This window comes from Salmo salar, chromosome 06, assembly GCF_965601325.2.
Source record: "Salmo salar chromosome 06, fSalSal1, whole genome shotgun sequence".
Classification (NCBI taxonomy): domain Eukaryota; kingdom Metazoa; phylum Chordata; class Actinopteri; order Salmoniformes; family Salmonidae; genus Salmo; species Salmo salar.
The window spans coordinates 73,013,019-73,085,107 of NC_138296.1; the positions used below are offsets into that span (position 1 = coordinate 73,013,019).

Genomic DNA, 72,089 nt, shown 5'->3' on the forward strand with positions numbered 1-72,089 from the left:
ACACACACACACACACACACACACACACACACACACACACACTAACCTGAAAGGTCAGCTATTGATCTCTGGACAGAAGATAGCTGCCCACTTTTACACAATAACAAATAGGTTTTATGCAAAGACACATCCGTCCTATTTTAGGGCTCTGTTAGCATGCAGGTTATGGTGGTACAGAGTTCACGACATGTCTTGAATGGATCTTGTTCTGAATGGTAATGGACCGGCCTCATTGGAAGAGTTAATCAGATACTGACAGAACGTCATACTGTAGGTAGAGAGGATGATTCTAACACAGATGAGTTTGGTTGCTACAGTGGATTGCAAGAAGCCCAAACCCCATTCACAAACACCTTCCCTGGGGCAAGAAGTGGAGCTGGAAATAAAAACTTGAGCTGCTTCATTCAAAGCACCAAGTCTTCATTTTTGAGGAAGGGCACGTATTTTCCGCTGGTTTTAGTGTTAAAGTGTAACTGATGATGCAGTTGCTGCAAAAACAGGCAGGTTGCCCTACTAGACTCAAATACCTGTTCAGCATCATTAGACCCTCTGACTATTTAAAAAAAAAAAAGAGTTATTTGAACATGTTTTGAACATCCCCCTTTCCCCCTTCAATCTCTAACCTTTGACCCCTTCTGTTAGTCTCACATTCCATTCCCCACTGTCCCTTTTTATTTGGTACTCTTTAACGAGCCTGCCACTAACAATCTGCTTTGACAAACACCCCTCACAAACACAGCCATTGTTGGGAGCCAGAGACTCTGAGAGGGAGAGAGAGAGCAGGAGGAAAACCCTTGAGAGAATCAACAACAGCAGTATCTCTCTGTGACCTTCTCCTGCGGTTATTATGACGAATGGATGGTTTTGACTTGAGGAGGAGGGGAAAACGTTTTAAAATAAAAGGAAAAGGGTTTTGAACTTGATCCTACTCAGTTGTGAGAGTGCATCATAGTGACTGTCCTTCCAGGTCTTGGCTAAAGACCCTAAAGACCCTAACCCTAGCTCCTAACCCTAAACCTAATTTTAACCCTAACAATAATTCTCACTTTAACACTTAACCCACTAGAAATAGCATTTGAACTTGGGGGGACTAACAAAATGTCCCCAGTTGGTTAAAAAGAAATTCAGTTTACTGTTCTTGTGGGGACTTCTGGTCGATACAAGTATAGTTAAACACGTCCACACACACACACGCGCACACACACACGCGCACATGCACACGCGCACACGCCCCCACACACACCACACACACACACACACACACACACACACACACACACACACACACACACACACACACACACACACACACACACACACACACACACACACACACACACACACACACACACAATACAGGGATCTTCCCAGTGGATGGAGTGAGAGTAGGCCATTGAGTGTGGGTGGGGTGTGAGAACTCTGACCTTTGACAAAGTCGTCATTGTCAATGGACAGAGACGATTAAACAATTAGCCTACTGTCTGATGACGATTATGGACACTTGTTCTACAAGTGGCCAGTTGGGTCATGTCCAAGGGAAACACTAAACCCTCATTTACATATGTATACAACTCCTGGAAATGTTAATTTATGGCAACTTGCTCTTATTGTGACCCACAGTGATAGGTCAATAAAAATGATCTACCTCATTTAATAGGTCACTCTTGTTATGGACACACCACCTTGTAGGCGAGGCACTGACCTTAATGATTGGACATTAACCCTCACTTACAGTACAACACATCACCAGCTTGCCATACAGAACTCACAAAAGTGGGGATGTCGTCAGAGCTAAGGCATTGAGCAAGCGCATGAGCTATTTGTTCCTAATCTAGGGCTAAGGTTAGGGCGAGGGGGGTTAAAGTTAGTGTCAGAGGTTAAGATTGCATGTATGGTTTGAAAGCACTTCCATTAATCCACGCACGCACGCATGACCAGATAACGACAACTCTCAATACACCACTTTCAGGGAATTCCTCAACCTACACAGTACCTCTTCCTGTAAAGACCAAACAACATCCAGAAAGTTGCTTCCATAATGTACACAAGTGATCAAACATTTTAGTTGCTTTAGATGTGAATTCCACATGCTATACCATCACAGATCCCTAGTAGAGTGTGTCAAAGGAACAACATACATTGTTTAGAGGTACATCTAAAAGAGGATGCAGAAACTCTGAAACCCTAATTGTTATAGTTATTCAACAATCTTACAATCCTAATTGATTTAGCGGTGAAGTTGCAGCCATAGAAATGTATCCAGATCCTGAGGATCAGGTGAACAGTGTTAGCAAGGCTATTTTAGGGACCAGTCAGCAACATAATGTGCAATTTGTTCCCGAGGCCTCAGGCTTTCTTTATTCAGAGAGGAGGGAGGGATGGAAGAGGGGGGGGGTGAAAAGTAGCAGGAGCCCTGCTTTTTGACCGCTCTGTTAAACCACAAGGCTAACTTTAATCAGAGCTGCCCGGTTTCATGCATACTCACACCACTGAACAGAACTCCAATTGTTTTTCTGAGTTACATATAGGCTATTATGATGAGTCATGAAATCACATTGTTTTTGTTGGTTTATTTGCATTTCCTTACATCTATTGATCTTCCAATAGGGATGATTGTGATGCAACCTGCCCCCCACCACTACCCCTGATAACACAGAACATAATCTCTGAGATGATGAGAAGTATTTGCATATTACATTTACATTCAAATTAGTTCAAGAGATGGTAGGGCATAGTCCACTGAGTTGGAAAACATTGTGTGCTGTCTTGACACCTCATTTGTTCAACTAGGCCTATGGGCTACTAAGCCAAGGCACAATGCCCAATTCATTACCAAATCAGTCCTAAAGCTCCCAAATCATTGCATGAATGCATATAATGGTTGGTTGGTTTGAATCTAAATGTAAGGTTTCAGAAGCACTGCCATAAAAGATTTCTACAAATCCTAGTTTTAACTTTAGAAAAAGTTCCAACACTTCTGCCTAATCTCAGCCCAGTGACTTCAAAGGTGGAAAATACAACACTCCTCAAAGTACCATGGCAACCATAAAACGGGACTCATGTGGGGGGATATGGGAGGAGCGACGTGGGAGGAGATCCAGGTGGTGGTCGAGATTCCGCAAACAGACAGGCTACATCAAATAGGCCTACACCAAAACGTCTTTGAACTGGAGTTTGGCGCTGCATAAAGTCGCTTGCCTAAAAATCTGTTTTCATGGAAAGGCTCCAAGATCTGTTGTAGTAACCACAGCGGTGGTGCTTACTTGCGATCTCTCGAGAAACGGGAAAAATTGACTCGGCCTGGAAGCGGCAGACGCAGCCAAGTTTGACAGAACGAACTCTTCGCTGCGTTTTGATGTGCGCGCGTCCAATTTGATTAAAGAGAAATTTGGAAAGATGTTCAAGAAAAGCAAAAGCAAAGTGTTGGTGGACTATGCGTCGGAGGAGGACGAAATATCCTGGCATCATCAACACACTTACAAGGTAAGGAGAGCAGCCAAGCAGCTGGCACAAATAAAGTAGAGGGATTATAGCGCACATAGGATGCAGTGGTTCACTTAGCTGTTTTAGCCGGTGTTTTCGTCTCGTGTGCTTATGATCAACAGTTAGATCTGAGGCCTAGTCCAAATAATTTGTCCCTGAAACACACACAGAGCACAGCCCTAAATATTTGATTTGTTATCGGAATAATAACTAGGTTGGCTATATACTCCAGAATTTTGGATTTGAGATCAAATGTTTTATATGAGGCAATAGTAAAGAATGTCACCTTTAGAGGGTATATTCTCGTACATATCTGTTTTACCGTTTAGAAATGAATGCACTTTATGTATGTAGTCCTCCCATTTGAAGATGTCTAAAGAGTATTACATTTAGTCGAAAGTGTATTATTTGGTCCCATATTCCTAGCACGCAATGACTACATCAAGCTTGTGACTGACTCTAGATAGTTTGTTTTGGTTGTGTTCAGTATTATTTTGTGCCCAGTAGAAATGAATGGCAAATAATGTTGGCCTATTGTGTCATTTTGGAGTCACTTTTATTGTAAATAAGAATATAATATGTTTCTGAACACTTCTATGTTAATGTGGATCAGTGGAGGCTCCTCAGAGGAGGAAGGGAAGGATCATCCTACTCAGTGAATTCCAGAAAAAGTAAAATGAGGACAGCTATTTTCTGTCCTCCTCTGGGTACAGTGTCTTCAATTCAAAACCTAGGAGGTTGATGGTTCTCAATCCCTTCAATAGACTTACATAGTAATTATTATGACTTCTGGAGGACGTCCTCCAACCTATCAGAGCTCTTGCAGCATGAACTGTCATGTTGTCCATCCAATCAAAGGATCAGAGAATGAATATAGTACTGAAAGCATACGCTACAGCTAGCTAGCACTGCAGTGCATAAGTGTGGTTGAGTAGTTGACTGAAAGAGAGAGAAAGACAATAGTTGAACAGTTTTGAGAAAATTAATTTCTGTCTCGGGCAAATCATTTAATAATTTCAAATAATTTCATGATCATTGTAGAAAGCTAGAATAATGGCTAGATGCAACAAAAATGTTAGACTTAACCTACACGGCTACCAAGCAAAGAAATACATTTCTTCAAAAATGCAGAGAGGGAGAGCTAGCTATATTTTGTTGTATTTTTTTTTCTTCTCCTTCTTAGTTTACCTTTCACTTACTTAGCTAGTGAATGCAGATCATTTAGCCTACTCAACAACCTGACTCAAACAGAGAGGAATGCAAGCAAAGTGAAATGGTGAGAGAAGGAGAAGAAATTATACAAAGTGATGATGGCTGCGATGAAAGTGAATTGTGTGTGCTGGTGATTCCGCCGATTCTGTTGCAAAACGATTCTTAAAGGTGGTTACAGATAATGATTATGGATTATCATGAATTAATTGTGAATAATGATAAGTGAGAAAGTTACAGAAGCATAAATAGCATACCCCCCCCCCCCAAAAAAGTATATATGAAAATATGTTGCCTCATAAAAAACATTTTATCGCAAATGCAAAATGCTGGAGTAAAGAGCCAAATGAAAGGTTTGAGCTTCACTGTCCAAATAAATACGTAAGGGGAGTGTGGATTTCAATACACTTTAGTCATATATGCAACCCTTAAGTGCATCACTGAAGCTGTCCAATTGTACAAAAAGTTTTATTGAAGCATACTGTAAATGATGGTGCATTGTGTGGAAATTACTGTATTTCGAATGGTGCTGTAATTCCACCCCACAGAATACAGTACCGTACCATATCTTTGGAGCACCAAAAACTTTTTGACCACTACTGGGTGCGTGGTATTGTTGTTTCTAGCTTATTAACATATTTTGAGGCGTGCCTTGTTAGAGTCTATATTTGTTGCTCCCTTATGAGAGAATGATCTACCAATTTAGCTCCTATGTGGTTATAGTGCCCCATGAAATGTAAAATGTATAGGGGATAGATTGGAGTGGCAGCAAGTCTAAAATGGTTGAGCATTTTAACATTTTGTCCTTTTTGTCTGTTTGGTCCTGTAGTCGCTGCCAGTTTAGAAGCCTTTGTTAAGGCCTATAATAGTGCAAGTAATATAAAACAACAAAGATTCACCTCCCGAGTGACACAGTGGTCTAAGTCATTGCAGGCGGGTTCGATCCCAGGCTGTGTCACAGCCAGCCGTGACCGGGAGACCCATGAGGCGGCGCCCAATTGGCCGAGCGTCGTCCGGGTTAGGGGAGGATTTCCTCGTCCCTTCGCGCTCTAGCAACTCCTTGTGGCGGGTCGGGCATCTGCAAGCTGACTTCGGTTGCCAGTTGGACAGTGTTTCCTCTGACACATTAGTGTGGCTGGCTTCAGGATTAAGCGAGCAGTGTGTCAAGAAGCAGTGCGGCGTGGCAGGGTCCTGTTTCGGAGGGTGCATGGCTCTCGACCTTCGCCTCTCTCTCTCTCTCTCTCTCTCTCTCTGCAGCGATGGGACAAGACTGTAACTACCAATTGGATGTCACGAAATTGTGGAGAAAAAGGGGTAAAAGTGCAAAATAATATATATAATAAAACACCAAATATTCATTAATATGCTTATTAATGTTTGGAGGAGAGTGATGCAGTCCTGCAACAGATGACTTGGCCTCCACAATCATCCAACCTCAACCCAATTGAGATGATCTCGGTTGAGTTGGACCGCAGAGTGAAGGAAAAGCAGCCAACAAGTGCTCAGCATATGTGGGAACTCCTTCAAGACTGTTGGAAAAACATTCCAGGTGAAGATGGTTGAGAGAATGCCAAGAGTGCAAAGCTGTCATCAAGGCAAAGGTGGCTACTTTGAAGAATCTAAAATATAAATTATATTTAGATTTCTTTAACACTTTTTTAGTTACTACATGATTCCATATGTGTTATTTCATAGTTTTGATGTCATCACAATTATTCTACAATGTAGAAAATAGTAAAAAGAAAGAAAAACCCTTGAATGAATAAGAGGGTCCAAACTTTTGACTGGTACTGTACTTCAAAGTAAAATATCAACTGTCTTGATGTTCACCTGTTAAATGTGTCTGTAGGCAATAAACCGCGCTGCCTATTGGATCACATACAACAAAAATTGAAATACATAGCCAATCTATTACATAGGCCCAATTAAAAGAGAGATGCACATGGTAATTTGTTGTATGGCTACTTCAGGAATATGAACACATCATGAACAGAAAAGGTGAGGAACATATTCTGCAATGGTTATACAAATAAATAGGAAATATATTCTTATGTCTAATTGTTTAGATTCCAAAAGTAAAGCACTTGATTTTCACTCGTCTCATTAATGGCAAACCCTTGAATGAGTAGGTGTGTCCACACTTTTGACTGGTACTGTATGTATGCTACTATGTAGCCTACTGTAATTTTGATTTGTTATTAGCCTAGACAATGTTTCCGAATTCGTGGGCAGTCCAGCATATTTAGGTTGGGGGGAAAGTCAATGCAAAACATTGTTGAATTAACAGGTCCACAACTATTTGCAGTTGTTTTCTCTTTCTGTCACAGTCCTTTGCCAGATATAGCATAAATTACTGCAAAACATGTAAACATTCTGCCAATAAAGTAAATAGACTGGTAGCTTATGTCAAATATTTGACCGTATGGGTAGGCGACAGTATTGCTGTGCGATAGGCAATGATGTCACACTCCTATTTAATCTGAGCCAATACCAAGGCAGAACATAGAAACCCAATAATCTATTGAAAAACTAAATATTGAGCAACAATTCGTCCTTTGCATTGAAGTGTGGGCTGTAGCCTACTTTAAATTGTTTCCAATATACTACATTTCCAAAAGTTAGTACATTCATCTATTTCAGCCACACCCATTACTGACAGGTGTATCAAATCAAGCCCTTTTATGTATACTACATGATTCCATATGTGTTATTTCATAGTTTTGATGTCTTCACTATTAGTCTACAATGTAGAAAATAGTAAAAATAAAGAAAAACCCTTGAATGAGTAGGTGTATCCAAACTTTCGCCAGCGAGAGCTGCCAGTAAGATACTGTCAAATTCATGGCAACCCCTTTACAGTGTAGCCAATTGATTGAACGTGAAAATGTGTTCAATTGACGTCATGCAATATCTGTCAAGCATGTCCTTCTTCCAGCATGAAGAAATGTATCTCAGTGCAGTCCTTTTCATAATCCTTTTTAACTATTGATATGGTTCCTTGACATGAATTACATATGTAACGGCCGTCTGAAGGAGTAGACCAAGCCGCAGCGTGGTTAGTGCTCATCATGTATTTATTTTGATCTGAACACTGAAACAAAGAAACCAATAACAACAGCCAAACAGTTCTGCCAGGTAAGTAATACAAAACAAAAATTAACCACCCACAAAACCCAAAGGAAAACAGGCTACCTAAGTATGGCTCCCAATCAGCGACAACGATGTACAGCTGTCCCTGATTGAGAGCCATATCAGGCCAAAACAAAGAAATACAAAACATATAAAAAAGGACATAGAATGCCCACCGTAGTCACACCCTGGCCTAACCAAAATAGAGAATAAAACCCTCTCTATGGCCAGGGCGTGACAACATGGAGTTTAATTGTAGCCTACACTAGCTTCAATATCATCATACAGGTGTCGATCTTAATTTGAGCCAGTTTGCTATATCAGGAAAATAATCCTGCAGCAACAGGAAATGTGGATTATAATTAATAGACATTTTTGTAGGGGCTGCTAAATTTTTTTGTAATGGCAATCATGTCTGAAATGTCGAAGTGGAAATTACAAACTTCAGAAGCCTTTTTAAACCTCAAATACACTACACGTTTTTAATTTCCTGCTTTGTAGGAAAGTTCTCCTGCAACAGGGGTATCAAAATAAGATCCTACATCTGTACACTGGCATGGAAAGTGTTCTAGGGGTCAAATCTGAAGCTATGGAGTCAGCCCTCTGTTATGGAAAACAACGGATAAGAACAGATAAGCAGATCCTCACACACAAAAATAAATTAGCACATCAGCTGCTCAGTTAAGATTCCCTTAAACAAAACTGCCTCACACACACACACACACACACACACACACACACACACACACACACACACACACACACACACACATGCAGACACACTCTGCTCCTATCTAGCCTATTTACCAGGTGAGTACCAGCAGCATTTGTGGGGCCTAAGAGGTCCTCCTACCCCCCATATTTGCCCAAGCAGCTGGCCTCTGTCAGGCTGCTGGGGACAGGGAGAGAGCCCCAGATAGGAGAGAACATCCCCTTTCTCACATACACACACTCAGGGCCTATTACGGTGAGGATGAGGCCAATACTGCACTGTTCCGTTTAAGAAACGTTTTTCAACAGAATCGGCAGAATGAGTACACCCCTGATCACGCTTAAACAGAGTTAACTTTCATAGTTGTATTCCTTCTCTTCACTTTGCTTGTGGAATTCAATGCACAACATATCAGTTGTATGTGACCAGGCGAAAAAAAAACGTTACAAGCCAAACCGCTACACACAGCCTACATCATTGTCACCATTAAAGTAACGTCATAGTCAGCATAGATAATATAACTAAAGCATTAGTAAGCCCGCTACAATCATGCAGCAATGTTTGTGTACAGTCAGTAAACAGTTACACCCACGGGCCCCGGTGGCAATAAATTAGTAATACTTAAAGCTCACCTTGACTTGGAAGAGTTCCAGTGTTGTGTTGGAAAGTCATAGCCAGCTAGCTAACATAGCACCCCTCTGTTTGAGCAGGGTGTTTCAGTAGGCTAAGTAAGTGAAACTGAAAGTGAAAAAATGATAATCTCTCTCTCTCTATTTCTCTCTTGATTGTTCTTCATTTTAGAATAAATTAATTTGTTCAAAACTGTTCAACTATTGTCTTTCTCTCTCTTTGAGTCAACTACTCACCCCATTGTATACACTGAAGTGCTAGCTAGCTGTAGTTTATGCTTCCAGTACTAGATTAATTCTCTGATCCTTTGATTGGGTGGACAACATGTCAGTTCATGCTGAAAGAGCTCTGATAGGCTGGAGGACGTCCTCCGGAAATGGTCATAATTACTGTGTATGTCTATGGAAGGGGGTGAGAACCAAGAGCCTCTTAGGTTTTGTATTGAAGTTAATGTACCAAGAGGAGGACGGAAGCTAGCGGTCCTCTGGCTACACCATGGTGCTACCCTACAGAGTGCTGCTGAGACTACTGTATTCCTTTGCAAAATAGTGTTTTCATCAGTTATTTGGTGATGTGATTATATGTAGTATAGTTTTATCTAAAAAGGCTAACTTTTTTAATGTTTTAAAATTGAAATTTTTATGAAATTCACTGAGGAGGATGGTCCTCCCATTCTTCCTCTGAGGAGGCTCCACTGATGTACACTATCTGAAGGCTTATCTTTAGAGGGCATTTCTGCTTTCCCAAAACAGTGTCCAAGCTTTCTAACCATCAGGGGCATATTTACACTACTTGTTCTAACATCAACCTTAGTGTTCTCTAATGTGGGATTGATCGTGTGGAGAGAAACGGTTAGCCAACACTCTCACATGAGTCTGTTAAATATTGTAAATCACCAAAGGAAAATCATGGCCCCTGCCTTATTGGGTGGTCCCTGATGCTGCCCTGGGAAAGTCTATATGTGGAGGTTACCCATAAGAACTGATTCAGGGTTAGTTTTATGTTATCATTCCAGATGGTGAATGTTATGAGTAAAACTGATCCCAGTCCAGGTTTAGTTATAACCTATCCCTGGGGCCTGGGAAAGTAATCAGGGAGGTCTCCTCATGAAGCCATGCATGGCATTAAAGTGCATCCGGGGTCAGAGGTCTAATCATAAAATGTTCTTACAGAAGCTTTCTCCCCTCGTATCAGGGAAAAATGGTTATCAGAACAAGGTCTGACGAGAGTCTCTGAATGTTCTGTTCTTTATTTTCTCTGAGAAGAGGTTTTTTCCTTCCTTCAGTTTAGGTCCCTGGGCAAAACAGGTTCTATTGGGAGAGGGCCAGGTGGCAGATCTGCCTCACCCAGAGAGAGGAAGGGAGGGAAGGGCAGATGCAAGGAGAGAGAGAGGGAGAGAGTGAGAGATGCACTCAGTAAGAGACAGAAAGAAGGTAGAGAGAACGGAGGTAGAGAGAAAGGAGGTAGAGAAAAAGTGAGAGAGGCATTAAAGAAGGAGAGACAACTATTTGTAGACAGGGAGAGAGTGTTTAGGGGGTAAGAAGGAGAAAGAATAGAATGGAAGTTAATATCTTCTTTCTACACCGCGCTCTAGGGCTCCGGGGCCATGCTACAGCTTGCTTTCTCTCCACTCTCCTCGCAACAAGATCCTCCTAGTCCTGACTGTCTCTGTGATGTTACTGTGGGAGGAAGGTTCACCGGAGTGAGAGAGGAGGGGGGGGGGGGGGGGGGGGGGGTAGTGTTTGCAGGGCACTGAGTGTATGAACTATCATACTGCTTTAATACTACTGTAATACCACTGTAATACTGCTCCCTGTGAAGCAGGATTACCAGATTTTGAATCTAAATGCTGACTTCAGAGGACTTCACCTCTACTCATTTAATCATGAACGGTGGAGGAAAATAAAGGAGAGGAGAGCTAATCCTGCTGTGGAGGATCAAACACTGCCTCTGCCCCGCAGGCCCCAATTATACAAATATAATAATCATGCCATGATACAAACAGAAAAAAATCTTTGTCATATTGCAGTAATGTGTTCCCTATTGCAATATGATGTTGATTATTTTAGTGATGTGAAGGATTGTAAGAGCATTTATCTTGACTGATGCCTCTAAATCATCACAGGTGACTTTCTGAACTTGCAGTGCTAAAATCAGTTGTATGTGTATTCGCCTGGATATCTGGCTTTCATCAAACACCTCAGTGCCAAAAATGGAAGCTTCAAACACCTAAAGAGATAGAGACACAGAGCGAGCGAGATGCAGATAGATAGAGATTAAAGCCCTGAGGAGGGCAACCAACCTCTCTCTGCCTCTCTCCTGTTGTTGGGACATTTTTACTTAATCACAGCATTCTCCCTCTATTTCTCCTTCTGCTCTTTTCCTCTCTCACTCGATCTCTCCCTCTTTCTCTCCCTCTTTCTCTCTCTCGCCCTCTGTCATCTTTCTACGTCTCACTCTCTTTCTTCTGTCCCCTCCCCTCTCTCTCCCTCTCTGTCTCTGTCATCTTTCAACGTCTCACTCTCTCTTTCTTCCTCTGTCTCCCTCCCCTCCCCCCTCTCTCTGTCCATCTACCTCTCATCTTTCTCTCCCCTCCTTTCCCTCTCTTCTCTGTCTGTGTGTCGTTAATGCTTTCTGCATCCATAAATAGTAGTAATTAGACTGGGCCTGTTGTGACTGTGGTGTCTTTGATCTGTTTAGGTGGCTGTGTCCCAGAAGGCTCTGCCCTGACACGTCAAACCACCACCTCACTCCCACCCCACTGCCAAAACCCAATCATTTACCTCACACACAACACAGTCAGCTGTCCTCAGGGGCAGCCATGTAAAACCAAAAAATATATTATCTACAAGATTTACAGTGCAACTTTGATAATGCAACATTCACACTCTATCAATGTAAATGACTATTATCAATCACCATATCTATTTTTAAGTCCAGACTGATACATGTTATAGAGCAGAACAGAGGACCCCTATTTGTCGTCTATATCCTCTCCTGTGTCACTTCCCCTAGGTGGTCTCTCTGTTCTCTGAGTAAAGGGAGAGATCTGAGGCCTTCCTCTCCCCCCTGAGGCAGTGTTGATGTTACTGTTCCATAAATACCTCTGCCTTACAGGAAGGCCTGCACACACTCCTCTAGACTCAGCTCCTGTGTGTGTCTATGTGTGAACATGTCTACAACAGTGTGTTTATGTGTGTGTGTGTGTGTGGGGGGGGGGGGAGTAGTGTAGGAGATGTACTCTGAGATGTAGTTTGTGGCTGTTAGCCTCAGGGACCAGAGTAATAGGGCTGAGCATGCTGTATAGGGCTGAGTATGCTGTATAGGGCTGAGTATGCTGTATAGGGCTGGGTATGCTGTATGATGTTCCACTCAGTGTACTATGTGTATGTTATATCTCTTTAGTTAACTCTGTGTGTGTGTGTGTGTGTGTGTGTGTGTGTGTGTGTGTGGTGTGTGTGTGTGTGTGTGTGTGTGTGTGTGTGTGTGTGTGTGTGTGTGTGTGTGTGTGTGTGTGTGTGTGTGTGTGTGTGTGTGTGTGTGTGTGTGTGTGTGTGTGTTGCCTCTGGTTACTGACCCTGCTGTTTGTTGCTTTTCAGGATAAGGACCCAGAGGGGGAGGATGAGGAAGAAGCAGTGAGCCCTGTATCCAAGGTAAACAGCCCAATCCCTCCAAACACCACAACTATTTAGTTACTCCATCTCAACCCCACACACCTCCCGTATCTAGCCCTAGACCCTCTATGTGTCAACCTCAACCCCTTTTCATTCCTACTTTCCTATATCCCTCCCCCTTATCTTCATATCATTCCCACAACCCCACACACCTCCAGTATCTAGCCCTAAACCCTCTGTGTCAACCTCAACCCCTTTTCATTCCTACTTTCCTATATCCCTCCCCCTTATCTGGACAATGAATCAAAAACTATATTTCATCATTTTGGATTTGAGATCAAATGTTTTATATGAGGCAACAGTACAGAATGTCAGCTTTTATTTGAGGGTATTTTCATATGTTTTACCATTTTCAAATTAAATGTATCTAGTCCCCCCATTTGAAGGACAAATTAATTTATAGTGTATTAAATTTAGTCAAAAGTTTAGTATTTGGTCCCATATTCCTAGCATTCAATGACTACATCAAGCTTGTGACTCTACAAACTTGTTGGACGCATTTGCAATTTGTTTTGGTTGTGTTTCAGGTTATGTTGTGCCCACTTGAAATTAATGGTCACCAATGCATTGTGCCATTTTTGAGTCGCTTTTATTGTAAATAAGAATATAATACAGTATGTTTCTGAACACATCTACGTTAATGTGGATGCTACCACGATTTCGGATAATCATGAATGAATCATGAATAATGATGAGTGAGAAAGTTAGTGTCATAAATACCATACCTTCAAGACATGCTAACCCAATCGCGATTCATTCATGATTATCCGTAATCATGGTAGAATCCACATGAATGTAGAAGTGTTCAGAAACATACTAGAACAGAATAGCATACTCTGAGTTGTACTGTTAGGCCCTTTCTGGCTATGCCATATGGCTGTGGGCTACACTAGTTCATTTAGCAGACAAGATTTGGTTAGAATTCCGAGACATTATTTTATATTATTTTATAGTATGAAGAATACAATTGAACATAGCTGAATAAAATATAAATTATATTTTCTCCAAATGATTTGAGGGAGTGCACGCACATGCAACTATTCTGTGTTGAGCGGTTAACAAAGAAACAGGTCCTCCTATATGCTTAATTTAGAGTTATTTATATAACTTATTTGTGATACAAACGTTGGGCTATATGTTTTGATTTTTAATACATTCTAAGGCTGCATTATGCGACTCTAATTTGAAAAAAATTGCATGAAAGGCAATGAGCTGTGCTTTGTTCTTTGCACAGGCTGCACACACTTCATCAGTCTCTCATTCACAATTTGATAAGCACTTGATAAAGCCTATGTCAATGTACTATCCCCCATAGTACAAAAGTGAACCTATTCTGTGCGATAAATAAATATTCCAAACATAGTCTGGGACAGTTGTGGGATGCGATAGATCCCAAATTAATACAACCACTAGCATCAAAAAAACATTTTTAAGCAATGAGGCTGATGCAACAGATCAGAACTTTTAGCTTAACATGTTGATAAACTGTTAGGCTATTTCTTCACATTATAAGCACAGCAATACACACACGGCAGTAGGCTATAAGGCTGAATGTTCCAAAATGCAATCAATTAGCGGGAAAACACCATTCTCAAAAGTGACTGCAAATGTGATTATGTATGTAATGCTTTTATTATGAAGGTGCATTTTTATGGTGAAAATGATCTTCCCCAAACTTGAAACTCACGCACTGCATATGGATGCCAGATAGGCTCTTCACCTGTTGTAAAGCGGATTAATGTGCTTAATTTTGCAAAGTTATTTGGCCACTTTAGTTGATATACACACCTTATGGGCTAGGCTACATGAACAGAATAGATGATGATTTGAAAAAGTTGCAAAAAAAGGCATGCACTGTTTCTTACTGCACACAAGCTGGGCATCATTCACAAATGATAATATATCATTCACAAGTGATAGGCTAATATTGTCACCCATTAGACTGTTCTTGATTTAATCTTGTCTTTACATATAGTAAATAATATACTGTATGTGTTAAATTTGTTTTGATATAGAATGAACCATTATCATGCCACTGTCTCGAAACAGGAGCGGGGAAAAAATACATGTTATTTATGCACATAAATAGCGAACAGAGGACGCTTTTCCCGTGGTTAATTTTTATGCCAGCCAGGTAGGCTGAAATCCTGTTTTAAAGAGAAGCAATGTGCTTAATATTAGGAAAGTTGAGAAATAAATATTGAAAGCCTATAGAAAGCTGATGGGATCCTCCTCTTTTTAATAGAGGCCATCGCTGTGTTTTCTCACGCAATTGCATAGCCTATAGAAATGTTGTGCAACATGAGCTCGTGGGCTCTCATGAAGTGTTTGATTATATTTTTGATTACATTTGCATTGATGTCAGAGTAATTAGAGGGAGAATAGAGTGCTGAGTACCAGACAGTTATCAAGTTTGGTAGGCTACTAATGACCATCAGCAGCATCAGAGCTTGGAGAAGCCTAATTACCGTGACTAAACGGTCACATGGAATTTGACTGCCGTCATGACTCATGACCGCCGGTGTGGCGGTAAAATGGTCACCGTAACAGCCCTAGTTGTAGCTTCACTGTCCAAATAAATACGTAGGGGAATGTACGTACACATCATACCCTTGTATCACACCCCCTCAACCCCCATCCACTGTGGCCAGATTTTATGACACAGTGGATATCCGTCCACCTCCACCTTCAACCCTCATCATCCCTCAGCCCAGCCCTCAGTGTCTCTGCTCTGTTTCTCAGCCCAGGTCACCTTCATATCTGTTTGGGGTGATGTTATTAGGTCTGTGTATGTGTGTTTGGTGTGTTTTTGTGTCTTAGCTTTTGTTATCGGTTTGTTGTGGTACGATAAACAGGTGTCCGTTGTTGTTTCTGTCAACAAAGGTTTGTTTCTCTCCCCTAGTGTGTGTGTGTGTGTGTGTGTGTGTGTATGTGTGTGTGTATGTGTGTGTGTGTGTGTGTGTGTGTGTGTGTGTGTGTGTGTGTGTGTGTGTGTGTGTGTGTGTGTGTGTGTGTGTGTGTGTGTGTATATGATCTCATGGGGTATTTCATAACCTGTTTTGACGAGATGCTGCTGGAATGTGTACAATTTGCTAAACCACAATACTTCCTAACCATGACGTGTTTGTGTGTAGATACCCCAGGGAGCTGTGCTAACTGTTACTGTAGCTGTTTAAATCAGTGGACAAGAAGTGGTGGTATTTCATAACCTGCTTGTAAGTGAGGATGGGGGACGGCTGGGTTGGTACGAGGGGGAAGGAAGCCGAACATTCTTTCGAGGAGTCAGGATTTGTTGGAGAATAATCGGTGTGAAACAAAGCAAAGCTGAAAATAGCAAGAATTGTCCGCATTGAAAGCCATGATTAGAATCGCCAAAAGCATGGGTCAGTTTTATGCTTAGACAGAGTTATAGACTTCAGTATAATGCCTTCATTACTTTGTATGGTAAAAAAACAACATATTAAATTGTAGAACTTGATGTATACCCATTTGATCATGCAGACTGCAGTAATACTAAGTTATGGATGAAAGAAATTCTTTCCAATAAGACGTCCATTGTTCTGTGTGGCATGGAGGGAAAAGTTGCCATCTCACACACAGAGAGCTTAGTGAGGTGAATAGCCTGCTTGCTGGGCTGCATGGAGATTACACTGGGCTGTTGCGGCTACGCTGGCTTTGGTGTCCTGGAGGTGAAGGTTAAGGAGATCGCTGAGTAGCTTACTGTATACTATGGTACACGCGCACACACACACACACACACAGCTGCATACCTGGGTCAGGGTCAAAGCTTTGGCGTCGCTGCTGGTCTCAGTGTTGCTGCATGGATTTGGACTGTAGTAAACCTGATCCACAGTTTACACCAGACAACACAGGGAGAGACTACACCAATAAATAACAGAACAGCCTTGGGGGGAGAGGGAGAGAGAGAGATGGTATGGAATTACATTTGAATTGATTAGGATTCCCATTAGCTGACGCCAATGACGACAGCTAGTCTTACTGGGGTCCGACACATAACGAAAAAGACATTACAGACAAAATACTTTACAATTTACATACATTTAAAAGCATGAACATCTAGTGTGTGTGTGTGCATTTATCAGTTACAGTACTGTACTGTACTGTACACATACAGTGCATTCAGAAATACTTTTCCCACATTTTGTTACTTTACAGCCTTATTCTAAAATAGATTGAATACATTTTTTCCCCTCATCAATCTACACACAATACCCCATAATGACAAAGCGAAAACAGGTTTTTAGAAATGTTTGCCAATGTATTCAAAATAAAAAAACATAAATACTTTATTTATAGTACCAGTCAAAAGTTTGGACATACCTACTCATTCAAGGGTTTTTCTTTATTTTTACTATTTTCTACATTGTAGACTAATAGTGAAGACATCAAAACTATGAAATAACACATATGGAATCATGTAGTATACATAAAAGGGCTTGATTTGATACACATGAATCCACTAGCTTTTGGAAATGTAGTATATTGGAAACAATTTAAAAGTAGGGTACAGCCCACACTTCAAAAAAGTAAAGTAGTGAAGACATCAAAACTATGAAATAACACATATGGAATCATGCAGTAACCAAAAAAGTGTTAAACAAATTAGATTCTTCAAAGTACTTGAGTACTTTAAATGAAATTATGGGCAGAAAGACAAATTCAACGCCATCTTTCATCGAATCAGATGGCTTAAATATCACATTTACCTAAGTATTCAGACCCTTTACTCAGTACTTTGTTGAAGCACCTTTGGCAGCGATTACAGCCTTGAGTCTTCTTGGGTATAACACTACAAGCTTGGCACACCTGTATTTGGGGAGTTTCTCCCATTCTTCTCTGCAGATCCTCTCAAGCTCTGTCAGGTTTGATGGGGAGCATTGCTACACAGCTATTTTCGGGTCTCTCCAGAGATGTTAGATTGGGTTCAAGTCCGGGCTCTGGCTGGGCCACTCAAAGACATTCAGAGACTTTTCCCGATGCTACTCCTGCGTTGTCTTGGCTGTGTGCTTAGGGTTGTTGTCCTGTTGGAAGGTGAATCTTCTCCCCAGTCTGAGGTCCTGAGCGCTCTGGAGCAGATTTTCATCAAGGATCTCTCTGTACTTTGCTCCGGTCATCTTTCCCTCGAACCTGACTAGTCTCCCAGTCCCTGCCACTGATAAACATCCCCACAGCATGATGCTGCCAACACCACGCGTGACGCTTGGCATTCAGGCCAAAGAGTTCAATCTTGGTTTCATGGTCTGAGAGTCCTTTAAGGTGCTTTTTTGCAAACTCCAAGCGGACTGTCACGTACCTCTGTCACGGCTTCCGTCTGGCCACTCTACCATAAAGGCCTGATTGGTGGAGTGCTGCAGAGATGGTTGTTCTTCTGAAAGGTTCTTCCATCTCCACAGAGGAATTCTGGAGCTCTGTCAGAGTGACCATCAGGTTCTTGGTCACCACCCTGACTAAGGCCCTTCTCCCCCGATTGCTCATTTTGGGATGGGCGGCCAACTCTAGGAAGAGTCTTGGTGGTTCTACACATTTTCCATTTAAGAACGATGGAGGCCACTGTGTTCTTGGGGACCTTCAATGCTGCATACATTTTTTGGTACCCTTCCCCACATCTGTTTCTCGACACAATCCTATCTCGGAGCTCTACAGACAATTCCTTCGACCTCATGGCTTGGTTTTTGCTCTGACATGCACAGTCAACTGTGGGACCTTATATAGACAGGTGTGTGCCTTTCCAATTCATGTCCAATCAATTGAATTTATCACAGGTGGACTCCAATCAAGTTGTAGAAACATCTCAAGGATGATCAATGGAAACAGGATGCACCTGAGCTAATTTTTGAGTCTCCTAGAAAAGGGTCTGAATATTTATGTAAATAATTTTTTACAGTTTGTAATTTTGTATAAATCTGCAAAAAAATTGAAACCTGTTTTCACTTTGATATTATGGGGTATTGTGTGTAGATTGATGCTTTTTTTTATTTAATCCATTTTAGAATAAGGCTGTAACGTAACAAAATGTGGAAAAGTCAAGGGGTCTGAATACATTCCGAATGCCCTGTAGCCTACAGTTTTCTTGTAATCTATGTTTAATTAGTGTAACCAGTGTACCCCCACAATAATTTTTTCGGCTAACTTGCAGCCCTGCTATTAGGCCTATATATAAATTAGGTGTATGTTTTTAAAATACTATTTCTCTCTCTCGCTCTTGGAGACTGTGGTGGACTGTCAGCTCTCAGACCTTTGTGAAAAAAATACCACCATTCACTAAAGCTGCTCTAATTCATTCACAGTAAAAGGTATTACTATTCTGATTTCCGATTACCAATCCTTACAAAATAAGGAAGACCTGATACTCTCTGTTTTCTCCATCTTGTTTGGAAAAAAGCGTATAAGATGCACATTTTCACAGGTGTTTTTTCTTAACCCCATAAGGTCGATGAGATGCACCCAATTCAGAAAACGGATATCTCTAGCTTAAACTGACAGATTTTAATGGGGATTTTTGTTTTATGCTAATTTGATTTCCCCCGTGGAGATATCAGATATATCTGTTTTTTGCATTGGATGAGTCTCAATCCACCACATCCACCTATGTTGCACTTCCGCATCTGCGGTGAAAAGCAACAGAGCTAGAGCGGTGTTTGTCAGACCATGAGACATGTTATTCAATGCATTTCTATGGGCTAATAGCAGTAAGGTCAAAAATATACACTACTGTTCAAAAGTTTGTGGTCACTTAGAAATGTCCTTGTTTTTGAAAATAAAGCACATTTTTTTTGTCCATTAAAATAACATGAAATTGATCAAAAATACAGTGTAGACATCTACGTAGGCGTACAGATGCCCATTATCAGCAACCATCACTCCTGTGTTCCAATGGCACGTTGTTTTAGCTAATCCAAGTTTCATTAGAAAACCCTTTTGCAATTATGTTAGCACAGCTGAAAACTGTTGTTCTGATTAAAGAAGCAATACAACTGGCTTTCTTTAGACTAGTTGAGTATCTGGAGCATTAGCATTTGAGGGTTCGATTACAGGCTCAAAATGGCCAGAAACAAATAACTTTCTTCTGAAACTCATCAGTCTATTCTTGTTCTGAGAAATGAAGGCTATTCCATGCGAGAAATTGACAAGAAACTGAAGATCTCGTACAACACTGTGTACTACTCCCTTCACAAAACAACGCAAACTGGCTCTAACCAGAATAGAAAGAGGAGTGGGAGGCCCCGGTGCACAACTGAGCAAGAGGACAAGTACATTAGAGTGTCTAGTTTGAGAAACAGACACCTCACAAGTCCTCAACTGGCAGCTTCATTAAATAGTACCCACAAAACACGTCTCAACGTCAACAGTGAAGAGGTGACTCCGGGATGCTGGCCTTCTAGGCAGAGTTCCTCTGTCCAGTGTCTGTGTTCTTTTGCCCATCTTAATCTTTTCTTTTTATTGGACAGCCTGAGATATAGCTTTTTCTTTGCAAATATACCTAGAAGGCCAGAACCCCAGAGTCACCTCTTCACTGTTGACGTTAATACTGCTGTTTTGCAGATACTATTTAATGAAGCTGCCAAAAATCAGCCGTTTCCAACTACAATAGTAATTTACAACATTAACAATCTCTACACTGTATTTCTGATCAATTTGATGTTATTTTAATGGACAAAAAATGTGCTTTTCTTTAAAAAACAAGGACATTTCTAAGTGACCCCAAACTTTTGAACGGTAGTGTATATATATTTTTTTGATACTTCAAGGGGTCTTAAAATTCTAAATCAAATAGGTAAATGATCCTTGGTATGACCATCTTAAAATGATTACACATAGCTTAGTAGAACCCCTTCCGTGCTTAGACAGGGCTTAGACTCTGATGGGTTAACTGATTACCACTATTTATTGCATGTCATATCATTTTAAAGGGCTGTTTCTCATCTTTCAAAAAATGTATCATGTTTGAAACGCTCAGAATGTTATGTGGTTCTCAGAATGTTATGTGGTTCTCAGAATAACATTGTGTGTGCGTGTGTGCGTGCGTGTGTGTGAATTGAGCAGAGGATATAGTGTGGAGGGGTGCAGCCAACTATGCAGTGGTAGAGGGCTCATGTCTGTGTGTGTGTGGCATTGTGGAGAGTGTGCCTGTCTGTTGCCTACTTCACTGCAAAGAGGGCAAATAGGACCCTGCCTTTAGTAAATTGAGGTCTCTGGGTTCAACGATCTGGGATTATAAGAGCTTTCATGGCCCTTTGTGTTTCTGTTTATATTTTGGTTGGCTTCTTTAGTCTGCAGACTTCTGTTTGTTTGTGTTGTCCTGTGTTCTCTGTCCTGTGTTCCAGAACAACAAGGAAAAGGGTGGGTGTGTGTGTGTTTTAGTTCCATAGAAACAGCCTCTTACACAGTGGCTTGTTGACAGGTAACCTCAAACGTTATGAGGGTACAGATAATTTGGAGTCCAAATAATACGTCTATTACGAGTATCCTGAATATTTATCAGAAATGGCAGGAATGTACTAATGTTAAAAGAACAGGTCAGATGTGAGTTGGTGTAAATGATATGACCTTGATATTTGACATTGGAATAAAGTGGGACAAGAACAAAAAGAGGGACATGAGCCAACTACTGCTAAAGGGCCGGGATCAGGATGGGCGTTCCCTGTGCGGATAGCAAACCTGCGTTCAAATACTATTTTAAGTATTTCAGTTACTTTCACATTTCAATGTAAGTATTTGGACACAATTTCTTTGAAAATACAAGTAGTTGAATAATGGAATGTATTTGGAAATACATTTGGAAAGTATTGTCATGTATTTGAAAATACTCATACACAAATACAGTTTTCAAATATTTAAATGCTCCATGCACTTGAACCCATGTCCGTTTGGTCCTAGGCGTATTTATAATGTATTTGGAAACATTTGAAAATAGTTTCAAATAGCCTAGATTTATAGGACATTATTTGAAAATAATAAGGCTGGAATTCCGATGTGACAGATGAGTGGGAGGGTATTCTACTGGAATGTACTGACCAGCCAAGCGAGTAGTGACTGCTCTCTCTTTCTTTCACCCTCTCTCTCCCCCCACTCTCTCTCTCCTCAGTGCCAGGGCTGGAGCCGAGATGACCAAGCTGTAACTGTTACCCCATTTTACACATAAATGACCAATACCTGTATTCAATCTCCATTCAATCCATTCATTTGAGTTAATCTCTTCACTTAAAAACAGACTGTTCTGGTGGTGGAAGTCAATAGTCATAAAACACCATAGAACTGTTCTGATGATCATTCTAGAGCTTATGAAAACCTATTTAGGATTTACAGTCGTGTTTACAGTAGAGCCCGACCGATATATCGGTTCACAGATATTGACCTTTTAGTGCTATATCGGCATCGTCCGATAACTCCACCTATAAATGAAAAAGGGAATCTCATGCTAATCTGAACGTTTGCGGCCATTTTCATGATGTGTCATTGTCACAATGTATGAAATCAACAGTTGAAGCATAGTTATTGGAAAATTGCTATTTTGGATGGCAATTTATGAGAATTCAGTGAGGAAGAATGACACGTTTTAATTTTGCTGATGTAAACAGTATATTGGCAGATATATCGGTATCGGTAAGTTTTGCCCCCCCCCCCACTCCAAAAAAGTTTCATCTGTATCGGACCCCAAAAACATATAGGTCGGGCTCTAGTTTACAGTGGTGCTCTGTTTGTTTGGGTCTCCCAGGAGGTGAAAGTGAAGAAAGTCAAGTCCAAGAAGGAGAGGAGGGATAAGAAGATGTTTTCTTCTCAGGATGACGAGCACTTCCTACTGACAGGGGTCACACTGGCCGACCGCAGAGGGTGAGATTGATCATATACTGTACTACCATCATGACATATAACATAAAGTGCATGCAAGTATTCGTATGTCATACTTTTACAACCTCTAGCCCCACTATAACTCTTATTTCCCCAATTAGCTACAAGGTGCAATAGGACTGGCCCCATAGAACATTTATTTGGGCTCAGAGGGAGAGGGCGAGGTGAGCAGTCTGTCTTCCCTCCTTCAGTGAGATGAATGTCCTGTCTCCTTTGACCTCTCTGAGAAGGTGAGGCCTACAGTAAGCTCTGCTGGCGCTGCTGCTCTCCCAAAACCACCTAATCCTGGATAGAGCCTCCTGAACAGACAGACAGACAGACAGACAGACAGACAGACAGACAGACAGACAGACAGACAGACAGACAGACAGACAGACAGACAGACAGACAGACAAAGAGAGAGAGTCCGATAGCGAGACAGACAGTCTGCCAGAACACAGAGAGACATCCAAGGTAGTATGGCAGACTGACACTAGGCACTAGGCAGTGTTCATGTGAGGATGACACAGGGTTGAGTTTGAGCAATGCTATACAACATGGGTCATTTCATGTTAAATGGGGCTATGTTCAATGGCTCATGTCATGTTAGATACTAGACAGGGCTGCATTCACTGGCTCACGTCAACATCCTGTCTCCACAGGGTAGTGGAATGTATGGAGGGTAAATCATCATTCAGTGGCAGAAGTACAATACCTCTGGTATCCCTATACAATGCCCTTCTCAATGGGGAACGCACCACACTCCTACTTTAATGTCCTACCGACGCAGTAGGGGAAGTGAGGGGGAGGGGAAGACATGTTTCTAAAGGAGTAGGTGTGGGGGCTTAGGATGCCCCGTTGTCATGCATACTTCTACTGGATAAGCAGAGCTGTAAATATAAAGTAGGGGTAAAAAATGTCTACTTTACCATCCCACACCCTCATGTCCTAGTATCCTGCATGTTCTACACGCTTAGAAAAAAGGGTTCTTCGGTTGTCCCAATAGGAGAACCTTTTTTGGTTCCAGGTAGAACACTCTTGTCTTCCATGTAGAACCCTCTGTGTAAAGGGTTCTACCTGGAACCAAAAATAGTTCTTCAAAGGGTTCTCCTATGGGGACAGCCAAAGAACCCTTTTAGGTTCAAGATAGCACCTTTTTTCTAACAGTGTATTTAGGATGTGGGCAGGGGAGTACCATGCCCACACAACTACATTGGACTTCAAGGAACAATGATACATGTATTTTAGTATGTTCTTACTGCTTTTTGTACTCATAGTCCTCTTCATCCTCCCCTCTCTCTGTCTTTGATCAAGGTCCCACAAGAAGGACAAGGAGGAAGGGAAGGAGAAGAACAAGCCAATCACAGAGAAGGGCCACTGCTTCTGGGACAGCGTCACCATGACGATGAGGCAGATCACGCCCACCAGGAAACTGGACAAGCTGGAGGGCTGGGAGCCGCCGCAGTTGCCCGACCAAACCGAGACACCCACCGAGGAGGCAATGGAGGCTCAGAGTGGGACCAGGGACTCGCCTGTGTCCTTCCCCCAGGCCCTGGGGCTCCCGCTGGGGCTGCCCTCCTGGACAGGTCTGGGTCTAGAGGAAGACTCGTCGCACTACGCCAACCTGTCAGAATCACGGGATTCCACGGCCGTCAGGTGGACGGCCCGCGCCAAAGGCAAGCTGGCCGGAATCAGGAGGCGGAGCCGAGGGAGTGTTTCGGAGACATGGGAGGGGTTTAAATAAAAGCTCTACCCCTTACCTGCCAGCAATCCCTGCCCCTCACCTCTTTCCTCAAATTAAGAGGAGGGAAAAAGACATGCCTGTCTGTCTCTGTGCTGCATAAAGAACTGATTTTGTATTCCTCCATTGACATTCTGAGTGCAGTCCTGACTTTTCCGTACAGCATAGATGAACACAGCCCATATATCCCTATGACTGTTCACTCCACAACATAAGCAGATGAACTTACAAAGCAGACAAGGTCATTAAAATCTATTATTGTTGACTGTGTTGAAATTGTGGTGTTTTAATGTTGCAGAGACATTGAGCCTGGGAACACTTTATGCTAGGTTGATCTGAGTGGACTCATTTGGCAGTGTAGAGAAAAGGGTCACCATCTTGAAAAGGATGTCATAGATAAGAGGTTGGAAAGTAAAAAAGCAATCACATGAAGGCCTTACACTATCTTAAACTGTGCTATCCACTGGCCTTTGACCATTTTATATTATCAAGCCAAGAGAATGATTTCCAAAATAGATTTTGTATTGTAACATAGGCATTCATGTTTTATGCTAGAGTGTAGTTTGAGAACAAGACCAACTATGCTACTGTAGGCCTTATTTAATGATACGTTTCCCATGCTGTTTGCCCTCCCTGGCCCTGCAGTAAATGTCTATTGGGAGAGGAATGTGTCAGAAGTCTTAGCTCCTAATAAGCATAGCTAAAAGGCTTAAAATGCTTTGTCCAATAACGTGTAATAAGCCTTCCAGGCTCTGAACCATAAGTGCGAATGTGTGTTTGTGAATATAGGCTGCTGAATCTGGAGTATTGTTAATGAATGATATTATCCAAATGTTGTTACAAGCCCAGCAAATGGCGGTCCACTGGAGTGTCATGAATACTGTACAGTCAAATCTAATGATGATAAGAAACATTTTCCATGCAATAAGAGGACTGAGCGCCATTTTCTGCATGCAGTCTGTGTGCTGTTTCCCCAATTAGACAAAATGCCATGATGTGCCTTTCTCTACAGTATGTGTTGTGGCATGCTTCTCTGCTCACCATATTGGAATAGACTACTACTAGTCCAAGCTCACTATGAGGATCAAATGATGTGATGGGCAATCCCAGCATGCATCACTGCGGCACCCCTCCCTGGTTTTGACTAAATGGTTTTCAGCTACAGACAGAATGTACTTTTTGTAGCAGGCTACGAGAACTTACACAGCAGGAGCAGGTTAGGATAATTTAGGTTAAGGTTAGGAAAAGGGTTAGGGTTAGCTAAAATGCAAAAACTCCCGGCACGACTAGAAAATACAACTTTTTTACCATAGCTGTATACCATCTAGCCACACCCCTCCCTTCTCATTCATGACCATGAGAAACTTCCTGTATTCCAGTTTTCATGGTTTCCAACAATTTTGCCAGTAGCCGAGGTGCTTTTGGGACTGTGACAGAAACTAATTCAACAGACATTGTTAACATGAGATCTGCTGTTGTATGTGCCTGTGTAAATGTGTGTGTTGGTGCTTTAATAGGATAGCAGTGAGTTATTGAAGAATCATTTTATTTCATTTTCATAGCAAAAACACTGATTGTTTTGTGTGTGATTGCAAATGTATATTTTAATTCCAAACAGAATCAGGCTTTCCACTTGTAGGTGGTTAGACTTGGACAATCCTTTCATTTAAATATGTGCCTTTATTTTCAAATTCTACTTAGTCCCTTTTTCCACAGCCACGTTTGTGCACAGATACAGGTTCCTTGCCGACGATGGCTGTTAGAGCTTCTGTATTTACTAAAAAGTAGGGTCACATTTGTTCAGAAGAATAAAGACCTGCCCTGCCTGGATTGTCTGGATCTGCTTATTTCAACAAGGTGTCATTGTGTTCACTCCTAGGTAAATGCACGGTCAGATTTACTGTGCCGGACTTCAACAACAGAATAGTTTACAATGTGGAGAAACATGCAGGAACACTCTCCTTCATACAGCCTAGCCGCTTGCTAGCCAACTAGCTTACATTGGCTGTCATGACTGTTTAGGACTCCATTTATGAATGCTCTATGCATGGCCTTAACCTCAGACGGAGGGTTCATGTGAATGTTGTCGAACATACTCTGCTCAGTCTCCTGTGCTGCTGTGATCTGCCTGGATGTTAAGGGTCTATGTCATATTATAGTGGATTTTAAAAGGAAAAAGGTCAGATGATTCCCATAGCAACCACAGCCATGAACGCCTTTAATATTTTTTATAATTAGATCGCTTCTATCCCAGGAAATGAATGATAATACCAACAAGAGTAGCCAACTATAAGTTACATATCAGTTGGAATGTTAAAGCAATATTACAAACCCCCCCCATAAAGTCATGTTTACATTTCATTTTTTTACTGTCTACTTGAAAGTTCTTCTGACAAAAGGTGTATCGTAAAAAGTAATTGTTACAGCAAACATGTACATTTATTTTTAGTGTTGACACCTCAAATATGCAGGGCGAAAATACACAGGAGATATACTGTACATAAACAGAGACCTACAACTACATTGGACATACATTATGTTACCAAGGAAACAAAAAAACAAAAAAAATGGCAAACTGGCCTAAAATGGCCACCAAGCCATCACATGGAATAATCAGTTGTTATTTCCCAACAAGGTGTCAATAATGAGCACTGCAGTTCTCTTTAATGCCATCCATGCCTCACACTCAAAAACGTAATATCATCTCTTCTTTTTCTCTCTGTTGAGTCAAAAATATGCAGAAAAATATGAAACAACAAAACACGTCTTCTTCCTCTGAGCCCTTTGTTTTATACACACACACTATACACGGTGAGGACAGGCAAGGCGAGGAGGGGTTAAAAGTCGCCCCTCTCCTGGTCTGGAGTATCAAAAGGAGGTCTAGAATTTGAAGAGGTCTATGAAGTGCTGAGGTGAAACAGGCACGAGGCAGTTGTCAGGATCATTGGCTGTACAAGGATGTCCAGAGTCCTAGGAGACAGGAGGGAGAGCCGTTGTTACTATACTGTAGCATCACACATTCATACGAGTTCCATGTCAGACAGGACAACAGTGCCTAAAACACAGTCAACATTTTCTCAAATTAAATAAATTCACAACCTTAGTCATTTTCAAAAGCAAAAATGCATAACAAACCAGAAGACGAGTGACAACAAGCCGAGTCTAAAACATAATTCATCACCAGGACAACAGAAAACAAAATGGTGGCCAGAGAGTCAGACATGATGGGAAGGAAAGTACCTTGAATAATAAGGCCAGGTGGCAGTCCTTTAGGGGTCAGGGACAAGTACAGGGGGAGTCAGGAAGAGAGGCAGGAAGTAAGGAACAAGAGAGGGATGGAGAGGGATGCAGAAAGGTTAAAAGATTAGAAACAGAAGGATGGGAGGCTGTCTGGTTCTAACAAAGCCTTGGTTGGCACTGAGAGGAAAGAGGGGTCAATCTACGATGCCAGAGGAGAGAGGGGAAATAGAAGGCACTTTGCTCTAAATTTAGGAGAGTTACAGTACTTGCAGGAGGAGCCCAGAACAATACTCAGGTTGTTTAGTTTAGCACTGCATCATACCACTAGTTAGTGGTGACAGGAGCTGGCAAGGTGATGTACTCATATGTGCTCAGTCTGCTCACACATTTGAGTCTTAATAGCAATGGTGTGACCAGTCCTTCTATTTATGAGAATCATAAGTGGGGCTATAAAGGTGAAACAAATATTCATAATAGTCATTAACAACCTTGCTATATAACCCATGCTTTTGAATGCAATGGGTGGTCGGTTTCTTATAAAGAAAATAGGTAAAATCTGTCAATGAGGGTTAGTCAGTTCATTCATTGATCTTTGAGCCGCATGTGAATAATTTGTCTGGTTTCACAGATTAGTTTCCTCCTTAGGTTCAGGATTAGCACAGTCATAAGCATTAACGTTAGCAAACTAAAGCCAACTAAAGCCCAACCAACATTCTAAACCTGTAGATCCCCAGGGAATAGTCCATTTATAGTGTAGAAAACTTAAATTATTCATGTTCTGGGTTCAACTGAGAAGGTTTTTAAAAGGGTAACTCAACCCCAATGTCAGCATTTTCCCACCCCTTCAAATAAAAAAAATGCATTCAGGTGAGAAGTTCTGGGTGGGTAGGTAAACATAGTTGTACCTGATCCCCACATTTTCTCACTAATGCATACTTACCAATCCACTGGCACACTCTGATAAGAAAATGATGTGCACCGTGAACAAATATCTCTGGATATTTATCTCAGTGGTAAGGCACAGAGTTCCTGACATCTATTGCCACTTGCGGTGTAAATTAAAATCCCTCATGGGTCGCAAAAACAATATTTGAAATGTGGACTTACATTTAGTGCGGTATTGTTTTGGGAAGAAAAGTGCAATCACCTTGAAAATGAAAATTAGGGATTCAATTCAATCCAACCCGCATTGCAGTATTTACACAGTAGCTCTTTTTCCAATTGTCAAATTAACTCAGATTGGTCTTGGGTACTGTATAAAAACCTACAACTACTACAAGGGCAACCCCTCTCACAGGGATGCTTTCACTTTTCAGAATGAAAAAATGCATGGGTATGGGACGAATATTGTAAATAAAGGATATCTGCCCTGTGTGATTAGAACACCCAACCATTAAACTATGAGCCAAGTGTCTTCGCAGACCGTGCCACCAATCAGTCATAGCAGTTGGGAAAAAAATGCAAGTTGACATCACCATCATTGGCATCTATTTTTTGTTGCGATGGATGGAGCTATGAATATAAACGTATAATCCTCATAGAAAAACCTGTAGGCTTTCTTTGTAAAATCACACATGTGCAAGATGACCAGTCTAAAAACATTGAATTTGGTCATCTGCGGAAATGTGCATTACTGCCTTTTGAATTTTGTGTACCATCAGTAGTCATGGAAGCATCATGCAAAATATATTGTCACACTCCACTTACCAAGACCATTGCAAAATATGGCACGTGTTCACCTACTTTTATAGTGAGCCTTGAGTTGGTACCACCCAGCACATCTAGAAGGGGGTGTGTTTCATACATTACATTACATTTAAGTCATTTAGCGGACGCTCTTATCCAGAGCGACTTACAAATTGGTGCATTCACCTTATGATATCCAGTGGAACAACCACTTTACAATAGTGCATCTAAATCTTTTAAGGGGGGGGGGGGGGTTAGAAGGATTACTTTATCCTATCCTAGGTATTCCTTAAAGAGGTGGGGTTTCAGGTGTCTCCGGAAGGTGGTGATTGACTCCGCTGTCCTGGCGTCGTGAGGGAGCTTGTTCCACCATTGGGGTGCCAGAGCAGCGAACAGTTTTGACTGGGCTGAGCGGGAACTGTGCTTCCTCAGAGGTAGGGGGGCCAGCAGGCCAGTGGTGGATGAACGCAGTGCCCTTGTTTGGGTGTAGGGCCTGATCAGAGCCTGAAGGTATGGAGGTGCCGTTCCCTTCACAGCTCCGTAGGCAATCACCATGGTCTTGTAGCGGATGCGAGCTTCAACTGGAAGCCAGTGGAGAGAGTGGAGGAGCGGGGTGACGTGAGAGAACTTGGGAAGGTTGAACACCAGACGGGCTGCGGCGTTCTGGATGAGTTGTAGGGGTTTAATGGCACAGGCAGGGAGCCCAGCCAACAGCGAGTTGCAGTAATCCAGACGGGAGATGACAAGTGCCTGGATTAGGACCTCATACCAAACCCCTCCCCTCCCTTGAGGTGACTAGAGCAACTTTCTCAAGGTGGCTCTACATCACAATTTAAATGGTCGAGTTGAATCACGAAGGGCAAAAAGAGCTAGATTTACTAATAAAATATACAGAACAAAAATAAACGCAACATGAAACAATGATTTTACTGAGTTACAGTTCATATAAGGAAATACATTTAAATAAATTAATGTGAAATCTATGGATTTCACATGAATGGGCAGGGGCACAGCCATGGATGGGCCTGGGAGAGCATAGGCCCACCCATTTGGGAGCCAGGCCTCGCCAATCAGAATTGAGTTTTTCCCCAAACAAGTGCTTTATCACAGACAGAAACACTCCTCAGCACCCCCACATCTCAGATGATCCCGCAGGTGAAGAAGCCGGATGTGGAGGTCCTGGGCTGGCATGGTTACATGTGGTCTTCGGTTGTGGGGCCAGTTGGACATACTGCCAAAATCTCTAAAACGACATTGGAGGCAGCTTATGGTAGATACATTAACATACAATTCCCTGGCAATAGCTCTGGTGGACATTCCTGCAGTCAGCATCCCAATTGCACACTCCCTGTGCACATTTTAGAGTGGCATTTTATTTCCCCCCAGCACAAGGTGCACCTGTGTAATGACCATGCTGTTTAAATCAGCTTCTTGATATGCCACACCTGTCAGGTGGATGGATTATCTTGGCAATGGAAAAATGCTCACTAACAGGGATAAACAAATTTGTGCACATAATTTGAGAGAAATAATATTTTGTGCATATGGAACATTACTGGGACCTTTTATTTCAGCTCATGAATCATGGGACAAACACTTTACATGTTGCGTTTATATTTTTGTTCAGTATATATGAAGACCAGAATTGACTTGCTTCACTATAATTTAGCCTAAAACATCTGGCTTTTGAATGACTTTAAAAAAATGAATAAAAAAAACAAATCATGAAAATTACTAAGGGCTGAGGTGAGAGGAATGTGCTAGAGTTATATGCTGCTAGCAAAAAGGAGAGGGGCAGTTAAGCAGTTTGTTGGTTCTGGAAAAGAGGCTGGTTTTCTCCACCCAAATGATGAATCACTTCTAATAGCATAAGTTGAGAATGTATTTATTTAAAAAGTGCATAAACAAAAGTCTCAATACACAGAGAGACTATTCTATTTGGGGGTGGTTGTGACTACACATTACTGATAAAGATTGTTTTGGCTGTACATTTTCCTCACAGTACATCCCTGTCCAGCTCTTGAGAACCCAATGGGGGCATACAGCCATCCCTAGGGTTCTAAGGTGAATGTATATGGACCACAGTTGGCTCCATGTGGACTACAATCCCGACGCTCCGTTTTAACGCTTAGAAGGGTCTTTCTATAAACTAGGGTACCAGTGAGGATATGTTTTTTCTCTCATGTCATTACATTAAGATATGGGGGGGTCATAGCTATATAGCCAACCTATGTTTAACCCTTAATCATGGTTGGCGTCTTGACGGATTTGTCCAAAATCGTGTGACAACTTACTTCTCTCCTTGCATTTATGGCAGTGTAAGCTGTCGTTATATCATATGTTAATCATTAAATCAGTTAAATTAGACATTGTACTTGAACCCTGTAAGGATCCTGGACCTAGCTGTCAGACAGTTTTTTGTAGAGATCTCAGAAATGTGAAAGTACGTAACATTTAGTGTCTCATGTTAAGGGGTGAAAACAGTTTATGGGCACACAAATCGAAAATGATGTATGCATTTCAAAATCAAATGCTTCTAACAAAAAGAGCCACCTTACCTTTATACTTAAAATCGATACGATCATTAATGTGCTTCTGCAATAATTATGCATACTACTTGTTAGATGCTCATTTGGTGTCCATCCAGCTGATTAGTTACGCTGTGATATTTTCACACATCTACTGATCCAGGAAGGAATTTTCCGAATAACAGTCAAGTGACAAACAGCTGTGATGGCGCATGCGATGCAACAATAGCCCAAGTGCTGTAAAAAAAGGTGTTTGCAAGGAATGAAGAATATTTTGGCATCTCATTGGTTACACCGGTGAAGACAGTTGGATCTAATATCCCTAGCGAATTGATGTTTACCATCTATCATTGTCTGCTTGATTTTCAGCAGGGTCTCGTTAGATTTAACAGAGAAAGCAAAAAGGCAATGAGTTCGTGTTTTCATATATTTTTGTTCCTGGGCTTAGAGACAGAGTCTACTGTGTGCAATTGTGTAGAATAGACTATTGCGCAACACCAACGGTATTCCTATTAATTATTCTGGATATAATGACAACAAATTACATAACCTACTGGACTTATCCACAATATTGTATTTGACATGTTATTTCATTACCAGATCATATTAAGATCTGGTAATGAAATAACATGTCAAATACATTTTGTTTTCCATGTTAGAACTGCAATTTTAAAAACAATACAAGGGGCTTGAAGTAGCCTACTTGAACTTGAATTTGTTGCTCATAAATTCAAGTACTGGAATAGGCCTACCTTGGATTTATTTTTTTATATATCCTCAATTTTGTGCTTGAAAAGGTATTGGAATTATTGTAGCCAATTTATAAGTTCTCCTGCTCCCTTGTAACTACCCATGATTATTACTTACATTTTAGTCATTTAGCAGACACTTTTATCCTGAGTGACTTACAGTAGTGAGTGCCTAAATGTTTTTACTTTTATTAGGACGACAACATCTAATGTTGGATTCAACTAGTCTTTCTATATAAATTCTTCCAGAAAAAGAAAGAAGAAAAGAAAAAGGGCAGCAGGTAGCCTAGCAGTTAAGAGCATTGGACCAGTTACCGAAAGGTTGCAGGTTTCAATCCCAGAGCTGACTAGGTGAAAATTCTGCAATTAAAATCAAATCAAATTGCTCCTGTAAGTCGTTCTGGATAAGAGTCTACTAAATTACTACACTGTAAAAGAGACCTGGTTTTCGGTCACTTACTCATGACAAAAACAGCGATGGTGAGATTAATGCTACCGCTATTCATGACTTTATTACATGTGCCTACATCTGGCACATACAAATCTCCATGCATGCATCCAATCTATTTAGTCAGGAAATGTCCACATTCTCACATTCTGTTAGGTAAAAATACTTTCAATATCAATGCATTGGCAAGGCCCAAAAACTCAAAGAAATAATTATTATTAAAGTAGTAATGGCCTACTTTTTTGGGACACTTTTTATTGTGTGCGTGGGGGGGTTATATTAGGACCTATATGTACAGTTATATACACATTAAACAATTGTATAACATTGAGGTTCTTTAAAAAAGTACCATTAAGTTCTTGAAAATGTCTCTGAAAGTCCTTGAATTTGACTAGCTAATAGGTGTAAGAACCCTGCTTAAAGGATGTAGAGCTCCATTTTTATGGAATGGTCTGCCTATCCATGTGAGAGACGCAGACTCGGTCTCAACCTTCAAGTCATTACTGAAGACTCATCTCTTCAGTAGGTCCTATGATTGAGTGTAGTCTGGCCCAGGGGTGCGAAGGTGAACGGAAAGGCACTTGCCGTCTCTGCCTGGCCGGCTCCCCTCTCTCCACTGGGATTCTCTGCCTCGGACCCTATTACAGGGGCTGAGTCACTGGCTTACTGGTGCTCTTCCATGCCGTCCCTAGGAGGGGTGCGTCACTTGAGTGGGTTGAGTCACTGACGTGATCTTTCTGTCCGGGTTTCTGCCCCCTCAGGCTCGTGCGGTGGAGGAGATCTTCGTGGACTATTCTCAGCCTTGTCTCAGGGTAGTAAGTTGGTGGTCTGTTGATATCCCTCTAGTGGTGTGGAGGAGATCTTTGTGGACTATACTCAGCCTTGTCTCAGGGTAGTAAGTTGGTGGTCTGTTGATATTTTTTTTATTTTTTATTTTTTATTTTAGTCATTTAGCAGACGCTCTTATCCAGAGCGACTTACAGTAGTGAATGCATACATTTCATACATTTTTTTTTCTGTGCTGGCCCCCCGTGGGAATCGAACCCACAACCCTGGCGTTGCAAACACCATGCTCTACCAACTGAGCACTTTGACATCAAGTGAGAAAGAAAAATCGCTACTTGTCAGACACCCCAAAACCACCGAATGTGCTCTAGTGGCTGATAGGCTAGCCATAGCTGTGTGCCATCACCTGTGCTCTGACCTGCCATCCAGCACCTTTCAGGCATCAGGCAGGGCACATCCATTGAGAACTAATGTGATTCATGTGGGCTGTGGAGTGGGAAGGTGAGGGGGAGACGCCAACCCCCTGTTAAAAACAGAGCCGGAAGAGATTTGTTATTGCCTGCCCAGAATGCCCCCTCAGACAGATCTGTTGTGAAAGGGGGAATAAAGGAGGCATACAGCAGAGATGAAGAGCAGAGACGGGAGGTAGGAGGGGTCTAGACAACACAAGTGATGAAGTTGATCTGGAAGACAGATCTGCTGTGAAAGATGGGAGGATAGAGCAAAAGGCAAAGAGATGGTGAGACAGGAGGTAGGGGGCCCTCTAGTGGTGTGGAGGAGATCTTCGTGGACTATACTCAGCCTTGTCTCAGGGTAGTAAGTTGGCGGTCTGTTGATATCCCCCTAGTGGTGTGGGGGCTGTGCTTCTGGAAAGTGGGTGGGGTTATATCCTGCCTGGTTGGTCCTGTCCGGGGGTATCGTCGGACAGGGCCACAGTGTCCCACGACCCACCAGTCTCTGTCTCCAGTATCTATACTGCAATAGTCCACGTTCTGGGGGGGCCAGGGTCAGTCTGTTATATCTGGTGTAATTCTCCGGGCACATCTGGTGTCCTGTGTGAATTTAAGTATGCGCCCTCTAATTCTCTCTTGCTCTCCCTCTCCTCCAGGAGAGACCGGAGCACCAGGATCATGCCTCAGGACTACCTGGCCTGATGACTCCTGGCTGTCCCCAGTCCACCTGGTCATACTGCTGCTCCAGTTTCAACTGTTCTGCCTGCGGCTAAGGAACACTGAGCTGTTCACCGGACGTGCTGCCTTGTCCTGGACCGGCTGTCTTGACCTCTGAATGCTCGGCTATGAAAAGCCAACTGACATTTACTCTTGGAGGTGCTGACCTGTTGCACCCTCTACAACCACTGATTATTATTTGACCCTGCTGGTCATCTATGAACGTTTGAACATCTTGAAGAACAATCTGGCCTTAAATGGCCATGTACTCTTATAATCTCCACCTGGCACAGCCAGAAGAGGACTGGCCACCCCTCAGAGCCTGGTTCCTCTCTAGGTTTCTTCCAAAGTTCCTGTCTTTCTAGGGAGTTTTTCCTAGCCACCGTGCTTCTACATCTGCACTGCTTGCAGTTTGTGGTTTTAGGCTGGGTTTCTGTATAGCACTTTGTGACATCTGCTGATGTAAAAAGGGCTTTATAAATACATTTGATTGATTGATATGTTGTTGTATAGGTGGAGTTATGGGCCAATTTGCATATATTCACTTTTATTCCTCGAAGAACACATGAAACTACATGAAAATCCTTTTGATTTTTGTTTCATACGATTTTGAAATGTTGATCCCAATGTCACACATTGTTCATAGAAAGACCCAGACACATGAATAATCCTTGCTGGCGATACAGTTTTGGAAACTTTTGGAACTTTACATTCATATCAGCGAGAAAGAATCTTTCAAATACTAAAGATACTTACTGTACGCAGTTTTAGCACAATAACATCCTCCAGCTGACGTACGACATCCTCCCACCTTGCGCTCACATTTCCATTGTGAGCATGCATGCATTATTCACAACACAGTCATGTGCAACTGTGCTAAAACAGCATAGAGTAAGTGAATCTTTTGGATTTGAAAAATAATTTCTCGCTGATATGAAAGTCAAGTTCCAAATGTTTCCAAAACCGTATCACAAGTGAGGCATATTAACACAGATAGTCAGGGCATTTCCTTCTTACGGCAGAAACATTTGTGAACCGACGCAAATGCGCTACCGTCTATTAATGGGCAAATCACAGTCCTGAGCTGACCCCAAACTCCATAAACACAGCCAAAGGTCACCATGACATCACATACAAAGATTTCTCCTGGCTAGGACTCAAAAACTCACTCTCCACTTTATTTAACATTTTAGGTTTACTTTTCTTTCTTGCTAATAAGCACATTACGAACTTGGAAAAATGCTTAATAAATCTATTATTAATATCAACCTAAAAATAGGCATATGTATTATGGGAGTCCCCCCTGACATGCAGCTATGGAACCCATATAACGCGTCCGAAATGGCACTGTAGGGAATAGGGTGCCATTTGAGATGCTGTCATGTTGTCTAGTGTGTCTTCTTGTTCTTACCTTCCAGAAGAGGATGCTACAGTGTCTGCAGAAGTGCAGTGTGTCTCCGTACTGCTCTCTCTTGGGGTAGTATTTCTGTAGGGTGAAGTACATGACCTTCCAGTCCACATGGCCCCTCTCTGACAAGATCAGATGCCTGCAGAACTACACACACACACACGACGAGAAAACACGATTGACACCAGGGGGAAAGAAAGAGATGCTAAGGTAACTCTGAAGGGTAATTCCAGAGTTATTTTCTAAATGACCACCATTTCATGTTCAACTCCATAGACCTTATGTAGAATGCCTCCCTTATAGTAAATGTGACAACACTGCACTCTGGTGGTCACTGTGTACTACTCACTGAACATGACCCTGTATTCAAGCAGTTTGTGACACTGATTACATTGAATGCCATGTTTAGATACCCAGTGACTTCTACCTGTTTCTCTGCAAAGTGAAACTGGCACAGCTTCTTCCACAGGCGCCGGTCCTCACTGAGCATGTGAAGAGTGGGCGTGGCCTGTCCCAGGTTGATGATGTCACAGGCGTCGGAGAACTTGTACAGGATGTTGTTCTGCATGTCTAGCGGCAGGTCACGCAGCGTCATCCCATTGGACAGTTGCTGGGGGGGGGGGGGGGCGATATGTATATGTTGAAACTATGGCAAGACTGTCACATAACTACCAGGTCAATTTCTCTTGTCTCTTGAAACTAAACAGACGGCACACATGTCTAAGTACAGAAGTTACAACTTTTTACAAAGCAAACACATTAACCACCTTGATAATGAGACAGAAAATGAACCAGTCTATCTCTGAAGCCTAGCCAGTCTGATTCGGATTCAGCCAAACATCAACACAAGAGTTGGCTAAAGCAGAACCAGATTGACACCTAGTTAAGGTTATCCCAGGCTGGCTGGGGCTGCAGCATTCCACTACACAATACAACACTGAGAGGACCCGATGACTGAACACTGTCACCGTGCCAAATCATATCAAATCTTATTGGTCACATACACGTAATTAGCAGATGTTATTGGTCACATACACGTAATTAGCAGATGTTATTGGTCACATACACGTAATTAGCAGATGTTATTGGTCACATACACGTAATTAGCAGATGTTATTGCAGGTGTAGCGTAATGCTTCTGCTTCTAGCTCCGACAGTGCAGTAATATATAACAAGTAATATCTAACAAATTACACAACATATACCCAATACACACAAATCTAAGTAGGAATGAATTAAGACTATATACATATGGACGAGCAATTTCAATGCGGAACGGACTAAGATACAGTAGAATAGTATAGAAAACAGTATATACACATGAGATGGGTAATGCAAGATATGTAAACATTATTAAGTGAATGAGATACCATAGAATAGTATAGAATACAATATATACATATGAGATGGGTAATGCAAGATATGTAAACATTATTAAGTGAATGAGATACCATAGAATAGTATAGAATACAATATATACATATGAGATGGGTAATGCAAGATATGTAAACATTATTAAGTGAATGAGATACCATAGAATAGTATAGAATACAATATATACATATGAGATGAGTAATGCAAGATATGTAAACATTATCAAAGTGACTAGTGTTCCATTCCTTAAAGTGGCCAGTGATTCCTAGTCTATGTCTATAGGCAGCAGTCTCTAATGTGCTAGTGATGGCTGTTTAACAGTCTGATGGCCTTGAGATAGGAGCTGTTTCAGTCTCCCGGTCCCAGCTTTGATACACCTGTACTGACCTCGCCTTCTGGATGATAACGGTGTGAACAGGCAGTGGCTCGGGTGGTTGATGTCCTTGATGATCTTTTTGGCCTTCCTGTGACATTGGGTGCTGTAGGAGTCCTGGAGGGCGCGTAGTTTGGCCCCGGTGATGCGTTGGCCAGACCGCACCACCCGATCATCTCCTTTGTTTTGTTGACGTTGAGTGAGAGGTTGTTTTCCAGGCACCACACTCCCAGGGCCTTCACCTCCTCCCTGTAGCCTGTCTCATCATCGTTGGTAATCAAGCCCACTACTGTTGTGTCGTCTGCAAACTTGATGATCGAGTTGGATGCGTGCTTGGCACCGCAGTCATGGGTGAACAGGGAGTACAGGAGGGGGCTGAGCACGCACCCTTGTGGGGCCCCAGTATTGAGGATCAGCGGAGTGGAGGTGATGTTTCCTACCTTCACCACCTGGGGGCGGCCCGTCAGGAAGTCCAGGACCCAGTTGCACAGGGCGGGGTTCAGACCCAAGGCACCAAGCTTAATGATGAGCTTGGAGGGTACTATGGTGTTGAATGCTGAGCTATAGTCAATAAACAGCATTCCTACATAGGTATTCCTCTTGTCTAGATGGGATAGGGCAGTGTGCAGAGTGATGGCGATTGCATCGTCTGTGGATCTATTGGGGCGGTAAGCAAATTGAAGTGGGTCTAGGGTGGAAGGTAAGGTAGAGGTGATATGATCCTTGACTAGTCTCTCAAAGCACTTTATAATGACAGAGGTGAGTGCTACGGGGCGAGTCATTTAGTTCAGTTACATTTGCCTTCTTGGGTACAGGAACAATGGTGGCCATCTTGAAGCGTGTGGGGACTGTACCCAGGTCAGTAGAAGCCTTCCCTTATAGAGCCATGGCTGAACTATTAGGTGTGAGGGCTTTTAGGTCCATAATCATCTGTTTAAAAAGGACCCACCCCCCCATACTCTACCTTGGGTATCTGCAGGTTGTTGAGCTGCTGCTGCCAGTTGAGGATGGTCTCCAGCCTGCAGACCCAGATGTTGATGTTGCCCACCAGGACAGACTTGCCCATGCCCCGGGTCAGGATGCACAGGGTGGAGCTCAGGTCCTGCAGCAGCTCCTTGATAAGGCGAGGGTTATGATGGTCCTCCAGAACTGGACACAAAGAAAGAACAAAGACGTTAAAACAGTGTAAAAAAACCCACCATATAACTACGTCAACATTCACTGTCGTTCATACCAGGTCTCTCGAGAGATAAATGTTATGTTTTTTGTAATGGAAGAAACATAGTCAAAAATTCAATAATAAAATAAAAAAAAATAAAAAGAAACCTTTAAAATCTTTATCAAAAGTTGAGGCATTTTGCCATTAGTCCCAAAGCAAAACCACCATTTGAAGAACATACTGTACTCTCAAGGCATGCATGAAGCCAAAGCAAAATAGGTCTTTATATACTGCAGCTAATTCATGTTTTCCTTCCTGAGGCGTGTGGTTGTGTGACATAAAGCTTAGATCTGATGGCTCCTTTGATCCGCCCGGCAACAGCAGCTCAGTAATGATGGGGCACTACAGCTGTGTGGTTTAGTGGCGGGACAATCACTGACACAGCAGCAGTGGGACCGGTTCTACTACCACACTGATGAGACCAAACAATACCAAGAAACCCAGTATTAGACTGTCAGTTTGAGGGCATAGAATTGAGGACAGAGAGACGTGTGTTCTCAGAGAAAGCATGAGGCTGCATTTCACTTCTCCAACCAGGGAGCAGTGCCAACACTAATGTAAGTATGGCTCAGAGCTAAAACCAGGGGCTGTGCCATTAGGCAATGTGCTGTGGTTACACGGTGTTATTCTGACAGGCCATTGAGTACAGACCAGGGAGGTACAGCATGATGAGGACATATCCCTCTCTGTCTCTCTCACCCTTCCGTACAATCTTCTCCAGCACGTTGAAGTAGTTCTTCTGAGCTGCTCCACTTAGGGACGGCAGCTGAGACCTGGCTATGAGCTGGAGGAGCTGCACAGAGGGAGAGAGAGAGAGAGAGAGAGGGGGTGAGAGAGAGAGAAGTAAAAGAGTGAGAGGACAGGACACAAACCAAGGACTAGTATCAACACATATCCAGTAGAATTGATACACGCAGTTTTAGTGATCAAGTTAAATCATGCTTATAATTCAGATAGTTAGCCAGCAGCTTACTTTTGCCACATAGGTAAATCTCTGGATGTCCTGAGTGGCACTGGAAAAATCTAGACGGTTGAAGGCTTCCCCTAGTGTGCAGTATCCATGTCTCTAAGGTAATAACACACAAACTTAATTACCAAAACACATACCATGTATGGTAAAGAGTAGAATGGGCAATAAATAAAATCTAGTGGACATTCTCAGTATTATTTACTGTCCATTAAATTTTGCATAAACAGTGTATCCACATTCCAGGTCTTGGGTCACACAGTTATATGGTGCAGTTGACCTAAACTTTCCTCACCTCTCTTGTGCTCTCCTTCTGAACATAGATCCACTTCTCCTGGTAAACAACTGGGAAAAGAGAGAAAATAAAGAGTCAAAGAGAGAGAGAGATTTACTTTGCTATTTATCAGAACTGTTTTGTTAAACCACGGTTGCCAAACCTCATATTAGTTGGCTAGCATTCCTAACAGCTCTTGTGGTTGGCCTTTTCCCCCCAAAGACCTTTAATGGGAATAAAATGGATGTGGTCAGTGCTACTCACACTGTGATTTGGTGTTGTTGTTGTAGAAGTCTTTTTTCCTCTTTTTGGCGACTACCTCGCACACATTTCCAGTAAACAGATTCTCTTTGTTTTCATCGCAGAGTCTGTTTCAGAAAGACAAGGTAGACATGAAAGGAGTGAGTTAATAGCATTGTTTATGAGCGGTGGCATGGTGGACGTCAGTGTATTTATGTAACAAACTAAGTGGCTGTCCACGCTGCAGAAGCACACAGCCTGGCCATGCCCAGATGACTGCCTGACTACCCCTCTGAGGTGATTAAGACTGGCACAGCCCTGACCTGACCTGGCTGACCTCTTGTTTCTCAGAAAGACTCATGGAGAAGGTCAGGGACTATTTTCTGACCATAACATCAGCTCTAATGCTGGACAAGATCTGCTAATCTCTATCTCGGAAACCACTTTGGGACAAACACTAACTTCAGATTTCCGAAAATCTCTGATTTGCATTAATGCCAGGGTGTGTATATGGCTGTATGCCAATAGGTCAGAGATAGCAGCTTGTATCCATGAGGTTGTATCACTGTCATTGTATAATTGAGGCAAGCATAAGATATCTAGCAGCAAATCAACTTCCTATCATAGGCAGCTAATCTCAAAACCCAGATTATATCGCAACTATCAACTTCCTACAGTCCTGTTTAGGTCTATGTTCCGTGTGCACCCGTGGCTACACGGCTGCCTGTAGGGTGGAGATGCAGAGTATGTCTTGTTTTGCGTTCATGGCTACAATTCATAGTGATACTTGTGTTGGGGCCATCCTTAGGGGACGTTTCAGTACTCTGACAAATTTCAGATTACATCTTCAAACAGGTTTGTGAAAGTATGACTCGAGGCCAGTATCTCTGAGGGCTCCAGTATACTAAAACACAAATTATGAATGCACTTTTTAGCCCAACTCAGACCATATGATAATCTTCCTGCACTGCCACGAAGGCCAAAGGAATGAACTGAAAATAAATAGGTTAAATAAATAAAACTTCTGTTCTTGCCCTTGACAGAGATTGGTTTGCCCTCTTTGTATCAGCAGAGCTTTCATTACTTTCAGTGGACTTCATTACATTTAAAATATCTGGCAACAGGCTTTCATCCTCAGTCCAACAGCATACCTGTAACACAGGGAAATGTATTGGCTATATCAGTCAGGTTTTTGAAATATATTTTAAAGACTGTAAAAACTATTTCCCAGATTAAATAGTCAACACAGGTTCTCCATAAAATGAGTTTATAGTAATTTGGGTGAACTACCTCTTTAACCCCTAGTCCATGTTGTTGCTCCGACATGGTTTTATGTTGTTGCTACTGTTATCTGAACATAGTGCATCTGGAACATCATTGACCATTACCTTGCTCTGATCTCTATGGGTGTGGCGTTCTCTCTCTACACAGACAATCAGCAGGTTTAATGAGGACTGGCTGCTAGATCAAAGTGAGTGGTCCACTGATGTTCTCCATGCATTAGTAATCCATGTGCTCAGTCTTATCACGTGACCATCTCGGGAGCAGAGCTCTGAGACTCTCCCTCCAGCCTGTCTCAGATCCACACAGACTGACCACAGGTAGGGGGCTGGAGATGAAGCAATGCATTGGTGTGGATCAAAGTTTTTTGCGTGTGACACATGCAGCTTATCTAGGCTGGAGGCTAATTCAGGCCGTTTTATGCAATGGTCCCACTGCTTAATGCATGCACGCACGAACGTGCACACACACACACCAATCAGTAACAGGGAATTAGAGGTCAGGAATGCAATAACCTAACATTTTACAAAGGATTCTCACTGCAGCATGCCTGGACAGAGAAGGAAAAACAAAAACCCTCAGACAAGAGGAACAGAGCAATGTGGCTCTCAAACTACTCGAAATATACTCTGTACAGTCAATGTAGGTCTTTGACAGTCGATGTTTACCTTTTACATGGCATCAGCTAAATACCAGATCAATGGCTGAGAGAGAGCTGAACTACTGTGTTGGACTTGGATCAGTACAATAGCAGTCATAATGATGTCTGTCTGTCTGTGGGAGTGTTTGTTTAGCAGTCAATGGCTACGATGGGGGGGGGGGGGGGGGGGGGGGTACTACTGTATGATGTTATTGGCCTTTGAGCCGGGATGTTTTTTGGAGGATAGTCACTGAGAGGAAATTATGTCATCGGTTATTGTGTGGTGCAATGTCATTGTCTGTTTTTCTGTGAGGTATTTGTAGGATGTTTATTGTCAACTGTTGTACTGTGAGGTACTGGATGGCCAACTCTAGATTTGATGACATCATAAAAAAAAGGTACTCAGCGACTAGCCTATACTATTATAACCATCTGAGATAAATAGCGACTGCATCACCACATTAAAAAACATGTAGCAAATCATAACAATGAGATTTAATACTCTGCCAAATCTAGAGTTGGCCATCCAGTACCTCAGTCAAAATAGAAGATTATTATTTTTCCAAATCGGTTTTGTTTGTCTAGACTGGAGCACCAGACTGGAGCACCACAGGCGTTAGATAGAGCTAGCTCTGAATGGGAAAACCCCTGGTCTAAAAGCCTCATCATTCACTACCACCACAGTCCACAACAGAACATGTTTCCTGCAGATAACAAGCCAGCACTCCTGCTGAGAGAAGTCAAAGACCGCCCAAAACACTACTTTAACAGACAAGAGAAAGAGACAGACAAAAATAACTTGTTTGTAGCCACTGCTATAACATAAAACGCCATGCTGATTTGATGAACACAATAACTCCCTGCATAGTACATCCTTCTACATCTCTTTATATGGCAATATGATGCAGGGTCAAACCCATGCACCCAATTATAGCAATCCATAAATATGAATCAGCCACAAAACCTGACAGAGAGAGGAGGGTAGAAAAATTCCAGGCAACTTTATTCAATAGGTTCGCTAGTGAATGTTAAAATTGAACCACATGTCAGAACAGATGTGAGATAGAGGGTGTTAATATTTCATTCAGTACAGAAATGTGTAGATGTGGATTTTTTTTTACCTCAACTTACACTGTCCCTATACTCAATTTAGGCTACCCCACACCCAGTATAAGTTGTGCCAAGAGATGAGACCACTTTTTTTGGACAAGCTGTTTACATTAATGCGGATTATTTCCAGGGATCCACAACATCCTGAAATATATGTAGATATCTTTGTTAGAACGAAAACTATATTTCTCTTGACGTAGTGAAGATGAATGTAAAAAATGTATATATATATTTTTTTAAACGGCTCCAAATACCCCACTCTCCCCTACTGACTTATGAATCTGCCAGTCATGTCTATTTCACAATACAATTCTCCACAGGTTGCATAGCTGGGGACGGAAACTGAGAGAAACTAGACACGTTTGGGTATCCTTCTGCGGCTAGGGGGTATGGAGTCAGTTCCCTCAGACAATCAGTCACAAACAACTATTATCAGTACTCACACTTATTGTCTGACAGGCTGTGGGAGAAACAGGAACCAGACACATCTGTTTAAAAACACTCTGTCCTTAACCCACACTGATGATAACACACACACAGATCTTTCCTACTCGCTCAGTTTACCGTCATCCTACGGCACATCTTCACCAGCTGGATCTGTTTTATTAGGTGACCTACTCACTTTACTCTGAGTCTTGCTTCAACAACCCCATCATTAAATTGCCTTGCCATGATGCCCTGGTGATGACAGGTGCTAACCATGGAATGGAAATCACTTCCTGAATGAGGTCTCTCTTAGTATGAAAATAAGAACAGGTTATGGCTTGTGCTTTTGATACCATCGATCACCACATTCTTTTGGAGAGATTGGAAACCAAAATTGGTCTACACGGACAAGTTCTGGCCTGGTTTAGATCTTATCTGTCGGAAAGATATCAGTTTGTCTCTGTGAATGGTTTGTCCTCTGACAAATCAACTGTAAATTTCAGTGTTCCTCAAGGTTCCGTTTTAGGACCACTATTGTTTTCACTATATATTTTACCTCTTGGGGATGTCATTCGAAAACATAATGTTAAATTTCACTGCTATGCGGATGACACACAGCTGTACATTTCAATGAAACATGGTGAAGCCCCAAAATTGCCCTCGCTAGAAGCCTGTGTTTCAGACATAAGGAAGTGGATGGATGCAAACTTTCTACTTTTAAACTCGGACAAAACAGAGATGCTAGTTCTAGGTCCCAAGAAACAAAGAGATCTTCTGTTAAATCTGACAATTAATCTTGATGGTTGTATAGTCGTCTCAAATAAAACTGAAGGACCTCGGCGTTACTCTGGACCCTGATCTCTCTTTTGAAGAACATATCAAGACTGTTTCAAGGGCAGCTTTTTTCCATCTACGTAACATTGCAAAAATCAGAAACTTTCTGTCCACAAATGATGCAGAAAAATTAATCCATGCATTTGTTACTTCTAGGTTGGACTACTGCAATGCTCTACTTTCCGGCTACCTGGATAAAGCACTAAATAAACTTCAGTTAGTGCTAAATACGGCTGCTAGAATCCTGACTAGAACCAAAAAATGTGATCATATTACTCCAGTGTTAGCCTCCATACACTGGCTTCCTGTTAATGCAAGGGCTGATTTCAAGGTTTTACTGCTAACCTACAAAGCATTACATGGGCTTGCTCCTACCCATCTTTCCGATTTGGTCCTGCCGTACATACCTACACGTACGCTACGGTCACAAGACGCAGGCCTCCTAATTGTCCCTAGAATTTCTAAGCAAACAGCTGGAGGCAGGGCTTTCTCCTATAGAGCTCCATTTTTATGACTCGGTCTCAACCTTTAAGTCTTGACTGAAGACTTATCTCTTCAGTGGGTCCTATGATTGAGTGTAGTCTGGCCCAGGAGTGTGAAGGTGAACGGAAAGGCTCTGGAGCAATGAACCGCCCTTGCTGTCTCTGCCTGGCCGGTTCCCCTCTCTCCACTGGGATTCTCTGCCTCTAACCCTATTACAGGGGCTGAGTCACTGGCTTATTGGTGTTCTTCCATACTGTCCCTAGGAGGGGTGCGTCACTTGAGTGGGTTGAGTCACTGACGTGGTCTTCCTGTCTGGGTTGGCGCCCCCCGTTGGGTTGTGCCATGGCGGAGATCTTTGTGGGCTATACTCGGCCTTGTCTCAGGATGGTAAGTTGGTGGTTGAAGATATCCCTCTAGTGGTGTGGGGGCTGTGCTTTGGCAAAGTGGGTGGGGTTATATCCTTCCTGTTTGGCCCTGTCTGGGGGTATCGTCGGATGGGGCCACAGTGTCTCCTGACCCCTCCTGTCTCAGCCTCCAGTATTTATGCTGCAGTAGTTTACTTGTCGGGGGGCTAGGTTCAGTCTGTTATATCTGGAGTATTTCTCCTGTCTTATCCGGTGTCCTGTGTGAATTTAAGTATGCTCTCTCTAATTCTCTCTTTCTCTCTCGGAGGACCTGAGCCCTAGGACCATGCCTCAGGACTACCTGACATGATGACTCCTTGCTGTCCCCAGTCCACCTGGTCGTGCTGCTGCTCCAGTTTCAACTGTTCTGCCTGCGGCTATGGAACCCTGACCTGTTCACCGGACGTGTTACCTGTCCCAGACCTGCTGTTTTCAACTCTCTAGAGACAGCAGGAGCGGTAGAGATACTCTCAATGATCGGCTATGAAAAGCCAACTGACATTTACTCTTGAGGTGCTGACTTGTTACACCCTCTACAACTGTGATTATTATTATTTGACCATGCTGGCCATTTATGAACATTTGAACATCTTGGCCATGTTCTGTTATAATCTCCACCCGGCACAGCCAGAAGAGGACTGGCCACCCCTCATAGCCTGGTTCCTCTCTAGGTTTCTTCCTAGGTTTTGGCCTTTCTAGGGAGTTTTTCCTAGCCACCGTGCTTCTACACCTGCATTGCTTGCTGTTTGGGGTTTTAGGCTGGGTTTCTGTACAGCACTTTGAGATATCAGCTGATGTAAGAAGGGCTATATAAATACATTTGATGATTTCTAACTGGATCCGTTCTACCGTGACTTACCGTAATCTCTTGACAGTATTTCACGAGTTTACTGTGCCTCTTTTATAATCTAAAACAGCACTTCCGACTGATGTTTCCTGTTTCATGGGCTGAGAACATGAACACTTCCTCATAGGGTCACTGACAAAGTTACTCTCTCAGTCCAACTGATCTCAACACTAACTGGGATGCATTTGTTATATCATGTGATTCCATACAGATAGGCTACAAGAAAAACCTACTACCACCAATTCCCTTTCTCTGTTTATCCTGAGCATAAAGGTATGCATCAATGTGAACATTGTGAGGTTTCACCAGTAAAGGAGTAACAGCTGGTGCATAAGTACAGGTGGCCAAGGAGAGGGTCATGTCCCGTGATCCTTATCACCAGAGTCAAAGCCTTGAGCAAAGCCTGCTGGGAAAGACTCCAGCACAGCAACTATGGAAGAGAACCATGACAGAGTGCAATATCCACCATACATTTTCATGAGTTCTATTTCAGTCTCACTGAAAAATGTTCTGGGAAACTGAACTAAATTGATAAACTAAAAATAAAACAGAAATACAATAAGGTATAACAGCCATATAACCCATAGGGATATGTCAAGGTATTGCTTGGTATTACTGCACTGTTGGAGCTAGAAACTCACGCATTTTTCTGCACCTGTGATAACATCTGCAATTATGTGTACGCGACCAATAAACTTTGATAATGATTTGCAAATAAATTACTGACATTCAATAATGAAATATAAGCTTCAAAGACTTTAGTCAAAATAATCCCTTATTCCCTTCAGCAAGGAGATCAAAGAGAATAGGGGTTGAATGTATAAATAAAAGCTATAAAAAAAAAACAAGAACATTCTAATTATTAATTATTCAGCTGTGTTTCATTTTATAATATTCCATGTCCCGGGAGCCATTAAAAGACATTCTAAATGAACAGTAGACCATTAAATAAAAGCATCAGCTGATCGGAAAGAAGAGAGCAGTCTTTCCTAGGTTCTGTTCTGTGACTTCTGTCATGAATGGGCTCCTGACTGGTGCAGTGGTCTAAGGCACTGCATCTCAGTGCTAGAGGCGTCACTACAGACCCTGGTTCAATTCCAGGCTGTATCACAACCGGCTGTGATTGGGAGTCCCATAGTGCGGTGCACAATTGGCCCAGCGTCGTCCGGGTTTGTCCGGGGTAGGCTGTCATTGTAAATAAGAATTTGTTCTTAACTGACTTGCCTAGTTAAATATAGGTTAAATAAATAAAAAAAATGTTAAAAATTAGATCATGGATCCATGACCCTCTATACCTTGGGTCAAACAAATATGTAATTAGAGTTTAACAACACACAGTGAAAGACTAACTGGGCAGGTGGTTAGAGCGTTAGGCCAGTAACAGAAAGGTTGCTAGACCGAATCCCCAAGCTGACGAGGTAAAAATCTGTAAGGCAGATAACCCACTCTTCCCCGGGCACTGTGGATGTTGATTAAGGTTGCACATTTTGGGGAATATTCAGGAGGTGGAAATTAATATTAATACCATTTAAATGTAGATGTTTTTTGCATTGGATATATTTACCATATCATATGGAGACAGAAACATAAACCTTTTACCTTATCATAAGTAGACATGATTGCAAATGATTAAATCCTTCCAATAGAAATTTTTCAAAAACAATTTAGTTACGAATTCAACTTCAATTAAATGAGTTGACTCTTCACATGGGAGGATTTCACTGAACAACAAAAGAAAGGGAATATTGAATGATCCCAATGATCCATCGCATCTACCAAAAACGTTATCAACATACATCTGTAAAATGATAGTGGAGAAACTAAAGCTTCGGTTGTCTTCCATGTCTTCTCCCTGGACCTCCTCAATGTCCACCTCTTGAACATCAGAATCGGAGGCCTCATCTTCACTGTCACTTTCCAACCTTGAGGATGGCTCGTTGTCAGGCTCAAAAAGCCAAACATTTTCCCGGATGGCCACCAATTTTTCAACCCTTGTATTGGTCAGCCTGTTGCGTGCTTTGGTGTGTGTGTTCCGAAACAAGGACCAGTTGCGCTCTGAGGCGGCTGATGTTGGTGGGATTTGGAGGATGGAGGCAACGGGGGAAAGAGCCTCAGACCCACAAAGTCCCTTCCACCAGGTGGCTGATGAGATATGTTTGCAAGACTGCCATATTGCATCTCCATCCCAAAGCCCTTGCTTGGAAGTGTACCTCGCCAGACTGCCAAGAACCTTGCCCTCATCCAGGCCAAGGTGGCAAAACATTGTAGTGATGACACCAACGGCCTTGTTGATCGCTGAACTCTGCTCTTGCCAGCATACTTGGGGTCCAACATGTACGCTGCGGTGTGTATGGGCTTCAGGCAGAAGTCTTCATGATTTTTGGTTTATTTCAGAACTGCAGTTTCCTCTGCTTGGAGCAACAGTGAAGTGGGTAGGGCAGTACAGATTTCTTCTCTTACATCTGCAAGCAGAGTCTTAACATCAGACAGGATGGCATTGTCTCCCTCAATCCGTGCTATGGCTACGGCTATAGGTTTCAGGCTGCTGACCACTCTCCCAAAATACATCACCCAGGAGGATCCTCTTGATGGGGCTGTCCATATCGGCAGACTGTGATATGGCCATTTTTTGGAGACTCCTTCCCCTCCAGGAGACTGTCAAACATGATGACAACACCACCCCAACGGGTGTTGCTGGGCAGCTTCAATGTGGTGCTCTTATTCTTCTCACTTTGCTTGGTGAGGTAGATTGCTGCTACAACTTGATGACCCTCCACATACACTCTACAAGAGAGCCAAGGAAATGGTTGGGTACCCACTGTTTTCAGTGCCATTATGTTCTTGAGGAGCAGATTCAATGCATGAGCAGCACAGCCAATGGGTGTGATGTGAGGGTAGGACTCCTCCACTTTAGACCAAGCAGCCTTCATGTTCGCAGCATTGTCTGTCACCAGTGCAAATACATTCTGTGGTCCAAGGTCATTGATGACTGCCTTCAGCTCATCTGCAATGGAGAGATTGGTGTGTCTGTTGTCCCTTGTAGAATACTGGTTGAGGGGTGGAGATGTAGTTAATTATTCTTTGCCCATGAACATTCGACCACCCATCAGAGATGATTGCAATACAGTCTACTTTCTCTATGACTTGCTTGACCTTCACTTGAACACTGAACTCTGCATCAAGCAAATGAGTAGATAAAGCATGTCTGGGTGGAGGGGTGTATTCTGTGCAAAGAACATTCAGAAATCTCTTCCAATACACATTGCCTGTGAGCATCAGATATGAACCAGTTGCATACTCAGCTCGAACAAGACATTCATCAGCATTTCTCTGACTACGTTCCTCCATTGAGTCAAAAAAACTTCTGATTCCAGGAGGACCATGAGCTGTTTCTATCGATAAGGTGTCTGAGTCATAATTTTCACCTCCAATAGAAGTAGAGGGACTTTTGTCAGAGGTTGCTTGTTGTGAGCGCTGAGGGAAATTTATGCACACGGCCAGATGATTCTGCATCTTTGTTGCATTCTTCACATTTGATTTGGCACAGTTTATGCAAATGTGCACAGCTTTTCCTTCTACATTAGCTGCATTGAAATGTCTCCACACATCAGATGGTGCCCGTGGCATTTTCCTGTAAAGATTCGGGAAAAAATGAGTTAAATATTTTTTTTTTAAATACAACTCCATGTACAGATAAATAGTTTAGCAGTTAGATTAAATCAACTCCTTTGTAAGATACATTTTTTTTAAATGAAACATGTATGGAAACAGGTGAATTTACACTCGGTTAGCAGGCTCATACAAGCTAAAACCCATATGGTACCAAAAACTAACTAGCAGAAATTGTTAACAAGTTAAAAATGATTTAAAACATACTGTGCTGTGCTATTTACCAGTTAACAAAAAATCATGTATGTCAAATAAAATATATTCACCCCACCCAGTATTGTAATCAAAACTTACCAGAAAGCATGTAGTCCTTGGCTCAGGCAGTGTAATATTGTGGACTCAATAGCATCTCATTAGTGTGCAAGATCCTGAGAATCAGCTGTACATATGATGGAAGAGTACACTGTACATGTGATGGATGAGTGCACTGTACATGTGATGGAAGAATGCACTGTACATGTGATGGAAGAATGCACTGTACATATGATGGAAGAGTGCACTGCACATGTGATGGAAGAATGCACTGTGCATGTAGAGGGTTGCAATTCCATTGAATTGAGGATAGTTTAACCAAAATATGCCACAAGACCTAGAATTGCCTTATGCGTATCCCACAAAAAAGGTTAACTGTTATAAGCTAACTTTTGATGAATTTAAGCAAAATTCCAGGGCTTAACTTCCCATGGAAAATTTCCAGGAAAATTTCTGAAATTTACTGGAAAGTTTCCAACTCTAATGTTGCTGCAGAAGACACATTTCAGCTGAATGCACTCAGTTCTACAGCTGACTAGGCATCCCCATTTCCTTACCACGCACGCGCACACGTTCAAAGGACTTAAGTAGTTTTTTGGGGTATTTGTACTTACTATTCATATTTTGTACAACTTTTACTCCACTACACACCTAAAGAAAATAATGAACGTTTTACTCCTTACATTTTCCCTAACACCAAAAAGTACTCCTTACATTTTGAATGCTTAGCAGGACAGGAACATTATATAATTCACACACTTATCAAGAGAACATCCATGGTCATCCCTACTGCCTATGATCTGGTAGACTCACTAAACACAAATGCTTCATTGGTAAATTGTCTGAGTGTTGAAGTGTACCCCTGGCTATCCTTAAATGTAAAAAAAATAATAAAAGACAATTGTGCCGAATGGGTTGCTTAATATAAGGAATTTGTAATGATATATACTCATCTTTGATACTTAAGTATATTTTAGCGATTACATTTACTTTTGAAACTTAACTATATTTAAAACCAAATACTTTTACTCAAGTAACATTTTACTGGGTGACTTTCACTTGAATCATTTTATTTTACAAAGGTATCTTTACTTTTACTCAAGTACATGTATGACACTTTGCTACTTTTCCCACCACTGCACACGTTTCAGTGAGGAAAGCCATTAGATCAGTTATAAATGGCAGACTATATCTCTGCTCAAAACCCTGTTTTTCAATGGAAAAAAAATATCCAAATGGTGAAATAGAGTGTGGGGAGTGACAATGGTAGATTGTTCATACAGAAAGGCTACCAGGTGCTGCCTGACTGTACATAACAGCTAATACAAGACAATATCATAGATGGTGCAGCATGTCATGTAAATATGACCACAGTGTGAAAAAGCTCAATCTATTATTTTGAGGATTTTTTATTTGTGTGATGATATTTACATGACACAGGGCTTTTAATGGGGATCATTTCAAGCATGTGAGCATCAGTTGATTCATTGTATAGTTCTCATCTGCAATGGAGCCAAAAATTATATTACTGACATGTGTATGATTGTATGAACGTTATTATGCATTTTTTTAATTTATTTTTTTAAAGGTGGCATACCTTGTGTGTTCTACAAATCAACTCAAGCATACAGCAACTCATGAGAAACAGGCAGAGTAGTATATATACACAGTACCAGTCAAAAGTTTGGACACCTACTCATTCAAGGGTTCTTCTTCATTTGGACGATTTTCTACATTGTAGAATAATATCAAAGACATCAAAACTATGAAATAACACATATGGAATCATGTAGTAACCAAAAAAAAGGAAAGTGTTAAACAAATCAAAATATATTTTATATTTGAGATTCTTCAAAGTAGCCACCCTTTGCCTTTATGACAACTTTCCACACTCTTGGCATTCTCTCAAACAGCTTCACCTGGATTGCGTTTCCAACAGTCTTGAAGGAGTTCCCTGGAATGCATTCCAATTAGCATGTGTGCCTTGTTAAAAGTTAATTTGTAGAACAAATTATTATTTACAATAACGGCCTACTCCGGCCAAACAGTAACGACGCAGGGCCAATTTTGCACCACCCTGTTGGACTCCCAATCACGGCCGGTTGTGATACAGCCTGGAATCGAACCAGGGTCTGTAGTGACACCTCTAGCACTGAGATGCTAGAGCCCTGCATCAGGGGTGCTGCATCAAAGCACTGCATCAGATGAACAGGCCTCCACAATCACCCGACTTCAACCCAATTGAAATGGTTTTGGATGAGTTGGACCGCAGAGTGAAGAAAAAGCAGGAAACAGGTGCTCAGCATATATGGGAACTCCTTCAAGACTGTTGGAAAAGCATTCCAGGTGTTGCTGGTTGAGAGAATGCCAAGAGCGTGCAAAGCTGTTATCAAGGCAAAGAAAGGCTACTTTGAAGAATCTAAAATATAATTTGATTTGTTTAACACTTTTTCGGTTACTACATGACTCCATGTGTTATTTCATAGTTTTGATGTCTTCACTAGTATTCTACAATGTAGAACATAGTCAAAATAAAGAAAAACCCTTGAATGAGTTCGTGTGTCCAAAATTTTGACTGGTACTGTATGTATGTATATACCAATAGGTGAATTATTAAGAGCGATGAGGACACGTACGTAAACGGCACTTACTCTTCCAAGTCTATTCCGTTGTTGTTGTCCCTCAATTCATTTCCATAGAACTCGATCCTCTTCCAGCCATCCTCGGTCTTGATCCAGCTCCATCCTGGCGACCTCCAGTCCTGGCCCAAGAAAGGCATCCTTCACCTGGGGAGTGTGCAAGGAGATATTTTCTGTTTGTGTAGCTAGCTAGCTGCTAGTTAGTTACAGTACCTGTGTGTGTATTGTTGTATTGCCACGATGAAAATAAATCGCTGTGAGGAGAGATTACATTTTGTAGCTAGCGACTTCTAGTAAAACAAAATCAACATCAGTTGTCAACACTGTCGAATGTACAATAAAGATAAAGTCATTGTTAAATACTGACTACTACTGCAGATATCTGTCAAGCACAGTTCTCTGGTTGAGCCGAGTTAGAAAATGTAGCGCAAATGACAGCTAGCTCGCAAACTGATTATCCGGAAAACGATGAACAGACTATAGAGACAGAGGATTTTTGTGTTTCTTAGTTAAACATATATATTCCCAATAAAACAATCAAACCAAACTTACTTAGAGAGTGATTAGGTTGTTGTATTGAGAAACGCAGCTTTCCTCTGGAAATATTGACGGAAGTAAACATATCGTACAGTGGAATGTGACACGCCTCCTGCCTTTCTGTGATTGGACGTGTTGACTTTCTTTATCTTGTTGCTACCCGGAATTATATCGCTGATTGGCTGTCACTGTTGTCAATCATTAGCTTTTTTATCTACTGTGTTTTGCTAAGACATTTTTCTACACGTGATAGAAACCTCGCACATGTTACCGGAGTGTATTGGTTTGGATATGGGGAAGGGATATAATGCCGAACTTGCTAAACTGAACGGTATGGGTTGACTTCGCTCTAAGACATTTAATATTTTGATACCACTATAGGCTATTTAGCTCTGACATGATATCCCAGTTACAAATCGTGACTTTGGGACTATAAGGTTCGATCTGACATTTTGGTTTTAAAAAAGTACATTGACAATAAAACAATTTTAAATCAGAAAGTTATATCTGCGCAAACACCTTTTAACTTGGTGCTATATGCTTATATCAGCAATCCAATCACACAATTCTGGGTTGTCAATCAAAAATAATTGTATGTAAGGTGATATACAGTGCATTCGGAAAGTATTCAGACGCCTTGACTTTTCCACATTTTGTTACTTTACAGCCTTATTCTAAAATGGATGAAAAAATAAATTTAAAAATGTAAATAAAAAACAGAAATACCTTATTTACATACAGTACCAGTCAAGAGTGTGGACACAGCTACTCATTCAAGGCTTTTTATTTATTAGGACTATTTTCGACATTTTAGAATAATAGTGAAGACATCAAAATAATGAAATAACACATGGAATCTTATAGAAACCAAAAAAGTGTTAAACAAATCAAAATATATTTTATATTTGTGATTCTTTAAAGTAGCCACCTTTTGCCTTGAGGACAGCTTTGCATACTCTTGGCATTCTCTCAAGCAGCTTCATGAGGTAGTCACCTGGAATGCATTTTAATTAACCGGTGTGCATTGTTAAAAGTTAACTTGTTGAATTTCTTTCCTTAATGCGTTTGAGCGAATCAGTTGTGTTGTGACAAGGTAGGGTTGGTATACAGAACACAGCACTATTTGGTTAAAGACCAAGTCCATATTATGGCAAGAACAGCTCAAATCAAATAAGCAAAGAGAAAAGACAGTCAATCATTATTTTAAGACATGAAGGTCAGTCCATCTGGAAAAGTTTCTTTAAAAAAAAAAACATCTAGAGCTATGAGGAAACTGGCTCTCATGAGGACCGCCACAGGAAAGGAAGACACAGAATTACCTCTGCTGCAGAGGATAAGTTCATTAGAGTTACCAGACTCAGAAATTGCAGCCCAAATAAATGCTTCACAGAGTTCAAGTTTTATTTTATTTATTTAACTAGGCAAGTCTGTTAAAAACAAATTCTTATTTTCAATGACAGCCTAGGAACTGTGGGTTAACTGCCTTGTTCAGGTGCAGAATAACAGATTTGTACCTTGTCAGCTCGGGGATTCAATCTTGCAACCTTTCGGTTACTAGTCCAACACTCTAACCACTAGGCTATGCTGCCTAGTAAGAGACACATCTCAACATCAACTGTTCAGAGGAGACTGTGTGAATCAGGCCTTCATGGTCAAATTGCTGCAAAGAAACCATTACTAAAGGACACCAATAAGAATAAGAGACTTGCTTGGGCCAAGAAACACGAGCAATGGACATTAGACCGGTGGAAATCTGTCCTTTGGTCTGGTGTCCAAATTGGAGATTTTTGGTTCCAACCGCCATGTCTTGGTGAGATGCGGTGTGGGTGAACGGATAATCTCTGTATGTGTATTTCCCACCATAAAGCATGGAGGAGGAGGTGTTATGGTGTGGGGGGGCTTTGCTGGTGACACTGTCTGTGATTTATTTAGAATTCAAGGCACACTTAACCAGCAAGGCTACCACAGCATTCTACAGCGATACGCCATCCCATCTGGTTTGGGCTTAGTGAGACTATCATTTGTTTTTCAACATGACAATGACCCAACACACTTCCAGGCGGTGTAAGGGCTATTTTACCAAGAATGTAAGTGATGGAGTGCTGCATCAGATGACTTGGCCTCCACAATCACCGACCTCAACCAAATTGAGATGGTTTGGGATGAGTCGGACCGCAGAGTGAAGGAAAAGCAGCCAACAAGTGCTCAGCATATGTGGGAACTCCTTCAAGACTGTTGGAAAAGCATTGCAGGTGAAGCTGGTTGAGAGAACGCCAAGTGTGCAAAGCCGTCATCAAGGCAAAGGGTGGCTACTATATTTAGATTTTTTTAAACACCTTTTTGGTTACTTTATGATTCCATATGTGTTGTTTCATAGTTTTGAGGTCTTCACTAGAATTCTACAATGTAAAAAATTGTAAAAATAAAGAAAAACCTTTGAAGGAGTAGGTGTTCTTAAACTTTTGACTGGTAGTGTACATTCTCCTGTTCTATTGTTTTTTTTAAAACTTTTTTTTCATTGTCTAGCATCTATTGGCATTATCCTAGTCAATATGCAATGCAGGATAGTTTTTACATCTTTAAATCTCCCCTCTTTCTAAATTTCTAACAGATGTTTTCATATCTGTCCATGAAACCCCTTGCATGTGTTGTGCCGCAAATTGCATTTTGGAACATTCACGCGTAGGCCTACCACCATGTGCACATTGCTGCACCTAAAATATGAAGAAATGATAGTTTATCAACATTTTAAGCAAAACGTTCTGATCTATTCCATCAGCCTTATTAATTGATACGCGTATACCTCCACTACACTGATTTGATACGCATCGTGGGGATTAAGAAGTGAGTATACGCAATGCCCCTGAAAAATAAGTGGGTATATATGGCATATACCTGCGCATACCCTCCACTACACCACTGTTTGTCATTTTAAGGAACTATCGTTTTAACTAATGTTTGATGAACATTAATTAATATATTTGATGACGTGATTAAAAAGAAGGAATAGTATTCTCATTATTTCATCATTAAATGATTAAACATTCTGTGCCAGATAGATCTTTCCCATTGGGCACAGATGTCAACTCAACATCTATTCAAATCAAATCAAATCTTATTGGTCACATACACATGTTTAGCAGATGTTATTGTGGGTGTAGTGAAATGCTTGTGTTTCTAGCTCCAACAGTGCAGTAATATCTAACAAGTAATACCTAACAATTTCACAACAATACACACACAAGACACACAAATGTAAAGTAAAGGAATGGAATTAAGAATAATCCCAAATTGGTTCTACGTAATTTAATTGAAATGACTGTCACGACTTCAGCCGAAGTCGGTCCCTCTCCTTGTTCGGGCGGCGTTCGGCGGTCGACGTCACCGGCCTTCTAGCCATCACCGATCCACTTTTCATTTTCCATTTGTTTTGTCTTTGTTTTTACACACCTGGTTTCAATTCCCCAATTACATGTTCATTATTTAACCCTCTGTTTTCCCCATGGTTTCTGTGCGTGTTTGTTTTATGTATTTCGGTCCTTTTGTGTGGGCTTGGTATTACTACATGTATTTGGTAATTTTGAGTAAAGTTACTTTTATTACTCATCTCTGCTGTCCTGCGCCTGACTCCTCTGCACCAGCTACACCCAGACCTTAACAATGACGTGGAAACAACGTTGATTCAACCACTGTGTGCCTAGTGGGTTATGGCTGAACCCAGATTGACATTTCTGAGCCATAAGATTATATCTGCCATTGCACCCCCACATTTCACTGCAATTATCCGGTGTATGTGACAATTAAACATAAACAAAAAACGTAAAGACTGATTTATAAATGTCTTAGGATTTTGAAACTCTGCACTTTAGGTAGCTAAGTTGAGGATCTTATTGGCTTAAGAAATGATAATTCACAAAAAAACTGTTCTGAGATCTGGGATATGAAAACGTCAATCTCAGAACTATGCTTTGCGCAGATAGAACCTTACAGTCGAAGGTCTCGAATTGTCAACCTGTGTGCGGAGAGAGGCTTTGGATAGACAGATGCTGTGTTCAAGACAACTCGGAACTCGAGAAACTCTGGAATTTGTTGATGTTTTCAAGACAACTGTGAACTCGAAAAGAAAATAGGTCAAATCGTGACGTCAGTGATCTTCAGGTCAGAGACATAGACTGACCAGATGAAAGCTATGGTCAATTTTTAAATCCACTTCAATAAGTGTAGATGAAGGAGAAGAAATATGTTGAAGAAGGATTTTTAAACCTTGAGACACGGATCATGTGTGCAACTCAATATTAGGAAGGTGTTATTAATGATTTGTTCACTCAGTGTATATTGTATATTTTAATATTGGGAACTTGGAACTCTTCTGACATCTGACTTCAGTGCGTTCAATATTAGGAAGGTGTTATTAATGATTTGTTCACTCTGTGTATATTGCATATTTTAATATTGTATTATCTTAAAAGTGATTTGCTAGTTTAGGATTTTACTATTTGAAAATGATTTATGATTTGTGTTATGATTGTAAATTGCTGTATAATTCGGTCTATGACTGCGAGAAACAAATACATTCTACTACTACAGTACTACTTCTTCTCCACTTGGAAGGTATCAGAATCAACCAATAGGAAGCTCTACGCAAAAAACATATTCACATTTTAACTCTGAGGTTCTTTGTTGTCTTGAAAGCACCATTGAACAAAGTCATATATCGGATGTCGGAAGAGTTCCAAGTTCCCAGTGGTCTTGAACTCAGCATCTAACTTGGAAAATCGTTGAAGAAATATGAGCTCCAAGTTTCCCACTTGAAAAGTATCAGAATCAACCAATAGGAAGTTCTACACAAAACAACGTACCCAAATTTCAACTCTGAAGTCCCAGGTTTCCGAGTTGTCTTGATGGAACCAACTTGGAAAGTATCAGACTCAACCAATTGGAAGCTCTACGAAAGAAAAACGTACACAAATTTGAACTTGGCGGTTCTGAGTTGTCTTGAAGCATCAGCTTGTGAACACTGAGGACAGTGACTCATTATGTGGGCTCAGCATCTGTGAAGGGGACACGGGCATGGGACACACAGGACATGGGAGGGTAGGGGGTTATGGACCTGCGAGTGCCCCAAAGCATCAGCACAGCTGCCGTGACAGCTACAGTGCATTCGGAAAGTATTCAGATCCTTTGACTTTTTCCAAATTTTGTTACATTACAGCCTTATTCTAACATGGATTAAATAGTATTTTCCCCTCATCAATCTACACACAATACCCCATAATGACAAAGCAAAAACAGGTTTTTAATATTTTTTGCAAATTTCAACAACAAAAAACGGAAATACAACATTTACATAAGTATTCAGACCCTTTGCTCAAGACTTTGTTGAAGCACATTTGGCAGCGATTACAGCCTCGAGTCTTCTTGGGTATGATGCTACAAACTTGGCAAATCTGTATTTGGGGATTTTCTCCTATTCTTCTATGCAGATACTCTCAGGCTCTGACAGGTTGGATGGGGAGCGTTGCTCCACAGCTATTTTCAGGTCTCTCCAGTGATGTTCGATCAGGTTCAAGTCCAGGCTCTGGCTGGGCCACTCAAGGATATTCAGAGACTTGTCCCGAAGCCACTCCTGCGTTGTCTTGGCTGTGTACTTAGGGTTGTTGTCCTGTTGGAAAGTGACCCTTTGCCCCAGTCTGAATTCCTGAGCGCTCTGGAGCAGGTTTTCATTAAGGATCTCTCTGTACTTTGCTCCGTTTATCTTTCCCTCAATCCTGACTAGTCTCCCAGTCACTGCGTTGAAAAAACATCCCCACATCATGATGCTGCCACCACCATGCTTCATCGTAGGGATGGAGCCAGATTTCGTCCAGATGTGACACTTTGCATTCAGGCCAAAGAGTTCAATCTTGGTTTCATCAGACCAGAGAATGTTGTTTCTCATGGTCTGAGAGTCCTTTAGGTGCCTTTTGACAAACTCCAAGCAGGCTGTCATGTGCCTTTTACTGAGGAGTGGCTTCCGTCAGGCCACTCTACCATAAAGGCCTGAAATGTTCTCCCATCGCCACAGATGAACTCTGGAGCTCTGTCAGAGTGAGCATTGGGTTCTTGGTCCCCTCCCTGACCAAGGCCCTTCTCCCCCGATTGCTCAGTTTGGCTGGGCGGCCAGCTCTAGGAAGAGTCTTGGTGGTTCCAAACTTCCATTTAAGAATGATGGAGGCCACTGTGTTCAATGCTGCAGACATTTTTTGGTACCCTTCCCCAGATCTGTGCCTCGACACAATCCTGTCTCGGAGCTCTACAGACAATTTTTTCGACCTCATGGCTTTTGCTCTGACATGCACTGTCAACTGTGGGACCTTATACAGACAGGTGTGTGCCTTTCCAAATCATGTCCAGTCAATTGAACTTACCACAGGTGGACTCCAATCAAGTTGTAGAAATATCTCAAGGATGATCAATGGGATCAGGATGCACCTGAGTTCAAATTTCAGTCTCATAGCAAAGGGTCCTAATACTTATGTAAATAAGGTATTTCTGTTTTTTATTTTTAATACATTTGCTAACAATTCTAAAAACGTGTTTTCGCTTTGTCATGACGGGGTATTGTGTGTAGATTGTTGAGAATTTGTTTTATTTGGAAAAAGGGAAGGGGTCTGAATACTTTCTGAATGTTTTTATTTGACAATAATTAGTAACCATTGGTGAAGCTATAGTTAAGTAGCTTTAAATTATGTGTTCTTGTTTGTGGACGTGAACATTTTATGTCAAGTAAATTAAACGATTATGATGACGAAACATGTATCAATGTGACGACAGCAAAACGCCACAGTAGATTGCGTCATTGTGCTTAGATGACTACATCGTCCTAACATTATGAACAGCCAGTTTGCGACTGTCTGGGCAGACTCACTCTCATGTGGGTCTCCAACAGTAGCCTAAGTGTCTGTTTATGTTATCATGCCAGCTCCTTGTCTCTCAATGTCATTCCAAGCATGTTTGGCTCACTTGACAATGACATCATTGGAGTTGACAAGAGCACAAACAGTTCTGGGACCAGGCTACTCCAATAGTAAGTAGGTGTTTACTTCCCTAAGGTACGTTTGGGATTCAGCTACAAACTTCTACCAGGTCAATAAAGTGGACAAAAGCTGGTAAGCTTTGGTGAAGAGTGCTGCCAGACATCAGACAGCACTAGGACCCATTGCGAGTGGGAGTTGACTTCTGACATGACACCACAGTACCACCCTATGGCATCGTCCGGGACTGTCTAAGACTCATTGCTGCAGAATTAAGTGTATTATTGTTCTACTGCACATTTAGATCAATAAATATTTTGATGAACTACATCAGCATTGTCTCTTTTTTTTAGGTGTCAGCACACGCACATGCAAACACCGGGCCTTTTTAAATCCATAAAAGAAAGGCCCTATCTGTGTGTGTGTGTGTGTGTGTGTGTGTGTGTGTGTGTGTGTGTGTGTGTGTGTGTGTGTGTGTGTGTGTGTGTGTGTGTGTGTGTGTGAGAGAGAGCAGACAGACAGACAGACAGACAGACAGACAGACAGACAGACAGACAGACAGACAGACAGACAGACAGACAGACAGACAGACAGACAGACAGACAGACAGACAGACAGACAGACAGACAGACAGACAGACAGACAGACAGACAGACAGACAGACAGACAGAGAAGCAGATCACAAGCAGGACACTTCCACAGAGTGAGTAACACTCTACACTGGACTGCAAGAATGCCCTGATGCAATTCACATAATATATATATATATTTATTTTGATCTCGTTTTAGTCAGATTTTCTTAAATAAGATATTACTATTGGATGTATCATGAGAACTAACTTCAAGCAGATAAGCAGCTCATACAGTAAGAAAGACATTGGCCACATACATCGTTTAGGTTTGTTATGGAGAGCAAGGCCCAGTTCCAATTTGATGCTGCCTCCTAGGGGCTACCTTCAAATGTACATCAAACCACATACAGGCTGCTACTAGTAGCAATGTGCTGCCTCTGCTCTAAACTGGATTCTTAAAAAAAAAAAAAAATAATATTTAACCAGGTAGGCTAGTTGAGAACAAGTTCTCATTTACACCTGCGACCTGGCCAAGATAAAGCAAAGCAGTGCGACACAAACAACAACACAGAGTTACACATGGAATAAACAAGAGTACAGTCAATAACACAATAGAAAAAAAGAAACTCTATATACAGTGTGTGCAAATGGCGTGAGGAGGTAAGACAATAAATAGGCCATAGTAGCGGAGTAATTACAATTTAGCAAATTAACACTGGAGTGATAGATGAGCAGATTATGATGTGCAAGTAGAAATACTGGTGTGCAAAAGAGCAGAAAAGTAAATAAAAACAATATGGAGATTAGGTAGGTAGATTGGGGGGCTATTTCCAGATGGGCTATGTACAGCTGCAGCGATCGGTTAGCTGCTCAGATAGCTGATGTTTAAAGTTAGTGAGTGAAATATAAGTCTCCAGCTTCAGCGATTTTTACAACCAAGTAGTTTTCATGACCAGTGAGCTGAGATAAGGCGGTGCTTTACCTAGCATAGACTTATAGATGACCTGGAGCCAGTGGGTCTGGCGACGAATTTGTAGCGAGGGCCAGCCGACTAGAGCATACAGGTCGCAGTGGTAGGTGGTGTAAGGGGCTTTGGTGACAAAACGGATGGCACTGTGATAGACTGCATCCAGTTTGTTGAGTAGAGTATTGGAAGCTATTTTGTAAATGACATCGCCGAAGTCAAGGATCGGTAGGATAGTCAGTTTTACGAGGGTATGTTTGGCGGTGTGAGTGAAGGAGGCTTTGTTGCGAAATAGGAAGCCGATTATAGATTTAATTTTGGATTGAAGATGTTTAATATGAGTCTGGAAGGAGAGTTTACAGTCCAGTCAGACACCTAGGTATTTGTAGTTGTCCACATATTCTAAGTCAGAGCCGTCCAGAGTAGTGATGCTAGCTGGGCGGGCGGGTGTGGGCAGCGAATGGTTGAAAAGCATGCATTTGGTTTTACTAGCGTGTAAGAGCAGTTGGAGGCCACAGAAGGAGTGTTGTATGGCATTGAAGCTTGTTTGGAGGTTAGTTAACACATTGTCCAAAGAAGGGCCAGATGTATACAGAATGGTGTCGTCTGCGTAGAGGTGGATCAGGGAATCACCCGCAGCAAGAGCGACATTGTTGATATATACAGAGAAAAGAGTCGGCCCGAGAATTGAACCCTGTGGTACCCCCATAGAGACTGCCAGAGGTCCGGAGAACAGGCCCTCCGATTTGACACACTGAACTCTGTCTGAGAAGTAGTTGGTGAACCAGGTGATGCAATCATTGAGAAAGCAAGGCTGTTGAGTCTGCCGATAAGAATACGGTGATTAACAGAGTCAAAAGCCTTGGCCAGGTCGATGAAGACGGCTGCACAGTACTGTCTTTTATCGATGGTGGTTATGATATCGTTTAGTACTGTCACATCCTGACCAGTAAAAGGGGTTATTTGTCATTGTAGTTTGGTCAGGGCGTGGCAGGGGGTGTTTGTTTTGTGTGTTTTGGTGTTTTTGGTTTAGCTTCTATGTTTTCTATTTCTATGTTTAAATCTAGTTTTCTATTTCTATGTTGGGTTTTTGGCAATGACCTCCAATTAGAGGCAGCTGGTTGCCGTTGTCTCTAATTGGAGGCCATATTTAGTGGTGTTTGTTTCACTTGTGTTTTGTGGATGGTTATTTTCTGTATAGCCTGGGAGTCTTATGGAACTGTTATTGTCGTTTGTTTATTTTCTTTAAGTGTTTTCTTTAAATAAATTAAGAAGATGAGCACTTTACCCGCTGCGCCTTGGTCCAATCCTTACGACGCCTATGACAGAACCACCCACCAAAAAAGGACCAAGCAGCGGAAGAAGGAGCAGCAGGAGAAATATTTGGAGTCGTGGTCATGGGAGGAGATTTTAGACGGAAAGGGACCCTGGAGGCAGGCTGCGGAGTACCGGCGACCGAAGGAGGAACTGGAGGCAGCAAAGACAGAGCGGCGCTATTATGAGGCGCTTTATAGGCCCAAAGGCAAGTGCGAGAGGCAGCCGCAAAACATTTTTTGGGGGGGGGCACACGGGGAGAGAGTTGGCCGGCAGCCAGGGAGAAGTGCGCCGGCGCAGCGCATCTGGCCACCAGTGCGTCTCCTCGGTCCAGCTTACCCTGTGCCTGCTCTACGCACGGCAGCCCTCACTCTCCAGTACAGCCCAGTTCACCCTGTGCCAGCGCTCCGCCCATGCCAGGCTACAGTGACCACTCAGCCAGGACGGGGTGTGCCAGCCCTGAGTTCCAGACCACCAGTGCGTCTCCTCGGTCCACCAGCTTACCCTGCGCCTGCTCTATGCACGGCAGCCCTCACTCTCCAGCACAGCCCAGTTCGCCCTGTGCCAGCGCTCCGCCCGTGCCGGGCTACAGTGACCACTCAGGCAGGACGGGGTGTGCCAGCCCTGAGTTCCAGACCGCCGGTGTGCCTCCACGGCCCAGTGTGCCCCGTGCCCGCTCTGCGCACCCAATCTCCTGTAAGTCTCCCCAGTCCAGGGAGACCGGTCCCAGCTCCACGCAGGAGGCCTCCAGCGATGCTCCTCAGCCCTGAGCCTCCAGCGACGCTCCTCAGCCCTGAGACTCCAGCGACGCTCCTCAGCCCCGAGTTTCCAGCGACGCCCCTCAGCCCGGAGCCTCCAGCGACACTCCTCAGCCAGGAGCCTCCAGCGACGCTCCTCAGCCCGAAGCCTCCAGCGACACTCCTCATCCAGAAGACTCCAGCGATGCTCCTCAGCCAGGAGGCTCCAGCGACACTCCCCAGCCTAGAGTCTTCTGAACGGGAGCTACGCCCAGGGCCAGAGCCACCTCCGATTGGGAAGGGGGGGTGTAGCACAGGGACCGTCGTTTCCCTCCCTTCCCTCCCTTTAAGTTTGGGGTTGTTTTTGTGGGGTTTTTGTTTTTGAGGTGCATTCGGGGTCTGCACCTTGGGGGGGGGGGGTACTGTCACGTCCTGACCAGTAAAAGGGGTTATTTGTCATTGTAGTTTGGTCAGGGCATGGCAGGGGGTGTTTGTTTTGTGTGTTTCGGTGTTTTTGGTTTAGCTTCTATGTTTTCTATTTCTATGTTTAAATCTAGTTTTCTATTTCTATGTTGGGTTTTTGGCAATGACCTCCAATTAGAGTCAGCTGGTTGTCGTTGTCTCTAATTGGAGGCCATATTTAGTTGTGTTTGTTTCACTTGTGTTTTGTGGGTGATTATTTTCTGTATAGCCTGGGAGCCTTATGGAACTGTTATCGTCTTTTGTTTATTTTGCTTAAGTGTTTTCTTTAAATAAATTAGGAAGATGAGCACTTTACCCGCTGCGCCTTGGTCCAATCCTTACGACGCCTATGACAAGTACCTTGAGCGGGGCTGAGGTGTACCCGTGACCAGCTCGGAAACCGGATTGCACAGCAGAGAAGGTACGGTGGGATTCGAAATGGTCAGTGATCTGTTTATTATCTTGGCTTTCGAAGACTTTAGAAAGGCACGGCAGGATGGATATAGGTCTATAACAGTTTGGGTCTAGAGTGTCACCCTCTTCTACATTTTTTGAAAGGGGCATGCTTATTTAAGATGGTGAGGAAATTACTTTTAAAGAATGACCAGGCATCCTCGACTGACGGGATGAGGTCAATATCCTTCCAGGATACCCGGGCCAGGTCGATTAAAAAGGCCTGCTTGCAGAAGTGTTTAAGGGAGCGTTTGACAGTAATAAGGGGTGGTCGTTTGACCGTGGACCCATAGCGGATGAAGGCAATGAGGCAGTGATCGCTGAGATCCTGATTGAAAACAGCAGAGGTGTATTTGGAGGGCAAGTTGGTCAGGATAATATCTATTAGGGTGCCCATGTTTATGGATTTAGGGTTGTACCTGGTGGGTTCCTTGATAATTTGTGTGAGATTGAGGGCATCAAGCTTAGATTGTAGGACTGCCGGGGTGTTAAGCATATCCCAGTTTAGGTCACCTAACAGAACAAACTCTGAAGATAGATGGGGGGGCAATAAATTCACATACGGTGTCCAGCACACAGCTGGGAGCTGAGGGGGGTCTATAACAGGTGGCAACAGTGAGAGACTTATTTCTGGAGAGAATTTTTTAAATTAGAAGCTCGAACTGTTTGGGCATAGACCTGGAAAGTATGACAGAACTTTGCAGGCTATCTCTGTAGTAGATTGCAACTCCTCCCCCTTTGGCAGTTCTAGCTTGACAGAAAATGTTGTAGTTGGGTATGGAAATCTCAGAATTTTTATTGGCCTTCCTAAGCCAGGATTCAGTAACGGCAAGGACATCAGGGTTTGCGGAGTGTGCTAAAGCAGTGAGTAAAACAAACTTAGGGAAGAGGCTTCTGATGTTAACATGCATGAAACCAAGGCTTTTCCGGTTACAGAAGTCAACAAATGAGTGTCTGGGGACACGCAGGGCCTGGGTTTACCTCCACATCACCCGGGGAACAGAGGAGGAGTAGGATGAGAGTACGGCTAAAAGCTATCAAATCCGGTCGTCTAGTGCGTTGGGGACAGAGAATAAAAGGAGCAGATTTCTGGGCGTGGTAGAATAGATTCAGGGCATAATGTACAGACGGGTATGGTGGGGTGCGGGTACAGTGGAGGGAAGTGGGATTGGTTTTTACAGTGGTGTTGCAGTCCTCTGAATGCTTGGGAGTGTAGAGGCAGGATGATACTTGTCCCTGTGCTGCTGTCAGCCCCTTCTAGGGAACCCTGGAGGAGACATGGGTGTGCCCATAACATAGGTGAGGCTGAAAAGTGTGTACCTGCCTACAATAGACAGGAAACAGCACATTTGTGACTGGAGGGGGCGTTAGTGATGGCCTGATTAGGACATTTGGCAAATAAACGTGTGTAATAACATCCCCCTGGGCACACCTTATAATTTTAAAGTGAAAATGTGTGTCATTTTTGGTTGAGACGTTGATAAGACGTTAATACGATTTAAACCTTTATTCACTCACTCAAAAAGACAGAAGTTTTTTAAATTCCCAATGTGTTATCACTAGGTTTACAACAACCAAATTTCAGCATTTAAAGGAGATGTATCTAATGCTTGGATAGTTTCATCTGAACCACTGGCCTAATTCTATTCTTTAACTTTTATTTTTGGTTTAGCTGGAGACCGTGAATCCAACATATTATTTGTTAAATTGTCGACAAGTTAATAAGCTGTTTACTGAATTGCAAAAGTTATATTGAATTGTGTTTGGTTGTCAACGCAACCAAATATCAACATATGAAGAAGATGTATATTATGTGCCACTGACTTAGTCTGACTTTAATTCCAGTTTGTTTACATAATAATAATAATAATTGATATGTTGGATTCTCCATTTCAACCAAAAATCTAAGTTAAAGAATAGGAATAAATCAAATCAAACTTTAACAGCACTTTAAATAAAGTTTGATTGATTTAGTCCTATTCTTTAACTTAGATTTTTGGTTGAAATGGAGATCTGAATCCAAAATATTCATTATTAACATGAAGATTACATTTGACATCAATCAAAGCATGAAAACCCTAGGCTTACAGTGCATTCGGAAAGTATTCAAACCCCTTGATCTTTTCCACATTACAGCCTTATTCTAAAATTGATTAAATTAAATTAAATCTTCATCAATCTACACACAATACACCATAATTAAAAAACGAAACCGGTTTTTCGAAATGTTAGCAAATGTATTACAATAAAAACAGAAATAGCTTATTTACATAAGTATTCAGACTGTTTGCTATGAGACTCGAAATTGAGCTCAGGTGCATCCTGTTTCTATTTATCATCCTTGAGCTGTTTCTACAACTTGATTGGAGTCCACCTGTGGTAAATTCAATTGATTGGACATGATTTGGAAAGGCACACACCTGTCTATATAAGGTCCCACAGTTGACAGTGCATGTCAGAACAAAAACCAAGCCATGAGATCGAAGGAATTGTCCGTAGAGTTCCGAGACAGGATTTTGTCGAGGCACAGATATGGGGAAGGGTACCAAAACATTTCTGCAGCATTGAAGGTACCCAAGAACACAGTGGCCTGGAGGACGTTTGGTACCACCAAGACTCTTTATGGAATTGGTAGCCTGGGAGGGAGGTGAGCAAGAACCCGATGGTCACTCTGACAAAGCTAAAACATTTACATTTTACATTTTAGTAGAAACTCTTATCCATACCATTTCATGCATTTTTTTTTTTTTTTTTTGTACTGGCCCCCCGGGGGAATCGAACCCACAACCCTGGCGTTACACACACCATGCTCTACCAACTGAGCCACAGGCACAAAGGCACATGACAGCCCGCTTGACAACGCAGGAGTGACTTCGGGACAAGTCTCTGAATGTCCTTGAGTGGCCCAGCTAGAGATCTTGGGTGTTTCAACAAAGTACTAAGAAAAGGGTAAATGTGATATGTAAATGTGTTATTTTTCATTTGTAATACATTTGCTAAAATGTCTAACCCTGTTTTTGCTTGGTCATTATGTGGTATTGTGCGTAGATTGATGAGGAAAAAAAACGATTGAATTCCTTTAGAATAAGGCTGTAACGTAACAAAAATGTGGAAAAAGTCAAGGGGTCTGAATACTTTCCAAATGCACTGTATATGTATTGTATATTTTTTGTTGAACCCTGGGGTTAAATTTAAAACAAGAGCTGTTGATGACTTTGCAAATGTTACATTATATAGGCCTAAATAGTATCATTGATGATATACTGGATAATTTGTAAAGTCTGCTTACACTTCATTTGCTCTGTTAAGCCTTCCCTTTAGAATGTCTTTGATAGCAACAGTGAATCTAGTCACAACATTTACATTTTAGTCCTTTAGCAGACTAAGTGACTTATCAGAGCAGTTAGGGTTAAGTGCCTTGCTTAAGGGCACATCAACAGTTTTCACCTGGTGTATTCGAACCAGCAACCTTTCAGTTTCTGGCCCAACTTTCTTAACCGCTAAGCTGCCTGTCGCCCGCTTATTAAGAGATATCTCAATAATCATTCTCACGATAGCACATTGGTAGTAGTTGCTGACAAATATCAAAGGCAGGGCTTGCTTAAAACCCTGGAGGGGGGACATAATGGATAGATGTAGATAGCTCAATTCTCCAGTAGGAGGGACTGTTCAGCCTATTGTTTTTTGATAGTGGATATAATGTTGAAGATCTGACGTTGTTTCAAATGTACAACTTCAACATATTTAATACAAGGTTTGTCTATGTTAAAAATTGGTTACCATGATGACATCATTCTGTGGTTGAAATTTCACCCTCAAAACAACAGTTAACGTTGATTATTGTTTTCAAATCAAATGTATTTTCCACATAGATTCCACGTCACAATACATTGACAAATTACATTGAAACAACGTTGATTCAACCAGCTTGTGCCCAGTGGGATGTGTGTGTTAACAGATGGACATGTGTATGAAGAATGTATAATCCATATACACACATGAGTAGGTGACTGTGTGATTCTGTGTTCTCTCTCTCCCCCTCACTTTTCTTCCTGTCATGTTACTGCCTGTGAGCTGTAATTACAGGGAGTGAAGAAGGTAGGGTTGAGGGGAGAACAGAGAGGGAGTGACATAGAGACGAGTGGTAGTGGTGGAATGTGCAAGAAAAAAAGGAAGAGATATTCAGTTACATTCAATCATTGACCTTTAACCTAATACATTTTCAAATTACCAGGTGCACTCATGGCTGCTTCATGACTACCTGCCCTAGAGACAAGAAACTTTTGTTCAGGTTGCCTCGGGCTCAGACAATTATAAAACCCCTGAAACCATCCATTTAATCTGTACCAGAGATATTTATGCCCAGTATTGATTGACCTGTTTAATGATTCTACAATGTGGCAATAACTAGATGTGCTTTGGCATTCCAATAGAACTGTTCATGAAATTACAATCCGGAAGAGGTTAACGGTTTAAATGACATAAGAACACATACTGTACAAAGGTCTATTTCCACCAGAAATACAGGTAATGTCTATAAAAAGAACAGCATTAAAACCTATAGTCCAAAGATAGACCTCACAGATTCTCTTGGTTGACTATTTGGACTTGTAACATTTGTACTAACACATAAGCGTTCACACACAACCAATAAACGTGTTTTATCAGCAAAGTAGTGATCAGTGAAATCACACACACGTTTGTTTTACTATCCTTGTAGGGACCAAACAATTGATTCTCATTCAAAATCATATTTTCCCTAACCTCCAACCCTAATTGTAACCCAAACACCTAAGTCTAAAATTGCCTTTTTCCTTGTGGGAACTAGCAACATTTCCCCACTTGTCGGAATTGTCCTTATTTTACTATCCTTGTGAGGACTTCTGGTCCCCACAAGGATAGTAAAACAAACACACACAAACACATAACCTGCAATAGCCAAGAAAACATTGTGTGATGGGGCCTACACTGGCTTTTCCATTCCTCAAGGCCAGGAATGTCATGTAGTATCCATCTGTTAGACTCTGGTAGACAACTTGGCAGTCAGTAGTCTAACAGATATATTTATGTCAATTGCTTGGCTTGAAATAATGATGCATTTCAGAGGCAGACGCAGCTTAACATGTTAGTGGGTAAGGAATAGCTAAGGTTATGTTGTAGGCCTAAAACAGGCAGCCTATAGGCAGGCCTAATAGAGAGGCCTACACAGCTAAATCAGCCTATATGTAGGCGTTGAATACAGAAATGTCAGTTTAGATCTCGTAATTTCTTCCCAGACTCTTTGGCATTTTTACAGCTGTACAGCCACTTTATAATCCTGGCATTGCGCTCAATGACCGATGTCCCCTGTCGAACAGTTTCATGCATCTCCTCTTCCAGTAATCCTTCGTTACTGTCCTCTCCACTATTCCGTGTGAACCCGTCATCTGACGTCGAGATGCTGACGCTTCGGATTTTATTGGCAAGTTCATCCGAACATACGGAAAAGTTTTCTTTGCCCAGGGACTCTATGACTTCGCCATTCAGTCCGCAGTATTTGAAGAAGGCATCAAAGTCGGCAAAGTTTTTGGAATATCTTGAGCTGATGTCAGAGTGAGAACGGCCGACCCCTTTGCGAGTCCTCCTCTGAACTTCCGCTACTCTTTTGTGAGTGGGTCTCTGCATCACACCTGGGGACCCTTTTGGTACCGGGCTTCTTATGTCCGTCCATTCTTCATCTGTGGATAGAGATTGTGTTTCTGGCTGTATGGGTTTCAAATAGCCAGCCTTTGAATCACATTCCTTAGCAAGTCCTTCGGGTGTCGTAAATTTGGTATTCCATTCCTCTGCCTCACATTCCTTACCTGATGCCTCAGGTAGTAAACTTGCCTTATCCAGAGAGCTGAGCAACAACCTGCGCCCCAAATTCAGTTTATTTTTCTCACGCGTCGATCCTTTCACAAGTTCACATTTCTGTCGGTACAGTAAAAGTGAGTCTCTTCTTTTGGAGCTCGTCCGATGCACCACATTTTTGTCCTCCGGCGGTGAAGGCCCTCCTTGCACACTGCTTGTACCCGCAGGCGAATTCCTCCCACTGTTCCTACAGTTCCAGTTGGAGCTCCGGTTAGACGATCCGTTACTACTAACAGAGGAAGATCCAAAACTAACCACTGGCACCTGTATCGAGTTGACCACCTGTTGACTTTTGACATACTGTTTTTTACTTGCGGCAAGCATCTCCACTGCGCTCATGCGTCCCGTCTCCTCGCTCTCCAGTTCCATCTGTTTCCGAAGGTATTCCGGACCCTTCTCCAAAATTCTAGTGGCATCTACACCTTTGTTAGTCATATTGTTGGTTTTTGCTTTCAAAACACTACGCTAGCTGGCATTCCAAAACTGTACTCAGAATGTAAAGGGGTCCCGCGTTGCCAATCCATGTTTGCGCAGTGCCCAAATGTCCAGAAGCTCGAAGTAAGAACAATTAAATGTTCTACTGTACAAGCAAGCTCGTGTCTTGTCCAAGCACGTACTAAAGCGGGTGTGTTCACCTTTCTGCTTAAACACATTACACAACCACATCCCGTC

General features: G+C 42.0%; 2 protein-coding genes across 4 annotated transcripts; one reads left to right on the top strand and one right to left on the bottom strand.

The window, feature by feature from the left end:
- Positions 1–3,072: 3,072 nt before the first annotated feature.
- si:ch211-225h24.2 (testis development-related protein) lies at positions 3,073–26,253 on the top strand. The gene is made up of 4 exons (XM_014205658.3): positions 3,073–3,483; positions 12,763–12,816; positions 22,574–22,689; positions 24,001–26,253. The coding sequence occupies exons 1-4, from the start codon at positions 3,397–3,399 to the stop codon at positions 24,428–24,430; spliced, it is 687 nt and encodes a 228-aa protein (XP_014061133.1). The 5' UTR covers positions 3,073–3,396; the 3' UTR covers positions 24,431–26,253.
- Positions 26,254–26,612: 359 nt separating this feature from the next.
- On the bottom strand, positions 26,613–54,132 carry fbxo25 (F-box protein 25). 3 transcript variants are annotated; one of them, NM_001139897.1, is given in 11 exon segments: positions 26,616–27,397; positions 36,445–36,588; positions 36,869–37,051; positions 39,153–39,337; positions 40,107–40,200; positions 40,381–40,471; positions 40,670–40,682; positions 40,684–40,719; positions 40,913–41,016; positions 53,486–53,620; positions 54,026–54,076. In NM_001139897.1, coding segments are annotated over 10 exon segments (1,068 nt in total). In that variant the 5' UTR covers positions 53,614–53,620; positions 54,026–54,076; the 3' UTR covers positions 26,616–27,307.
- Between the last annotated feature and the right edge of the window lie 17,957 nt (positions 54,133–72,089).

Bases quoted from the DNA above. Each gene is read 5' to 3' on its own strand.
- si:ch211-225h24.2 (XM_014205658.3), top strand. From the start codon at position 3,397: ATGTTCAAGAAAAGCAAAAGCAAAGTGTTGGTGGACTATGCGTCGGAG. The intron at 3,484-12,762 runs GTAAGGAGAGCA...GTTGCTTTTCAG, and splicing joins ATCATCAACACACTTACAAG to GATAAGGACCCAGAGGGGGA. The intron at 22,690-24,000 runs GTGAGATTGATC...TCTTTGATCAAG, and splicing joins ACACTGGCCGACCGCAGAGG to GTCCCACAAGAAGGACAAGG.
- fbxo25 (XM_082976031.1), bottom strand. From the start codon at position 53,613: ATGCCTTTCTTGGGCCAGGACTGGAGGTCGCCAGGATGGAGCTGGATC. The intron at 40,720-40,912 runs GTGAGTAGCACT...CTCTTTTCCCAG, and splicing joins CAACAACACCAAATCACAGT to TTGTTTACCAGGAGAAGTGG. The intron at 30,597-36,444 runs GTAAGAACAAGA...ATGTCGTTTTAG, and splicing joins GTAGCATCCTCTTCTGGAAG to AGATTTTGGCAGTATGTCCA.